The sequence below is a fragment of the Adiantum capillus-veneris genome, chromosome 17, assembly GCF_014529385.1.
Source record: "Adiantum capillus-veneris isolate H3 chromosome 17, ASM1452938v2, whole genome shotgun sequence".
In the NCBI taxonomy this organism is placed as follows: Eukaryota; Viridiplantae; Streptophyta; class Polypodiopsida; order Polypodiales; family Pteridaceae; genus Adiantum; species Adiantum capillus-veneris.
In genome coordinates, this window is record NC_140947.1 from 20,102,722 (window position 1) to 20,174,810 (window position 72,089).

The 72,089-nt window shown below is 43.4% G+C and overlaps 2 protein-coding genes across 2 annotated transcripts; one reads left to right on the plus strand and one right to left on the minus strand.

Moving 5' to 3' along the window:
- The first annotated feature begins 18,641 nt into the window (after positions 1-18,641).
- Positions 18,642-53,320, plus strand: LOC147436891 (Nucleotide/sugar transporter family protein). Its single transcript, XM_086486278.1, has 8 exons — positions 18,642-18,856; positions 45,049-45,156; positions 45,259-45,293; positions 51,360-51,472; positions 51,579-51,840; positions 51,967-52,235; positions 52,313-52,470; positions 52,912-53,320. Exons 1-7 carry the CDS (start codon positions 18,779-18,781, stop codon positions 52,432-52,434), a joined length of 987 nt encoding a protein of 328 aa, XP_086342404.1. The 5' UTR covers positions 18,642-18,778; the 3' UTR covers positions 52,435-52,470; positions 52,912-53,320.
- A 3,655-nt stretch (positions 53,321-56,975) lies between these two features.
- On the minus strand, positions 56,976-58,863 carry LOC147436892 (small ribosomal subunit protein eS6-like). The gene is made up of 7 exons (XM_086486279.1): positions 58,726-58,863; positions 58,225-58,289; positions 58,089-58,146; positions 57,902-58,010; positions 57,701-57,817; positions 57,461-57,616; positions 56,976-57,380 (listed from the first exon to the last, which is right to left on the minus strand). Exons 1-7 carry the CDS (start codon positions 58,846-58,848, stop codon positions 57,145-57,147), a joined length of 864 nt encoding a protein of 287 aa, XP_086342405.1. The 5' UTR covers positions 58,849-58,863; the 3' UTR covers positions 56,976-57,144.
- Between the last annotated feature and the right edge of the window lie 13,226 nt (positions 58,864-72,089).

Sequence of the window (72,089 nt, forward strand, 5' to 3'; positions counted from 1 at the left end):
CATGAAGCTTCCATCTTCATTGCAATAGCTAGTCTTGAAGGAACACAAAGAATTGTATTGTACAATGTCTCTCTTGATGGGAGAAACCATAATACAAAGCCTTTTGGAGGGGGGACCGGCTCCATGCAAATCCGGTCCTCAATTGTTGTCAATAGCTTAATTTCTCTCTCTTTTGAAAGTATTGTTGATGCTATCTAACTAGGTGTTATGCTTTTTGTTGCTCTCTCCACCCAAGCACTCTTGTAATTCTCATTAGGAATCTATTCTAAGGAAATGCCCACTATGTTCATGCTAATTTCCGCTACACATAAGTTATTAGGCCATTTAATGTTACATTGGTATCAGAGCTCAAGGTTTCTCTTTTCTTGCTCAAGAAGGGAGGTCCTCAAGCTAGCTACAAATGGTTGGTATTATTAATTGCCTGTGAGTAAGTAGAATAGGGATTTTTCAGCCTTGCAGTGCGCTGCCTTCGTGCAGTTAACGGGGCATCACCGTCGAGAGCTATGGTCTTAATAGTGGAGTCCTACGGGGCTTGCCTACGGCTTAACCACTATTGAGCTATTAGAAGGTTGATAGGAGCCGGTGCTGTTTTGGTGTCGAAAGACCCTCTCTTCTATTCCTTGCAATTAATGGTATTCGAGCCGCGGGTACAGTAGCTTGAGTGCTTTTTCCAAAGGGGTAAAGAGGAGTAGCAGCTAGGGCTTGCAGTGCCAAAGTACACCTAAAAGTTGTTAGAATGGCTGACAATAGTAAAGAGAGTGAAATTAATGTTGATAACTTTGATTTTGCTCATGAGCAAGCTACTAATGATGCTTCAATGCTTGTTAACTATCTTGTTTCTAGGCTTCAACAAGCCATGGGCAATCCATCTCTCGAAAGTGAAGTGCAACGGCAACTCCATGCTCATGGGATTCTTCAAGCTATTCACCATGACGAGAGAACACCTAGGAAGCCTCCTTGTGAGACTACCAAAAGAGGTCTCTCTCCGATTCGGGAAGAAGAAGAGAATCCTTATGAAGGGCTCAAGAATTTACTTCTTGATGATGTATCTCCTTCCCAAAGGAGAACTCAAGAGCCTCCACTGAAGTAACGAGAAAGAAGCGAATCTTCCCCCACCTCGGCGGAGATGGCTCCACGAAGACGGCGGGCTAAACGCTCTCCATCACCACCAAAGCGGAGAAGACCATTATATTCTTCTCCCCACCACAATTCAAAGAGGGATGATAAAAAGCAAGAGAAGAAAAAGGCGAGAAAGAGGACACCCTCTTCTCCATCTTCTTCATCCTCTTCCTCTTATGAAAACTATGATGAAGATGACAAAGATCAAGACAAGAAAAAGGCGAGAAAGAGGTCACCCTCTTCTCCACCTTCTTCAAATTCTTCACCCTCTGAAGAAAGTGATGGTGCAACCTTTGAAACATCAAAAAGAAGAGGCCATAGGAAATCCTATGCCACATGGAAGAGGTCGTCCAAGTTGAAGAAATTCAAAGAGGGAGGGAAGAGCATCTCTTTCCTTACCTATGATGGTACCTTTGGTGCTACGGACAAAGTTTTGGCCTTTATCCAGCAATTCGATGCGGCGTTTGGAGATGAGGGCTTCACGGAGTCCTCTAAGCTACGCCATGTAGCTATGCACTTTCAAAAGTCCGCCAGACAATGGTGGTCTAGCCTACGAGCCAACGGTGAAGCTCCACGAACATGGAAAGCTTTAAGAGCTTCCATTATGAAGCAATTTTTGGGCACCGATGCCAAAGACAAAGTACTCACCGAATGGCGAAGCTTAAAGCTCTCTCCCAATGAATCCATCCACAAATATGTAGACAAGTTTTGGGACTTACAACTCAAAGCCACTGTCTTCAAAAGGTTGGATTTTGGAGAGCAAAAGCAACAATTTTGTGCGGGCTTAACCGAAGAAATGGCGGAGTATGTCAACTCCCAAAGACCACGTACCATATCGGCGGTAATACACCACACTATGGTCGCCTCTCGAATCAATTTCCAAACGGGGGCAGAAAGAAATAATAAGCCCCCGGAAAACAAGGGTTCCAATGAGCCTAAGGGGAAGGACAATGTCCAAAAGTCTCCTAAGGGCAACTCCAACAAAGCTAAAGAGAAGGGAGTTTACAAAGGTAAGAATAAACTCTCTCCTAAAGAGCTTGAGCGTTATCGTAAGGATAACCGGTGTTTCAAGTGCGGCGAACAAGGGCATGCGTACCGCGCTTGTCCCCAAAAGAACAACCGCCAAGATCCTCCTAGAGCTTCCTTGGTTGAAATCCAAGAGGAGGAGACTCACCAAACTCACCACAAAGGATCTCCTCTATGCCATGCTTGGGGAAAGGTAAGAGAACATGATGCTTTTATTCTCTTTGACCCTGGTTCTACTCACAATTTTATATCTATGGAGTTAGCCACCAAGCTAGGCATACAATCCTACGAGATGGGAGATGTCCTACCCGCAGACAGTGCCTTCAAGGGGCAAGAAGCTTCAGTCACTCCCTTAATTGGGAAATTGAGGCTTCATGTCCAAGGCTATGTGGACAAAGAGGACTTCTTTATCTCTCCTCTCAAGCATGAGGATGTAATTCTAGGGGCACCATGGTTTGACCGCCTGGCTGCCGATGTTAAATTTCCTGAAAGGAGAATCTCCTTTAAGTTCAAGGAAAAATACATGTATATAGATGCTAAGGAAATGGGTAACACCATTCCCATTGTACATACACGAGCTTTCAACAAGTCAATAAAGAGCTCTATTTCCGTGTACATGATTTTTATTAAAGATTCTCAAAATGAACCTAATGCTTTAACAAATGAAAATAAAAGCAACCAAAAGGAATTAGAGTTATCCAATTTTCTCAAGGGGTTTCAAGATGTTTTTATTGACGACATCCCTTGTGAGCTACCTCCTAAACGAGGTAATGATGACCATGCAATTGAACTTCTTCCAGGGAGTTCACCGCCTAATAAACCTCCTTATAGAGTTTCTCAAGCTCAACAAGAGGAGATATATGTTGCAAGTGCATGAGTTAGTTGAGAAGGGTATGGTTAGGCCAAGCTCATCTCCATTTTGCTCACCTGTGCTATTAGTGCAATAGAAAGACGGCACATATCGTATGTGTGTCAACTATAGAGCACTAAATAGGATCACTATCAAGAATAGGTTTCCCGTTCCACGGGTAGAAGACCTATTTGATAAGCTACAAGGATCGACCTACTTCAGTAGGGTTGACCTAAAGAGTGGCTATCATCAAATAAGGATAGTTGATCAAGACATTGTAAAGACCGCGTTTCGCACTACATTTGGTCTTTACGAATACATTGTCATGCCTTTTGGCTTGACCAATGCACCATCCACATTCAACCACTTGATGGAGAAGCTGTTCATGCCTCATCGAACCTTCACTGGAGTGTTCTTTGATGATATTATCATCTACTCTAATTCATTGGAGGAACACAAGCAACACCTCCAGGTAATATTTCAAGTTTTAAGAGAGAATAAACTTTATGTTAATCGAAAGAAAAGTGAATTTTTCTTGCAAGAGATTCAGTATTTAGGTCACATTATCTCTCAAGATGGCATCCAAATGGATCCATCCAAGTTAGAGGTAATAAAAGGATGGCCTAAACCAAGGAATCTTCATGAACTAAGAAGCTTCATAGGTATGTGTGCATACTATAGACGCTTCATAGAAAAGTTCTCACAAATTGCGGGACCATTACATGACCTAACAAAGAAAAGCGTTAGGTATACATGGTCTGCTAAGGAGAACAATGCTTTCGAAAAGCTTATCTCTCAACCTGTGCTTACACTACCGGATCTCTCAAAACCATTTGAGGTCCAATGCGATGCTTGTGGTGATTGCCTTGGAGCTGTTTTGCTCCAAGAAGGGCACGCCATAGGCTATGAGAGTCGAAGGCTCGACCCTGTTGAGCAAGCTCTAGGCATATACGAAAAGGAACTCCTTGCAGTTCTACATGCCTTAGACTCATGGAAGCACTATTTATTGGGGACTCCTTTCATTCTGCGAACGGATCACCAAAGTCTTAAGTACTTCATGACGCAGACCAAGCTCTCCGACAAACAAATGAGGTCGGCAAATTTCCTTTCGCAATTTCATTTTCATATTGCTCACATTGCTGGCAAGCATAATCAAGTAGCCGATGCACTCTCAAGACGGCCGAGAGTGAATGCGGTTTCCATAGCAACTCACAATGATCTATCTTCAATGATAGATGAGTATGCTATTGATCCCGATTTTAGAGATGTGATTTCAGCCCTTGCATTAGGGAAGAAAGAAGAACCATTTACTTTACAAGATGGTTATCTTCTCTATGGCAATAGACTATGCGTTACTAATTCACTACGTGAGAAAGTAATGTATGAATCTCATGCTCCCCCGTATGCGGGGCATAGAGGGATTCAGTCTACCTTAAAGGGAATTGAAACATATTTCTATTGGCCTACCATGAAAGTGAACATACAAGAGTATGTTTCCAAATGTGTGGTATGTCAAAAGACAAAATTTGATAGAGGGAAGCAACCTGGATTGCTTCAACCCTTGCCAATCCCTAATTCACCATGGGAGAGCATATCCATGGATTTTATCTTTGGATTGCCTAAGTCTATCCATGGGAATACGGGAATATGGATGATAGTAGATAGGTTTAGTAAACAAGCTCATTTTATACCTGTCAAAAAGACTATCAAAGCCCATCAAATGGCAAACCTCTTCATTTCACAAATTTTCAAATACCATGGCTTGCCAATGTCCATAGTGTCGGATAGAGATCCTAGAATGACCAGTAATTTCTGGAAGGGTCTCTTTAAGAATTTAGGGACAAGGCTAAATTTCTCTTCGGCCTATCATCCACAAACGGATGGCCAAAGTGAAATAGCTAACCTAACCATTCTCGATCTACTAAAAGCCTATGTAACGGAAGTAGATCAAAGATCCCAATGGGAGAAGTACTTACCCTTAGTGGAGTATGCTTACAATAACACTGTACATACTTCCAGGGGAAAAGCACCTTTCGAGGTAATTGAGGGAAGATCAAAAAGTCCCTTGCTACTTAAGGTACATGGGAAGATCTTCGCTGCAGATGAGTATAGCCGAGACCTACAAGAATCTTTCCAAAAGATTAAGGATGCTATCTCTATCTCACAGCAAAGGCAAAAGGCTGCTGCTGACAAGCACAGAAGAGCCCAAGCCTTTAAAGAAAACGATTGGGTCTTGTTAAAGTTTCCCAAGGCTCGATTAAGGCACACGACGGGCAAGAATCCTACGGGCCACCAAAAGTACTATGCTAAACTAGCAAAAAGGTACTATGGTCCCTTCCAGATTCTTAGGCCAATCAATGAGATGGCCTATCAACTTAAGTTGCCCAATCATTGGCTCATACACAATGCTTTTCATGTGAGCCTATTAAAGCCTTACAAAGGAGAGCCACCTCAAGAACCAACTATTGAAGACCCACTGGAGATCGAGGACCAAGAGGAGGTGCTACAGCCCAAGTCCATTCTCCGACATGAAGACAAGGTATTAAGAGGCGGTAAGACTATCCGACGATATCTTATTAAGTTTAAGAATTATCCTTTTGAAGCTGCTAGATGGATGCAAGGCACACAATTAAAGGATAACCTAAACCTTGTCAATGCTTACAATGCTTCCCAAGAGTAAGCAAATGTACAAAATGTTAAAAATGAACAAAATTTTTGTCTTATAAGAGTCTCTTTTTCTTTATTTGTACACAAAAATGAAGTAGTATGCATGCTTAGATCAAGTTTGCGGAGACGACGTCTCCCAAACACCAAGTAGAGCTTGTCACTCTACTATGGAAGATTGATATGACTAATGTGCAGACATGCTTGCGGCAGCCTCAGGCTCTCAAGCGCCAAATGGACTAGTCATCCATTGTGGAATGATGTCGTAGGGTAACATAGGGATCCTCTACCCGCTAAGAAAAGGACTCATGAACATGCTTTATCTTCTCTACACCATAGTCGAGGACGACTATGATTTCAAGAGAGAGGTAATGTCATAATAATCAATATCTAATTCTCCTAAATGATTTTCTCATATTAAACTGATCATTTAATGTGGGGAGGTACCAAGGGAGAAAAAGCTAGAATATTGGTTAAGCTAGCAGACCGGCCACAGTAGGGATCCAAAGGAGGGAAAATAGGGATCCAAAGGGGGGGCCATCTGCAAAAGAGCCATGTGCAACAATGGGCGAAAAAGACCCTAAGGTTCAGCCCATTAAGACTTCCAAAATGCTAAGGTTCCAAAATTCAAAGGTTGTGTCCAAAGGTCAACCCTAGGGAAAATTGGATGCTTTGTGTGTGCCCTAAAAGTCTTTGCACATCCCTACATGGGAGGGGGCGAGCCCTAAAGGTAGGGGATGAGAGAGAAAGCCACACACACACACACGCTCCCTTTACACAAAGGGAATGGGGGACACATGTCAGCTCCCTAGCCCAGATGCCCACAAGGTGTGCCCAATTCCTATTGGAAGACCCTTGAAGTGGACCAATAAGAATTAAGCTAGAGTAAATGTAGTTTAATTAATTTAAAAACATTTAATAAAAGAAACCAATGAGAATTAAGTCTCCTAGAAGACTATTGGGCAGTCTCCCAAAGGGTCCAATGAGCATTCAGAAGCCCCATGGCTTGCCTGATTCCTATTGGCCAGGAGGCAAAGGGATCCAATGAGAGTTTAGTTTAATTATTTAATTACCTAAAGCTCTCACAAAAGGGGAAAGGGGGACACATGTCAGAAGGCTATCACTTATGCTGCTTAATACCCATTGGCTTGACTTGGGGAGGTCCAATGAGGCAAAATCCAGACCAAATTAGCAACAAGGGCTCGCCCAAGAAAGAGGGGGGGCTGATTTTTGCTTGGCATTGACACACACACACTCACACTGAACCATGTGTAAAGAAAGAATACTCTATCTCCTCCCAAGCTTTAATGGAGAGCTCATCACCTACTCCAAGCTTGTGAGATAGAAGCCTACATCAACACTCTCTTGGCATGTGGATGCAAATCCAACCAAGAGCCAAGCTTCAATGCATGCTCATCTCCTCTACCAAGCTAATTACTAAGCTAAGCTATGCTACATATGAGTGATTATGTGAGGAGATGTACATCTTTCTCGTAAGATACTCCTTCTTCCTCTCAATCTACTCTCATACCCTGCTAGCTCTCACCATCTTCGAAGGTGTGTGAGGTCTTGGGTCTGAGAACGGGGATAATTCAAGTTGTGTTTGATTAAGTGTTTTGCTTAGTGCATGAAGCTTCCATCTTCATTGCACTAGCTAGTCTTGAAGGAACACAAAGAATTGTATTGTACAATGTCTCTCTTGATGGGAGAAACCATAATACAAAGCCTTTTGGAGGGGGGACCGGCTCCATGCAAATCCGGTCCTCAATTGTTGTCAATAGCTTAATTTCTCTCTCTTTTGAAAGTATTGTTGATGCTATCTAACTAGGTGTTATGCTTTTTGTTGCTCTCTCCACCCAAGCACTCTTGTAATTCTCATTAGGAATCTATTCTAAGGAAATGCCCACTATGTTCATGCTAATTTCCGCTACACATAAGTTATTAGGCCATTTAATGTTACAGCACATGGTGGGTTCGAGAGGATGTGACCTCGGAGGCGGGGGTGGAGGGGCAGCTAACCTTGTCGGAGGAGTTGTTGACCAAGTTGGCGGATAGGGTGGGGACCAAAAGGTAGGCTGGGTAGCCGCCACAAGCATTGAGGTACTAGCATTCTCGAGCCCCAAAAAGTTGCCCTCATTTGAAGTAAGAAAATTTACAGGGGGGGTGCTCTTGGTGCACCGCCTTGTGGATCTCATCGACCCCACCTCAAAGCGCTCTCTCCTCTCGTTAGAGTCCTTATTATGTTCTATGAGTAGCTGAGCAGCAGCCCCCTACGGCCCGTTTTTGCATTGCAGAGGGCAGGTTGTGACCCAAGTTGGTGCTCATGGTTTTTTGAATTTCTTGTATTTGGTGCCCCTACTATGACTAATTTGATGGTTTTCACACTAAATTACACTACATTTCTCCAAAATTTGTAGGTTTTCTCACCCTCAAATTTAAAATTTATAGGTAAATCTTGAGATTTTTAGGTGGGATCACACTTAACCTAGGTTTTTTTGAGCATTGACAATAATTGGAGCATCTTATGTGTGCAAACCAAATCTCTCTCACAAATCTTGCACACTCTTAAAGTACTTTTTTTTTTAACACAGACCAAGTGCTCCACAAAACTAATGAAATAAAATTCACAGTTGACACATTTGACTAAGTCAAAGTAATTTGAATCAAAATTGTTGAAGATGGATTGGACACAATTTAAAAATTATTTTATATTTTTAAATATTTTAACGTCTTCAAAATTAAGAATCTCACATTTTAAAAAATGGTTTATCTTTTTATATATTTTAGTGTCTTCAAAATTTAGGATTAGTAAAGCATTTTAATGTTTTAGACATTTTAGAACTCCAATAACCATCTTGAGCGAGCCTGCAATAAAAAATGATTAGGGTCATAACCATTTACGGACCACAGCGTGGCCACAAGCTTGTCTATATGAAGCTGTTGCGGTAGACATGGCAATGGCCATGCTTCATAGTGTTAAGTGTAATGCCTACCTTAAAGGTTCAAAGACAAGCAATGTATGTGGTATGCAAGTCTTTGCTTAGAGATTATTAAAGCAATCATATGTTGCCTTGGCTGCTAGAAATTTGGTCGATCTCACCCATTCACCGATGGGCAGAAATGGGTTTGCAAAGTCGATGTAAAACGACCTGTTTTGGGATTCTACAAAATCAAACAAACAGACGTGTGCAATTCATTAATGATGGCTTACATGATATTAAGCATGGGGTTGCCGCAACATGTTTTCGGGGTTGCAAAAAAGACATCGCATTTGGGATGAACCTTGGGGGGGTTGTGGAGGGTTATGTTTGGTTTTTTGCATTTACTTTGCTACACTATCCTCTATAGAGTAACAATTGAGGTCTTGATCTTAAGCTTGTCTTTTTATTTTATGTACTCGCTCAGTTTCTTGTTCGTTCAAAAGTACTCGCTCAAGGATTGGGATTCCTTGTATAGGTAATGGCTAAAGCAATCCAAGCTGCCTCCCTCTATTACACTTTGTCTTTTGACATACAATGCATTTGGCAATATAATCCTATATATCTGCCTTCATTGTTGGCCAATAGGAGTACATCTCTACTCGCGTGAAAGTATCTTGAATCCCTCTATGTCCCGCATATGGAGGAGTATGAGATTCATACATAACTTTTACATGTAGCTTGTGTGTAACACATAGTCTATTGCCATAGAGAAGATAACCATCTTGCACATTGAATGGTTCCTCTTTCTTTCTAGTGCAATAGTTGACATCACATATTTGAAGTCTTGATCCGTAGCATACTCATTTATCATAGAAGATAGATCATTGTGAGTAGCTATTGATACATCATTCACCCGTGGTCTACGTGAAAGAGCATTGACCACTTGATTGTGCTTACCAGGTATGTGAGCAATATGAAAATTAAATCTTGAATAAAATTTTGCCCACCTCATTTGCTTGTCACTCAATTTAGTTTGGTCATAAAATACTTAAGACTTTGATGATCTATGCGCAAAATAAAAGGAGTGCCTAGGAGATAATTCTTGATTCCATGCATCTAAGGCATGCAAAACAACTAATAGCTCTTTTTCATGTATGCTTAGATTCTTTAATCTCCTAGTTTCATATGCTATGGCATGCCCTTCTTGAAGCAACACAGCCCCAAGGAAATCACCACAAGAATCACATTGAGCTTAAAAAGGCTTTGAGAGGTCCGATAATATTACTACATGCTGAGAGATAAGCTTTGCTTTAAGATTTTCAAAAGATTCATTCTCTTTCGCAGTCCATACATATTGAACATCCTTTTTAGTGAGATGATGTAATGGCCCTGTTATGAATGAGAATTTTTCTATGAAGCGTCTATAGTATGCACACATGCCTATAAACCTTATTAACTCATGCAGATTCATTGGTATAGGTCATCCTTTTCTTACCTCCAAATTTTTAGGGTCCATATGAATTCTTGCTTGGGAGATAATATGACCTAGGTATTGAATCTTGTTCAAGAAAAAATCAATTTTCTTTTGATTAATACAAAGCCTATTTTCTCTCAAAACTTAAAATATTGCTTTAAGATGTTGCTTAAGTTCCTCCAAAGACTTGGAGTAGATGATTATGTTGTTAAAGAATACTCCCATAAATCTTCAATGAGGCCTAAAAAGCTTCTCCATATTCGATTAAAGGTAGCTAGTGCATTAGTAAGCCCAAAAGGCATTACCAAATATTCATATAGACCGTATGTTGTACCTTATCTAATGATAACTACTTTTAAATTCTATTCTACTAAAGTAGGTAGATCCTTGTAGCTTGTCGAATAGATCCTCTCTATCTTGGGAATAGGAAATCTATTCTTTATGGTTATCCTATTAAGTGCACGATAGTCCACACACATTCTCTAAGTACCATCTTTCTTTTGTACCAATAGAAATGGTGAACAAAATGGAGATGAGCTAGGCTTTACCATTCTTTTTTCCACAAGTTTGTTCACTTGCCTCATAATCTCCTCTTGCTGAGCATGTATACTCGATAAGGAGGTTTATAAGGATGTGAACTACTAGGTAAAAATTCTATGGTACGATCATCTTGCCCTCTTGTGGGATGTAACTCCTTGGGAATATCATTCGTAAACACATCTTAAAACTCATTTAGGAAATTAGACAATTCTAAACCCTCTTTAGTTTCATTTTCACATCTTTAAGAACACAAGTATCTTCTTTAGAATCTTTGACAAAAACCATGTAACAAGAAATGAAACTTTTCATTACTTTGTCGAATGCCTGCATCTGTACAAGTGGTATGGTCCTACCCACACTATTAACATTGAGTGTAACTTCTTTGCCTCTATAGGAGAAGAGGACTTGTCTTCCGGGAAACTTCATGGCGGCAACCATGCAATCAAAACATGGTGCCCATAGGATAACGGAGGCATGAAGAAGTCTTCTTTATCCATGTAGCTTTGCACATGGAGCCTTAGCTTTCCAATCAGTGGAGTGACTAAGACTTCTTTCCCTTAAAGGCTCCATCTACTTTCACCACATCCCCTATCTCAAAATTATGAACTCCTCTCCTAGCGGATGGCTCAATAGAGATAAAAGTGTGGGTAGATTCGAGATCAAAGAGTATGAGTGCATCATGCTCTTGACCCTTTCCCCAAGCATAAGAGAGTGATGATCCTTTGCAATGACATGCACGAGAAACATGCCCTTGCTCTCCACACTTAAACTATTTGTTATCTTTACGATAACGTGTAAGGATCGAGTGAATCTCTAAATGTAGATTCAGACTCAATAGTCTGTTCGATCTGCAGATTCAAACTCAGCAATGTGCAGAATTCAAACATAGCAGTCTATCGAATTCAGACTCAGCAGACTGTTGAGATGTCGAGCTCTACACCTTGAGCTGGCATCCACTACGGGTCTTAGCCGCTTACGGCATTTACTCACTGGCGCGTTAGGTGACCGACATGGAGGATCTCTGCCAGTGATTCTACAGCTGGACTACACTTATAGTGCCAGCCTAGTACGCTTCTAGCGAGTTCACACTTAGTGACCGCATGTACATATGTGCTACTTTTCAGCTTTAGCACTTAGTCATTTTGTACTCTCTTTTCTGTGAAGAAGAAGAAGAAGCTTTCCATCTCTGTGTGCTTTGTGCTTGTCTTGTGTAGCTCTCTTGCATCCTCATTCTTTACATGGTATCAGAGCCTGGTGCAGGCAAGAGAGGCTAAGAGAGCAAGAGCATCACAATCCCTTCGTTCGCAATCCATGACCAAATGCCAAAGGTGCCTCGCGCAGCGAAAAAAAATTTAGGGGTTTTTCGCACAAGTTTCTGAACAGGTCTCCAAAGTGCAGTATACAGAGATTTATTGTACAAGTACAGTGGTTGTATGTACGCTTGATTGTGGACACTCGTTGAGTGTAGAAAGCGTTACAGGTACCACGATAGCAGGTCCAGCAGATTTGCAGGTTTTTGCAGATTGCAGCTATTTTGTCTTACTACTTCAAGATGTCTGACGGTTTCAGTCAGATTGTTACTGAGAAGCTTGAGAAAAATAACTACCCTGCATGGAAGTTCAGAATAACAAATTTCCTAAAAGGAAAAGGTTATTGGGACTATGTAGAAGGAGACAATGAAAAGGAACCAGAGATTCCCGAGGCAAATACTACAGCAGAACAAAGGAAAGCTTTGAGGGACTGGCAACAAGGCCAGAGCAAAGTGATGTATTGGCTTTCTATGAGCATCACAGATGGCATGATGGGCTATCTACAGGATGCTGAAACCCCCGCCATTGCATGGAGAAACTTAGGCAGAGTGTTCGAGGTGAACACCAAGGTCAGGAAGCTTCAACTAAAGTCGGAGCTAAATCAGGTTAAGAGGAACAACCTCTCAATCAATGATTATGCCTTGAAGATCAAGAGTATCATTGAGGCTCTTGGATCTATTAAAGTCTCAGTGGAAGATGATGACATTGTACGTGCATGCTTGGATGGTCTAGGAGATGAGTATGTACATTTTAGGTCTTCCATGAATACAAGAGACGACATCCCCGTGTTCCAAGATTTGATTTCTATGCTTATTCTTGAGGAGAAGAACCTTGACACATCTTCTTCTCATGGCAGAAATAATTCTGAACAGGCCTTCTATTCTAACTCCAACACAGGTAGAGGTAGAGGTCGTGGTCGAGGCCCAAGGGGTTGCAGGGGCCAATTTCTGGAAGGTCAATCAAATCAAAACAATACAGGTGGCAGGGGAAACCAGTCTCAAGGCAGGGGGAGTCAAAGAGGTCGTGGTGCAGGATCAAGCAGGCAGCAACATACTCCAGATAGTAGAGAATGTTGGACTTGTGGTGAAAGAGGTCACATGTCACGTGACTGTCCAAAGGGAAAAGCAAGTAGAAAGAGAGAACAGGGCAACTATGCATCTACTAGCAGAGATGCAGATGACAGCAAAAACGAGCGCATGTTTGTTATGCAACATATAATGAATACAATGACTACAGAGAATTCCACCCAAGATGATGTTTGGTATGTGGATTCAGGTGCCTCTAATCACATGACGTCTCGTGGAGAGTGGTTTAGAGATATGCGCAAACCAAATGTGTCAGGCTATGTGCAGACAGGAGATGACACAGCTCACCCCATTGCTCATGTAGGGGACATACCTCTAAATACGAAGAGTGGGAAATCAAAGTACTTAGCAGATGTATTTCATGTCCCAAACATTACAAAGAATCTTGTTTCTGTTGGACAAATGGTTGAGCAGGGTTTGCAGGTTCGCTTCAATCCAAATGGCTGTTATGTAGAAGATTTCCAGAATGGCTGTAAGCTGATCACAGAGGGCAAATGTGTGGGCAGAATGTTTACACTGAATGTAGACATGCTTGAGGTAAAAGCTGCATTATTTGCACAGGGCACAGGTGTTGTGGCTGATGTTGACATTTGGCACAAACGCATTGGCCATGTCAATGAGCAGAGATTGCGCAGCATGCAATCAAAACAGATTGTAAAAGGTTTGCCCAAATTCAAGGTGGATGGTATGCATAAAGTGTGTGCAGCATGCCAGTTTGGAAAACAGTCAAAGGGCTCATTTCCACATGAGCGCAATGTATGTAAAAAGCCACTTGAGGTGGTGCACACAGATGTTTGGGGTCCAACCGATACTGCAAGTATACATGGTTGCGGTATTATGTCTCTTTCATTGATGACCATACAAGGAAAGTATGGGTCTACTTCATGCGTAACAAAAGTGAAGTGTTTGGTTACTTTCATTGAGAAGGAGACAGATATGCAAATCAAGACATTGAGGTCAGGTGGAGGGGGAGAGTACTTCTCCAATGATTTTTCAGATTTTCTGCGAATGCATGGTATACACAGGCAATTTACATGCAGATATACTCCACAGCAGAATGGGGTTGCAGAAAGGAAAAACAGGCACATTGCAGAGGTTGCACGTGCATTGATGAATGAGAAGAACATGCCTCATCATTTCTGGGCTGAAGCTGTAAATACAGCTGTGTACATTATGAACAGGACACCTACAGCTGCGGTGCATGATGTAACACCTGAGGAAAAGTTTACAGGTACAAAGCCTGATTTGGCACACTTGAAAGTGTTTGGCTGCATAGCTTACGTGCATGTACCAGATGAGTTGCGTAGGAAATTGGATCCTAAAGCAGAGAAATGTATTCTTGTGGGATATTCCCTTGAACAAAAGGGGTACAGGTGCTACAATCCTACTACACGAGAATTACGAGTGAGCAGAGATGTAGTCTTTGATGAGATGAGCAGCTGGTACAGTAATGCACATGGCACTATTGGGGTTGATGTAAAAGATGATGTGGTTGTACAAAATGTGAGGCCACAGTCACAGGTTTTGAGTGACCACAAGAGTCCTCTTCTCGTGGCTCTGTTGAGAAACCATGGAATGGTAGACTACGTACGCAGGTTACTCCACCAATAGGTACAGGGAATGTATCACGAAAAGGAAAGGAAAAGGTTGATCTTATGGCTGATGCATCATCAGGTTTTTCACATGTAGACATGGATTCAGATGGTTCTGAACAAAGTCTTGATGAGGAATTTGGAATTCCGGCTATCAGGACACCTGGTGTAAGGAAAGTACAAGAAGATGCTAGAGGGCAAAGGAGTGACCCAGGACCACGCAGATCTAATAGAGTCAGAAATCCAGTTCAGAAATTGACTTATGATGGGTATCTAGCGCATCACCAAGCCTACATGGCTAAGGTGATACAGGATGTGGAGCCCACATGTTTTGAGGATGCAGTTGGAAATGTGCATTGGGATGATGCAATGAATGAAGAGATGGCTGCATTGGAAGCAAACGACACATGGGAGTTGGTGCCATTGCCAACTGGCAAGAAAGCTATTGGCTGTAAATGGGTGTATAAAACCAAGCATAAGGCTGATGGTAACATTGAGCGTCACAAGGCAAGGCTGGTTGCAAAGGGTTATGCACAAACGTATGGCATAGACTATGAGGAGACCTTTGCTCCAGTGGCAAAGATGACGACTGTGAGAGCTGTCATAGCAGTGGCTGCATCTAGAGGATGGATTATGCATCAAATGGATGTAAAGAATGCCTTCTTGAATGGTGAGTTGCAAGAGGAAGTGTATATGGATCAGCCACCTAGTTATGTCGATCCAGGTTACCCAGATTATGTATGCAGACTTCTCAAAGCTTTGTATGGTTTGAAGCAGGGCTCTAGAGCATGGTATGACAGGATTGCCAAGTATCTTGTCAGTATTGGTTTTAGGAGAGCTCATGCTGATCATTCACTCTATGTACGTGAGAGTGATGTGGGGATTGTGGTCATTACCATATATGTAGATGACCTTATTATTGTGGGTGACAATGCTATGGAGATTGACCATGTGAAGGGCCTTCTCAAACAAGAGTTTGAAATGAAAGATTTGGGCGATTTGCGCTACTTTCTTGGCATTGAGGTGATCAGGACTCCAGAGGGTGTATGGCTATCACAGAGACAGTATGCTTTGGACATGTTGTCAAAGTATGGCATGGATGATTGTAAGCCGATTTCTATTCCCTTGGATGTGAATGCAAAGCTGAGTGCAGAGAAGGGTGATGTTGTTGAGGATGTCAACATGTACAGGAAGATTGTGGGTAGTCTAATCTACTTGACTATCACGAGGCCAGACTTGAGCTACACAGTAGGCTTGGAGAGTCAGTTCATGCAACTTCCGAGGAAGCCACATTTGGATGGAGTACGACGCACACTTAGGTATGTGCAAAGTACTCTTGACTACGCATTGTTCTATGCAACAGATGCACCATTAGCATTGTATGGGTATACAGATGCAGATTGGGCAGGTAGCATTGTTGATAGGAGATCTACGAGTGGCTTCATGTTCTCTTTTGGGAGTGCTGCTGTTACTTGGAGCAGCAAAAAAAGCAGCCTACGGTTGCTTTATCGAGCACAGAGGCCGAGTACAGAGGTGCAGCAATTGCGGCGTGCGAGGTAGCTTGGCTACGCACATTACTTGAGGACTTGGGAGTGCAGGTGGACCAGCAGATTTTCATCCATTGTGACAACCTCAGCAGCATGCAGTTGGCTAGGAACTCAGTGTTCCATGCCAGGACCAAACACATAGAGGTCCATTACCACTACGTTCGAGAGCGAGTGTTGGCGGGAGACATCGACTTGGTCTACGTCAGCACAGAGGAGCAGATAGCGGATATCTTTACCAAGGCCCTCGGAGCTGAGAAGCTTCGACGTTTTCGGACTATGCTTGGACTCTGCGACATGCAGAGCTCGAGGGGGAGTGTTGAGATGTCGAGCTCTACACCTTGAGCTGGCATCCACTACGGGTCTTAGCCGCTTACGGCATTTACTCACTGGCGCATTAGGTGATCGACACGGAGGATCTCTGCCAGTGATTCTACAGCTGGACTACACTTATAGTGCCAGCCTAGTACGCTTCTAGCGAGTTCACACTTAGTGACCGCATGTACATATGTGCTACTTTTCAGCTTTAGCACTTAGTCATTTTGTACTCTCTTTTCTGTGAAGAAGAAGAAGAAGCTTTCCATCTCTGTGTGCTTTGTGCTTGTCTTGTGTAGCTCTCTTGCATCCTCATTCTTTACACAGACTAATTGTACTGCAAAATCAGACCCATCAATAAAGCAATGAAGATGCACGCACAGAAGTTAGAGATGGAGAGGATAGCTTCGACACAATTTTTGTGGATACAAAAGAGTTGTATCTCTTTAGGTTTTTTTTTATAGATATAGTATAGGATTATACAACCACTCGATAAGGGTGCAAATATACAACCACCCAATAAGGATGCGGACGAGCACGTGGGCCTTTATCCTAACAACCTCCCACCTAAAGGCAACGTTCCTGAAGTGGAGAAAAGAATCAGCTATGTACAAAGCTGAAAACACCTATATCTATCTAAGCCCCATCATATGTCGGCAATGAGTAAACTTCTCAGTTGGAAGACCCTTCGTGAGAAGGTCTGCAGGATTATCATCTGTATGTACCTTGACAAGATCAATACTCTTGTTGTCAAGTACTTTCCAGATAAAGTGATACTTCACCTGTATGTGCTTCTTCTTTGCAAGAAAGACAAGATTTCAAGCTAGCATGATAGCACTCTGACTATCAAATGGAGAATCAGAATCTCTGAAATGCCAAGCTCTCCCAAGCCTCCTTGCATGCCTCTATAGCAGCAACATACTCTGCCTCTGTTGTAGATAATGCAACACACTTTTGTAGCTTGGATATCCAAGAGACTGCTCCCCCTATGAATGTGAAAACATACCGTGAAGTAGACTTCTTGCAGTCCATATGACCAGCATAGTCTGCATCCGAAAAGTCCGTCACAAATGCCTTCTGCTTGTCAAAGCATATGCACAAATCCTTTGTGCCCTGAGGTACCTCATAATACCATTCACTGCTTCCTCATGCTTTTTTCCAAGATTTTCCATGTACCTGCTAACCACTCCCACCGCAAATGCAATATCGGCACGTGTAGACACCATAGCATTCATCAAACTATCAACAGCTGAAGCATATGGAATCTTGGCCATTTTAGTATTTTCATCATCAGATGTAGGGTTGTCCACTACATTAAGTTTCACATATGGAGGCAATGGTACACCAATTGATGTCTCCCCCTCCATATGGAAATGCTCCAAAATCTTGGATACATATTCCTGCTGCGACAAATAAAGGAGACCTTTTGACCTATCCCTAAATATACACATTCCAAGAATATGATTGGCCTCACCGAGATCCTTCATATCAAAGTTGTTGTGTAGGCTTTGCCTCAACATGTCCAATGCATGAACCCTTTGGCATGCGAGCAGCATATCATCCATGTACAAAACAAGATAATCAGATTACTTGGTGTACAAGCACTAATCAATCTGACTCCGGTTGAGCCCTTGAGATTACTTGGTGTACAAGCATTAATCAATCTGATTCCGGTTGAGCCCTTGAGATTGCATGAATGTATAGAATTTATGATATCATTCTCGAGTTACCTGTTTCAGCACATACAAACTCCTTTTAAGTTTACATACCATCTTTTCCTTCCCTTTTGCAAAAAAACCTTCAGGCTACTGAATATAGATTTCCTCATGCGAATCACCATGTAAAAATACGGTTTTTACATCCATCTGCATGAGTTTCCAATCCCTTAATGCACCCAAACCCAAACCGATTTGCAAAGAAGTCATCTTGACTACAGGAGAAAAGATCTCATCAAAATCAATTCCGTGTTCCTCCTTGTACCCTTTGACAACCAACCGTGCCTTGTACTTTACAGAGGAACTAGAAGCAACTTTCTTTTTGTTAACCCATGTGTGGGCGTCTGTGCTCACGAAAACATTTTATAAAGTAGTGAGAGAAATGGCACACTCACGGTTTTTAAAATCTCATTTTGAAGGATTTGCCTGTTTTACACTAAAATGTGGCCAGTTTTCTTCACAATTTTAAAATTTCGGCAGGTGAAAAAGACAAACTTATGGTTCTAATGTTGGAGTGTTTGCCATGCATACACTCAACAGAGGAAGCGGAGCCAGTGCATTTGACGATGGGAGTAACTGCTAGCTTCGAAAACGTGCCAGCTAAAGCTTGAGAAACTGTGGCTATGGCTGAACTTCTTCTCACCTATGCTTACATTCTGCTCTATATAGCTCTCTCCAGCGGCCAGATTTTCTTCAACAAAGTACGCTCCAACTCTGGATCTTGAACATCATCTTACGTTTGCTTGTTAGGATAAGTCTGTTGCACAATGTCCCTTTTCTTGGAAAAGACCACCATTTGGGTAAAGCCAGAAGGGCATGGATGTTTTCAAGTTTGGATCATTCCTTGGCATTGTGTGATTGTAGATGGAACTAATACCGCTCTGCATAAGTCTCCAAGAGAGACCTTCTTTGAGATCCCTCTCCCAACAAGAAATAAGGCATCCCGTGATGCTTAAATGGCTGATTTAGAATCGGGAAAGTTAAAAATTACTCAGGAGCCTTACTTCATTGCAAAAACATTTGAAATTTTCTGCATGCTTGTCCATTTCCGGTCGTAAATATAGAAAGACATCAAACATCGAATCTAGCATATGCCATTGATTGATGACCTTTAGTGCATTGGAGGTAGCCAGATAACAATCCATCAGATTAGCCTGTGTTTGTGCAAAGTAAGCATCGAATGATGTGTTGGAGAGAACTGGATGCATCTCCTTTTTATTAGAAAGCTTCAATGTGATGCAACTAAATTGGAAGCCGCATAATGTTTTTTCTTGACTTCTTATTTCTGCTCAATACTGCTTTGTGGGTCGGCAAAATCATGTCTGCCTTGGACCTTCACACATCTAGAGGCTAACCTTGACCAGGCCTTCTTGCACCATCATGCCTAGCGTTTATGCATGGTCTCGGTTAACACCACTTTTATTCCATTCTCTCTTGATCTCTTCTCGCTATTTCCACAGAGTGATCTGAGCTCAACAGGAAGAGATAATGAGCCAAGTACAACAAAGGATTGATCCAGCACAGTAAATCACCTTTTTGTTCCTCAGTTTTGCCGGTTCAAAAGAAAGACAAGTCTTGGAGGATGTGCATCAACTACGAGGCTCTCAACAAGATCACCGTCAAGCATAGGTTTCCAATACCTAGGATCGATGATATACTTGATAGATTGCAGGGTTAGAATTGATCTTAAAAGTGGGTATCGGATTAGGATCGCTCTTGGAGATGTATACAAGACCGTGTTCAGGGTGTCCTTTGGATTGTATGAGTCCTTTTGGACTCACGAATGCTCTTGGAATGTTCAACAGGATGATGGATCAGATCTTTAGAGAGTATCACTAGTTTGTGGGAACGTTCTTTGATGACATCATTGTTTTCTCTTGATTCAAGACCGAACATAGAGAGCATTTGCTGAAAGTATTTCGAGCTTTGAGGAAGCACAGATTGGTTATAAATGGTAAGAAAAGTGAGTTCTTCCTTTTAGAGATACACTTTCTAGGACACATTGTCTCCGTAGAGGGTGCTACTATGGATCCAGCCAAGGTGGTTGTAGTATGAGAGTGGCTGACTCTTCGGAACGTGCATGACGTAAGAAGCTTTCTTGGATTATACTCTTACTACAAACGGTTCATCGGACAATTTGCGGAGAGCCGTTGCATACCTTGACTTAGACATGGGTTCCTTTCACGTTGGGACTTCACAAAATTATGGAGTTGAAGCACAAGTTGACTACAGGGTCAGTATTGAAGTTACCAAATTCGTAGAAGTTCTTTGAGGTTGGTGATGCTTGTGGAAGGAGCCTTGGAGTGGTCTTAATGCAGGATGACATAGCTTACGAAAGTAGAATGTTGTCTAAGCGAGAGAGGGTTGCACAGATTTACCAAAGGGAGCTCTTAGCAGTGATACATGCTTTGATTTAGTGGAGGCATTACTTGCTCGGTGCAGATTTTATAGTGTCATGGGTCATCAGAGTTTGAGATACTTTTTGTTCCAGAACAAGCTTTAGAGAAGCATATGAGATGGGCGAATATTTCGTCGCAGTTCTATTTCCAAATCGTATGTGTGAAGGGACAGAAGAATGTAGTGGCTGACACATTGTCTCGCAAGCCACAGATATCCGTTGTTACTTCAGTACATCACCGTGACTTTGATGAGATGTAGGAGCAGTATGCTAGAGGTTCGGATTTTAGTGAGATCTTCAGCAGGGTACGGAGTGGGGAGATAGTTTTAATGGGAGCGGCATTTGCCATTGGTGGAGTTTGCTTACAATGACACTTTTCACACTTCGATGGGGAAGACATATTGTGAGATTGTTGAGGGTGGCAAAAAGGTTCCTCCTATTTTGTGTACCAAGGATAAGCTTGTCCAGGTAGATCATTTTGTTCAGGATCTAGAGACTGCCCGCGCGAATGTTAAGGAGGCTTTGCAGAAGTCTCAGGAACGGCACAAGAAGGGAGCAAACAATCATCGCGCGACTTGTAATTGAAGGGGATTGGGTGCTTCTTCGGTTTGAGAAAGCACGCCTTACGAAAATGAAGGGTAAGGAGAAGCTTTTTTGAGAGCTAAGCATGCGATATTATGTGCCCTTCAAATTTTTCAAAAATTTTACAAGGTATCCATTCGTATGGAGTTACCGGTTACTTGGAGGATTCACAATGCATGTTATGCGACTCTATTGAGACCTTTCAACAATGAAGTGCCAGAGGACAAGGAACTTGAGAAGCAACCAGAGGTAGAAGAAACAAACGATATTCTTATATCGGAGCAAGTCCTAGTGCAGAAGGAAAGGAAAGTGGAGGGTAAGCTGGTCGCAGGTATTTGGTTAAGGAAACTCGGTATGCAGATCTTTGTATTGATGCGTGCTCGTATATGTGTGTGTATGCAGATCTTTGTATTGATGTGCACTTGTGTATGTGTGTATGTGTTGGTACCTAGTTCTACACCCACTATTGGGTAGTGATGACAATAGTGGGGGATGTAGTATTTAGTCAATACTATGCATGATGGGTCTGATGGTTATATTGTTTTGTGGGTGACTACCATGAGTCTTTACCTTGCACTTTACTTTAAGGGTGAATCTAGGCTTATCCTCGATTCATCTAGGTATATTGTTTAGCCATGTAGCGGACATGCAGACTTCATATTGTGAAGTTTTCATCCTAGTCATGACCAGTTGATATCGTGCTAATTCTTTCTATCTTTTGTGGTGCGATGCCTGGTCAACTAACTCAAATTTTTTGTGGCATGATGGATCTGATGGTTATATTGTTTTGTGGGTGACTACCATGAGTCTTTACCTTGCACTTTCCTTTAAGGGTGAATCTAGGCTTATCCTCGATTCATCTAGGTATATTGTTTAGCCGTGTAGCGGACATGCAGACTTCATATTGTGAAGTTTTCATCCTAGTCATGACCAGTTGATATCGTGCTAATTCTTTCTATCTTTTGTGGTGCGATGCTTGGTCAACTAACTCAAATTTTTTGTGCTAATTTTTTCTATTTAGTGTCACAAACCAGTGACGTGGCAATGCTCCTGGATACACACACACAGCCCTTGCTGACGTGGCAGCAGCAGTCGGAAAACGCGCTGCAAATTCCGCTGACAGGCTGACGTGGCAGGCAGTACAGACCTCCGCAATTTGCGCTGGGCTGATAACGTGGCAATCCGTACAATCTCCGCAAATTACGCTGGCTGGATTTTTACTGGCAGCTTTTGGAGATGATTGCTTTTGAGTTTGAAGCTTTTGGGGGCTCTGCTTTTAGCAACCCCATGTAATCTTTATAACTGGCCTTAGGGGCTCACTTCTTAGAGCATCTGGATGCAGAGTCCGAGTGTGAGTCCCCACAGACTCCCTTGTACTTTGCACCAAGATTAATATAAAAAGAAATACCAAAAGGGGCGCCAGTCTTTGGGGCCAATACCTCTTGGCATGGAACTACGCTGGGCCGTGTCATCTTTTTGTGAATTGTCTTTACTGTGTCGCGGTAGAATCTTGACTTGGGGTGTCCAAGTTTGTTACAGTGCTATCAGAGCGCGGCCGATTTCTCTTCTACCGGGAAATCCGATCCTTTTCTCGCGACACTTATGGATTCCAACAAGAATTAGACGACTTCTTCTGCATCTGCTAATGTGGGAGGAGATCACGAAGAAGATTTTGATGATTAAACAAAGGAAGAGTACGGACCACCTCGGCCTACTCAGTACGAACTTGAAGAGATGGAACATCGACAGTAGGTCGACGAGTGCACAAAGCAGATGATTAAATTTGTGAAGGATCCGCAGTTTGCAAAATTTTTGTCTCAGCAATCCATCGCAGAAGTGCACACCTAGTGGCAGAAAGCCGCAGAACCACCCATCAAGCTGCAATCAAGAAACCTCCTTCTTGGAGGATGTTTACAGAGCAAGAATTACAAGAGGTGGTTCAGACATAGATCAATCGGCTTTTGGACGTAAACAACCAATCCAAAAAGCAAGAAAAAAAGCACAAGAAGGGGATTGACTTCCCGGGTTATTTGGGTCGTCAATCTTCTTTTGCTTGGACAAGAAAGCAGAAGAAGCATGCACGATTTGAAGGACTACCCAATTCTTCTAGCTCTTCTGACTCGAGCAAGGAGGACAGAAAAGGCAAAAAGCGAAGCAAAAAGCAAAGCTTCGGAAAGGGCAAGAAAAGAGCAAAGGAACCCAGATTTCGCCCAGTTTCTGATAGTTCCATGGAGGAGTCGTTCTCTGACAGTTCGGACTCCGACGACCACATGTTTTATGCAAAGAAGAAGCATTTTTATAGAGACAACCAATATGACTTTCTCGAAGACAAAAGCAATAAAGTAAAAGAATTCAAAGAAGGTGGATAGTCGATTAAATTTGAATTCTTTTCTAGGTTCCGAGATGCTCCGAGGGCTTTGGCCTTCATTTAGCAGTTTGACATAGCCTTCTCTGGAGGGCATTACTCAGAGCACTCCAAGATTAGGAGGGCTACATATTTCTTCAAAGGAAATGCTCGAACATGGTGGTCCACTTTGAGGAAGGAAGCTCCAGTCAAGTGGTTGAAATTCAAAAGGCTCTTTATTTCTTCTTGGTTGACTCGGGAGTACGAACGAGATATATGAACCGCTTGGAATCATCTTCGGATGACCAAGGGAGATTCTTTGGACGCTTATTGCGAGAGATTTTGGAACTCTTTTCTACCAACCTCTTCGCTTAAGAAGGTCTCTTTTAAGGAACAGATTGAGCGGTTTTGTTGCCGACTCCGTACAGAGATCCAAGACTATTGCCTGAAATAAAAGTCGAATTCTATTCAAGAATTGATGGGTCATGCGAAACGGGGTTTTCCGATACATTTGGGAAATTTGACGTACCCTTGATGAGATCTTGACTCAAAGAACCCAACATACCTCTAACAATGAAAGTAGAAAGAGAGAGAGTTCCCAAGAAAAGAAAGATAAGGACACACTACCCCGGCTCACTCTTCGAGAGAGGGCCAATTACATCAAAGAAGGGAAGTGTTTTGGTTGCGGGGAACATGGACACGTCTCCGCAAAGTGCTTCAAAAAGGCACATCAAGAACAAAGTGAAGACAGGCTAGAGAGTTCGAGAGCAACAAAGGAACGTGGTAGAAAAGGCAAGATGAAAGCAGGATTGGTACTTGGCTGAATTCTGCTAGCGATCTGCAATGGAGCAAAACGCTAGGATTGGCTGAAATCTGCAAGCGCTTGGCAATCTTGCTTGTCCAAAAATGCTGAGGCTTGAAGATGGTCTGCAAGCTGAAAACGTTGGGTAATGCAGCTTATAAGAAAACGTTGGACTTCTTGTTGAGGGTTCTTGCTTGGGAAGGAATGCTAGATGGCCTGCTGCAAGAGGTTGCCTATGCTCTCTTTGCTTCTTTTGCTCTACTGAGTGACTGCCAGGTTTCTTTTATATTAACTTAGCAAAATTGCCCTACCTAGTTTCCCAACAAAGTCACTTAATAATAATAAGTGAGAAATAAGAGGTGGTTCACGCGGTAAAATGCCTGCATGATGAAATGATTGTTCTTGTGCAAGAGAGGGTATGCAAGTGTGAGTGGACTGGACATGCACGTCCTGCTAGAGGCTCACAAAGGTGCCAGGCTCAGTCCTAAGCTAAGACTCATGCTAGATTGTGGCAAAAGCATGTCCACGTAGCGCAAGTGAAGTACGTACGCACGTGATATGCTGTGTGCAACCAGAGGATATGCATTTACTCTTAAGTGTCTGGACATGCACGGTCTGAGAACAGACTCACAAACGTGCCAGAACACTTCCTAAGCTAGGCTGACTGAACTGAACCCAACCCATGTCATGAACTACCTTGTCCACGTACACATAGGGTTAGATGTGCACGTGACACTAGGGCAGTCCCAAAGACAGTGACGCTGACTCTCCAAAGGATAGTCACAAGCTGCACATGCGGCCGAGAGGCCACTATGTACAAGCCAGCTGCCTACTGTTGTAGCTCTATGTGCAACCAGCCACTGGAACAACGTGACTCGTCGCGGTTGTCTGGCGTCCCACAACCTTGTCCAAAAAACTGACAAGAACTCAGTTGTGAGACCCTCCTCTTGCCAATGAGGTGCTGCAGCAGGACGAGCCTCTCTCCGTGCTGCGAGTATGTGACGTCCCAGTCGAACAATGTACTGAATGAAAGGGACACCTGGATGGTCGGCTTGGGAAAAAGGGTCCCTCCAAAACCACTCTCTAGGATCCCATTGCACTCATGCCAGTGAACAACTCTCCCAAGCCCACAACCTTCAGTGTCCTATCTCAAAAGCTGTTGGGTCAGGATCTATGACACAAGTCCTCCCACAGATGCTCACAACTCGGATCCTCTGAAAACAGCACTCTGCAACCTGTCGGGCCTCTACTGAGACTCTGTGTGAACGACCCTCACTCGAAAAACATGAAGAGTACAGTCTCTGAGCAAGCCCGAACTGCGATGAGGACCTCCAATCGCGTGAAGGCACCCTTCCATCTGGGCGCTGCCGACTCGAGAGGTGTAAGCCTCTCAGCTGGTACCTACCTTTGTGATGTCCTGGTGTCACGTGACACATCCAACCCTATGTGTCCGTGGACAAGCTACAGCATGACCAGGGTTCAGTTCAGTCAAGTCAGTCTAGAATAGGAAGTGATCTGGCACTTTTTTGAGTCTGTTCGCAGGCCGATCATGTCCAGACACATAGATTAGATGCATATCCTCTAGTTGCACACAGCATGATCATAAGCATTTCCATCAAAATCCTTCAGCGGAATTTTCCAGTGCATTCAACCTATTTTCCCTATTTTTGACATTTTTCACTTATTTATTAAGTGACTTTTGTTGGAAAGTAGGTAGGCAATTTTGCTAAGTTTGTATATAAGCAAACCTAGCGCTAGCACTTTCTGGTAGAAGAGGCAGCAGGAGCATTGCTCAACAGGCAACTTCTCAGCAAGATCAACCCCCAGCAAGGCCTAGCGTTTTTGCCTCACAGCAGCTACACTAGCGTTTTTGCATCAGTAGACCAGCCTTGGCGTTTTGTTCAGCAAATCAGCCCGGCGTCATCACGACACAGCAGATCCCCTAGCGTTAGCAGTTTCCATAGTAGGAAGACAGTTTTCTGCCTAGCGTTTTTGGAGCATCATAGACACTCAGCGTTTTTGCAGTTCCAGCGCGACAAGACCATCAGGAAACCCAGCGTTTCAGTTTTCTGTATTCAGTACGCAGTAGAACCCCCAAACCTCGCAGATCTCACCTTCCCGTAGCAGTTCCTCGCCGCACGGTGGGATCCATCGAAGTTTGCAGTTTCAGTCCGGAAAACACAGATTTCAGCATCTGTGTTTTCAGCGCGTCGTCTCACACCGTCGCCATCGACATCGTCCCCGACATAGAGTTAGAATTCAGCAGATAAAGGTTTGCAGATTTCAGCCCTTAGCATTTTCAGTTTTCAGCCCGTCTCGTCGTCGTCCTCATCGTCGGCAAGTCCAAGCGTTGTAGAGATTTGTGCAATCATAAGTAGACCACTCTCGCCATAGAGAGTGGGGCCTTCGGAGGAGGGTTTTACAACATCTCTGGTGTCGTATTCTCTTCTCTATCTCTCGGTCTCATGCACTTCCATTCACAGTGTCCATTCACTTTGTTTGTGTCCATTGCACTCTCTCATTAAGAACGGAAGGCTCTCCCTTCCATAAGTAGAAGGAACCTTGAGCACAATTCGGAGCACTCATCTTGAGCAAAGTTCAACTTTCACTTCTGCTGCACCTTACACCTGGCACATGCTCTGCACCCCCCTCATGCCTTGTAGAGCTGGATGCTATGAAGCTCCTCAGACAAACCTGAGAACTGTAGCCAGTCACCTAAAGTGCGTGTTGGACCCTGTGCCATGGGACCCCAGGAAACATGAGGCCTACTACCAACCAAGTAGCCTCTCTGAGTGTTGACCATGGGATTCCAATAAAGGGGCTGTCTCAGGCGCTTCTCCATGCAAGTAGGCTAGTGCTGCTCCAGGCCTCTCCGCAGCTGCTCCAAGATTGAAGAAGGCTCACAGCAAAACGATCCTCTAGTCTCCTGCTCAGGCCCACTCTGCGCATCTCTGTGAAAATCCACCTGGTGGAAGGTCTCCAAGGGCCTCCAGCCTAAGGCACTCTAGCTCTAAGCCGCTGAAGCAAAAACTCCTTCCAGGGCTCCTCCCCTGGAAGCAGTTGTAATAAACTGCCGATGTGTCAAAGCCTAAAGAATGGAGCCAACTTACAGATGATGTGGCTGCCCGAGAGCAGAAACCCTAACCATAATTTCTGCCATACCCTAACTGTTGAAACCCTAATTTTGGAAACCCTAACCCTAAAACTTGCAAGCCCTAATTCTAGAAACCCTAAGAAGAACAAGCAACAGAAGAAGTCCTGCCAACTTATGGGGACCCCGTCCGATGGGGCCCCAAGTGACATAAAGGCATTAAAAATAAAGCAGAACACACTCAAAAGACTTTGCACATCAAAATATGATGATGTGGCACCTGTCCGGACATCCCGGAATTCGCGGCGGATTTTTAGGGAAATTCCGAAATTTTAGGAAAGTGATTTTTTGGGGTCAGCTTTTCATATTTGGTGCTTTTAGGCTTTGGGCCTTTAAATATAAGCCTTGGGGACCCTCTCTGGCACTCTTCAGCGTGCAGATTGCAGAGGAGGTGCTCCCCGGCTGTTGTACTTTGCGAATCAGCAGTAATATAAAGAAATACCGAAAGGGGCGCCAAGGTTTGGGGCCAATACTCTCTGGGGTGGAATTCCGCCACTCCATGTCGCGTGTCGTCTCTCTCTCTCTCTCTCTCTCTCAGTTCAATTGTTATTGAAGTGCTAAAAGTCTGTTCAGTCTGTTCTTTTCTATTGGCACGTGGTGCCCGCCTTGTGACAGTGGTATCAGAGCATTAAGCGTGTGCTTTTGTGAAAGCGTACCGGTCCTACAAAAGAGCAGACAGAGCTATTGGAATTGAATTATATTTGAGGTATCAGCCACTCCCACCCTTACTTCATCGCGCATCGGGCGCGCTCCCGTCTTCACCGCTCATGTCTTACAAGGCATAAGCCAATTAAGGTCCCTTGCAAGAGAAGGATCCAGATTTGTTTCAAGTCACTGTTTTTCTCAGAAGCAGTGCCATGCAGATGTTGATGTCTACAGCTACCAAGCAGCATACTCCAAGTACTTGGCAAGCTTTCAAGAAAATCTTTGCCCGAAGTTATATGGTTTCTGACATCTTCCTTCGGAGTGCAACTTCTGGCAGAGTGGGGTATCTTGAAATGCTTGCCATAGAAACCCTAGCAGATTATAACTTGAAGTTTCTCGACATCTCCCAGTAGATGTCTCTTCACGAGCAAATGACCTTGGAGGTTTAGTGTGATTGCTATCTCTTGGGACTACCGTCGCCGCCAGACGAACACTGTCTGTCCAAGAGCTGATGGACCATGCCGTGCTCGGCTACGACCTCATGGAAGGAACCTAACCCTAATTTTTGGTGCAGGTTTCAAGATGGAAAGTCAGTCGACTTTTTGAGCTCGACTAATGTCGAGATTGCTTTTTAAGTTTGAGTTTTGTTTGATCTTGTTTGATGATCCTGTTTGGAATTTGTTTGAAATGGATGGTATCTGTTTTGAACCTGTTTTGGTGCCGATTTGAATTGTTTGACTCTGGTTTGATACTGGTTTCAATTATTGGTGATTTTACTTCCGAGTGGAGAAGTGAGAAATGATGTTTGAGAATGCTTGTTCATACTCATGGCCCGGACCCTTGTGGTTATTTGCGGGGGGGGGGGGGGGGGGGGGGGGGGTATTGAATGATTGAAAAGTGTTGTTTTTTTTTTTACTCATGGCCCGGACCTGGATGGTTATGCGGGAGGAGTATTAAGAAGTCTGAGCAGTGGTTTCTCTTAGCACCTCCAAACGACGCAGGCTGCGGTCTGGGGGAGCGTTTGGTTGTAAAAGGCCTCTGTATCTCTTGGCCCGGACCTTTTTAGGTTATTTGCGGGAGGAGTGATGAGGGAGTCGTTGAACAGCTCATGGCCCGGACTTGGATGGTTATTTGCGGGGGGAGTGTTCATCGGCGGCTTCGTGTTTCTATGTCTTGTAACATGCATATGTGAGCATTTGTGTTGCATTGTGATGTGCCAACCACTGAATATTCCTAATTGGATGAGATTGCCTGGGTATGTAATTTTAGTGCATCAAGACACCCGTGGAAGATCAGTACGGTCTGGGTGTGATGGCTAATTTTACTATGCCAGAATATCAAGAGTTCCGATCTGGACGAAAGGAGAAGCTAACTCCTTGATCAAAACAGCCGATAGGAGCAGCTAACTCCTTGATCAAAAGAGCAGAAAGGAGAAGCTAACTCCTTAATAAAAAGAGCAAACTGATTGTCCCTCGGAATGACCCTCAGAAATTTTTGAACTAACTTGAGTTGTTTTGCAGATATGTTGTAATCGCGGACGATTACTCTCTTTCAAGAAGGGGAGATGTAATAAACTGCTGACGTGTCAAAGCCTAAAGAATGGAGCCGCCTTACAGATGATGTGGTTGCCCGAGAGTAGAAACCCTAACCATAAAACCTAATTGTTGAAACCCTAATTCTGGAAACCCTAACCCTAAAACCTGCAAACCCTAATTCTAGAAACCCTAAGAAGAACAAGCAACAGAAGAAGAAGTCCTGCCAACTTATGGGGACCCCGTCCGATGGGGCCCCAAGTGACATAAAGGCATTAAAAATAAAGCAGAACACACTCAAAAGACTTTGCACATCTAAATATGATGATGTGGCACTTGTACGGACGTCCCGGAATTCGCGGCGGATTTTTAGGGAATCCCGAAAATTTAGGAAAGTGATTTTTTGGGGTCAGCTTTTCATATTTGATGCTTTTAGGCTTTGGGCCTTTAAATATGAGCCTTGGGGGCCCTCTCTGGCACTCTTCAGCGTGCAGATTGCAGAGGAGGTGCTCCCCGGTTGTTGTACTTTGCGAATCAGCAGTAATATAAAGAAATACCGAAAGGGGCGCCAAGGTTTGGGGCCAATACTCTCTGGGGTGGAATTCCGCCACTCCGTGTCGCGTGTCGTCTCTCTCTCTCTCTCTCTCTCTCTCTCTCTCTCTCAGTTCAGTTGTTATTGAAGTTCTAAAAGTCTGTTCAGTCTGTTCTTTTCTATTGGCACGTGGTGTCCGTCTTGTGACAGCAGTCCTCTGACAACAAACTTCCCAAGAAGGGCTTTTCTCTATTGTGTTGGGTCTATGATCCACAACCCCCCCCTAAGAACAAGGTAGAGTGACGACTTGCCAGGCCACTTTGGCCCGGGCTATCTAAGTATCGCGCCCTGACCAAAGAAAATTCATGATCAGTCTCTCTACTTGGCTGATGCAGGAGCTCGAAAAGATCCAACGAGATGTAATGTACCACATAGTAGCCAATAATACCTGGTTGGCCACTACAACTCTACCTGCCAAATAAAGTCGTGCCGAACTCTAATGTAGCAGCTTCCTCCTAATGGACAGGAGGAGGGGAGCAATCTGTTGCTCAGGAGACAAGTCCAAACCAACCTGACAACCCAAGTAATAAACTGTAGTTCCTGGGGGATCCATCTGAAACCCTCACCTGGCAACCAATGAGGCGTAGGAGCGCTGCCAACCGAGAAAGCCGCTGTCTTCCTCCAGTTGATCAGTGCGCCTGATGCACAACAAAAAGTCTCAAGAGCCTGCTCACACCTGTGTAGGCTGGCCTCCTGGCCCTCCAAGTACAAAGCTGAGTCATCTACAAACTCAGCATCCAATAGCTCATCACCCCAAATAGGAAACGCTAAGCCCCGTAAACCAACCTCTGTGAAACCAGCAATCTGCTCATTGCCTCAGCATAGAACAGAAAAAGGAAGGGGACAAGAGGGCAGCCCTGTCTGACCAAACGTATGAGCATGAACCGATCTCCTCTACCCCCTGCCAAAAGCACCTGATTGTGTGCACGTCTGTAAGGAGCTGACACACCTCTAATCCAGGCATCTGAGAAGCCCATCCTGCGAAGAGTGCCCTCCAAAAAGTCCCAGTTAACTCTATCGTTGGCCTTCTCAAAATCGGAGAAGAAGTATCACCAGATCCTCACCACGGAGGCGCGCGAGGGCAGATACCTCCCAAAAAGTAAAGATGTTGTCAAGGATATTGCGCTCCTTGACAAAACTTGTTTGGGTCCCATGTATAATGCTCTCTAGAAGTGGCTGAATCCTCAAGCTCAAAGCCTTGGCAAGAATTTTGTAGGCTGAGTTGAGGATGGTGATGGGCCGCCACTGTCGAATCTCATCCAAGGAGCCACCCTCCTTGGGAATGAGGTAAATCGAGGCCTCACTCATGCTGTCAGGCATCTCTCCTGTGTGTAAGATGTACTGAAAAGCGCTGCAGAGGTCTGAGCCAGGCAAGTCCCAGTACTCAAGGAAAAAACTGGGAGTCAAACCATCCTCACTTGGACAGCTACCATGGGGAAGTGCTTTGAGGGCCACGTGGAGCTCCTCTAGCTGAAGAGGCAGCTCAAGCCTCTGGCGCATCTCCTCAGTCACAAGACAAGGCATCTGTGCCCAAACCTGCTCTCCAACTGCACGCATGTCCTCTAGCTCTTAAGCACTTGACCGTCAGGCCTCCTCAACTAGTTGACATTGGTGTGCGCATGCCGGGGTCCCATTGTCTCAAAGAACGCCCTCGCAACTCTGTCACCCACCGGGTCCACTGAGATGCCTGTCGATGGAAAGCAAACTCATGATGCCTCTCCTCTGTGCTGGTGTCACAAGACGGACGGGCACCACGTGCCAATAGAAAAGAACAGACTGAATAGACTTTTAGCACTTCAATAACAATTGAACTGGAAAAGAGAGAGGACACACGACACGGAGTGGCGGAATTCCACCCCAGAGAGTATTGGCCCCAAACCTTGGCGCCCCTTTCGGTATTTCTTTATATTGCATCAAGACAGTACAACCCCGTACTCCAGACTCTGCACCTTCTCCAGGAAGCATGCCAGAGAATGAGCCGTAACCTCATCTTTAAAGGCCCTTGGCCTACAAAGCAATTACAGTGATAAGCCTTCAAACTCAAAAGCATCGGGTCCAAAAAGCAATGCCAAAAGCTGCCAGCGTAATTTATGAAAACCCGTACAGCCTGCCACGTCATCAGTTTTTGCGTGTGTGCGGGTCCTGCTGTATTTTAATCCTTTATGTCACTTGGGGTCCAATCGGATGGGGTCCCCGTAAGTTGCTAGGACTTCTACTTCTATTACTTGTTCTCTTAGGGTTTAGGCCCCTCGGCCCACATCTGCAAGTTGGCTCCATTCTTTAGGCTTTGACACGTCAGCAGTTTGTTACATCTTCCCTTCTTGAAAGAGAGTAATCGTCCGCGATTTCAGCATATTTGCAAAACAACTCAAGTTAGCTCAAAAATTTCCGAGGGACAATCAATTTGCTCTTTTTTTAAGGAGTTAGCTTCTCCTTTCTGCTCTTTTGATCAAGGAGTTAGCTTCTCCTTTCGTCCAGATCGGAACTCTTGATATTCCGGCGTAGTAAAATTAGCCATCACACCCAGACCGTACTGATCTTCCACGGGTGTCTTGATGCACTAAAAAATTACATACCTAGGCAATCTCATCCAATTAGGAATATTCAATGGTTGGCACATCACAATGCAACACAAATGCTCACATATGCATGTTACAAGACATAGAAACATAAAGCCGCCGATGAACACTCCTCCCGCATAACCTAACAAGGTCCGGGCCAAAGATATTCAACGACTCCCTCATCACTCCTCCCGCATAACCTAAAAAGGTCCGGGTCGAGAGATATATAGGCCTTTCTCAACCAAACGCCCCCCAGACCGCAGTCTGCGTCGTTTGGAGGTGCTGAGAGTAACCACTGCTCAGACTTCTTAATACTCCTCCCGCATAACCATCTAGGTCCGGGCCGGGTGTCACAACAACAATTATTTTAATAAGCATACAACCAAACGCTCCCCAGGCATCGGCCTGCGTCATTCGGAGGTTTTCAAACATACAACGGAACGCTCCCCAAGCATCGGCCTGCGTTGTTCCGAGGTTCAAACCAAAACTGTATTTCTCACTTCACCCAGGAGTAAAATCACCAATCATTGAAACCAGTATAAAACCAGAGTCAAACAATTCAAATCGGCACCAAAACAGCTTCAAAACAGATACAATCCATTTCAAACAAATTCCAAACAAGATCACCAAACAAGTTCAAACAGAACTCAAACTTAAAAAAGCAATCTCGACATTAGTCGAGCTTGAAAAGTTAGGGTTAGGTTCATCCCATAAGGTCGTAGCCGAGCACAGCATGGTCCATCAGCTCCTGGACAAACAGTGTTTCTTTGGCGGCGATGGTAGTCCCAAGATAGCAATCTCACTGGACCTCCAAGGTCATCTGATCGTGAAGAGACATCTACTGGGAGATGTCGAGAAACTTCAAGTTATGATCGGCTAGGGTTTCCATGGCAAGCATTTCAGGATACCCCACTCTGCCAGAAGTTGCACTCCGAAGGAAGATGTCAGAAACCATATAACTTTGGGCAAAATTTTTTTCTTGAAAGCTTGCCAAGTACTTGGAGTATGCTGCTTGGTAGCTAGCAACATCTGCATGGCACTGCCTCTGAGAAAAACAGCAGGTTGAAACAAATCTTGGATCCTTCTCTTGCAACTGATCTTTATGGCTTATGCCCTATAAGACATGAGCGGTGAAGACAGGAGCGCGCCCGATGCGCGATGAAGTAAGGGTGGGAGTGGCTAATAAGTCTGTGTTCGAGGGCGGGTTGGAGGGCGAAGATACCTCGAATAAAATTTGTCTGCTCTTTTGTAGGACCCGTATGCTTTCAGAAAAGCACACGCCTGCACTGTCACAAGACGGGCACCACGTGCAAATAGAAAAGAACAGACTGAAGAGACTTTTAGCACTTCAATAACAACTGAATTGAGAGAGAGAGAGAGAGAGAGAGAGAGAGAGAGAGAGAGAGAGAGAGAGACGGCACGCGACATGGAGTGGCGGAATTCCACCCCAGAGAGTATTGGCCCCAAACCTTGGCGCCCCTTTCGGTATTTCTTTATATTGCATCAACACAGTACAAGCAGGTACTCCAGACTCTGCACCTTCTCCAGGAAGCATGCCAAAGAATGAGCCCTAACCTCATATTTAAAGGCCCTTGGCCTGAAAAGCAGTTACAGTAAAAGCCTTTAAAACTCAAAAGCTTCTAGTCCAAAAGCAAAGCCAAAAAGCTGCCAGTGTAAATCACGGAAATCCGTACAGCCTGCCACGTCATCAGCCATCGCAAAACGCGCAATTCCGTACAGCTTGCCATGCCATCATGACAGCGCAATTTTGGAAAATCTGCCACATCATCAGTTTGTGAGTGTGTGTGGGTCCTGCTTTATTTGAATCCTTTATGTCACTTGGGGCCCCATCGGACGGGGTCCCACTTCTTCTGTTACTTGTTCTTCTTAGGGTTTAGGCCCCTCAGCCAGCATCTGTAAGCTGGCTCCATTCTTTAGGCTTTGACACATCAGCAGTTTGTTACAGCTCCCCTCATAGAGATATTGGCCTCTCAACAAGCACCCCTTTCGGTATTTTTTGTACATTGATGAATTGTCACAGTTATGTGAGCCCACTCACAATGATCTCAGTCAAAACTGGTGCCTTTGAATTATATTTATAGCCACCTTGCCCTAAAAGCTCATAAAGCATCTGCTATTTACAATGAGACTCAAGAGCACTCTAAATAACCCACACATGGGTCTCTGTAAGAAAAGCAGCCACACCAGCACGGTACAGATGCCACGTCATCAGCTCCACAATCTGCATCCTGTTTCCTGCCGTGAAATCTGGGCTGCATGAACAGCAACCCCACGGTCTCTCTGGCTGCTTTCTGAGCTTTGCTCTAGTCACTCTGTTTCACTTGCCACATTGTCATTTGGTCACAACCTTGGCCCTTTTTGACTCTACCCTGGAGTGCTTGCTTTTGCTGTCCATAGTTATCTAGGAGGAATGGCCAAGGCATCTCTGATCCTAAGTCATCATCACTAACCATAATAATTTGCCTCTCTATCGTATAATGTGGGGTATTCTGGCAGTATGTTGGCCTCTTGGAAATTGGGATATTAAGTTGGTTCCCAAAGGTTAGTTTGAGCATCATACCCAGTTTCTTTGATGGGGTATATCTTCACTAAAATTGTTGCCTATCGTTTGCGATCAGTCTCTGTGAACTGTCACCCACCCTATGCAAAATGGACTGGCAGAATATTTTGCATACCTTCAACTGGTGTGAGTGCATTTTGAAAACGCTGTTTTTTGTAAATATCCTACATATAGGGATGACATGAGTGACATGAAAGTGTGTGTGCTTTCAAGCTTGCTAAGGCAGGCACATGTACATGCAAGACAAGTGGCTCGTATATGCCAGCTAGCAGTCTATTCTTATGCGTCTTGTTTGAGGTGCTACTTATATGTAAGTGAAACTTGTGTCATAAGTGAATGAATTTAGCCAAGTATCTGGTTTTTGGAGATTTTGGATCATTGGGAGAGAGCGCGGTCATTGGTCTCTGTCCCCTTGTTTCTTTGCAGTCGCCTTGCAAAGTGTGTTGAGGCAGCACCAATTTCCCACATAGTTGTGTATGGGATCGATTCTTGATCACCTTCAATACTCTCATGTGTTTTCTTTCAAGGTCTTACTCGAGCTTTCAAGTGCCTCAACTAGAGTTATGGTCTGCAAGATACGACTAGTTCTATTCAGCTTGGTGACAGATTTCATGTAGATAGATTTGGTGGTGGTTTATCTTCAGCTTGATGGATATATGTTGAAATTGTGATTTTCTTATGTTAAATTGTGGAAGGGTAAACCCGTGTTGTGAGATGCATTGGTTAGCATGTGCTGCGAATCCATAACATGTTTCTCTCCCTTGAGCATTCAGGCATGTTTTCCGGAACTAAAGTTAAATGCTGGACGCTCTTGGGCAGCATATCTATAGAGATAGGGTAATCAATTACAGAGTAAGCCTACTCACAACTCAGAATCCATGAAAACACATGAACCGTAAACCGTACTGATCTTCGAGGGGTGTCTTGATGCACTAAAAAATTACATACCTAGGCAATCTCATCCAATTAGGAATATTCAGTGGTTGGCACATCACAATGCAACACAAATGCTCACATATGCATGTTACAAGACATAGAAACATAAAGCCGCCGATGAACACTTCTCCCGTATAACCTAACAAGGTCCGGGCCGGGAGATATTCAAGGACTCCCTCATGACGACTCCCGCATAACCTAAAAAGGTCCGGGCCGGGATATATAGAGGCCTTTTACAACCAAACACCCCCCCAGACCGCAGCCTGCGTCGTTTGGAGGTGCTAAGAGTGACCACTGCTCAGACTTCTTAATACTCCTTCCGCATAACCATCCAGGTCCGGGCCGGGAGTCACAACAACAATACTCCCCCCGTAAATAACCACAAGGGTCCGGGCCATGAGTAAAAAAAAACATCACTTTTCAATCATTCAATACTCCTCCCGCAAATAACCACAAGGGTCCGGGCCATGAGTATGAACAAGCATTCTCAAACATAATTTCTCACTACTCCACCCGGGAGTAAAATCACCAATCATTGAAATCCGTATCAAACCAAAGTCAAACAATTCAAATCGGCACCAAGACAGGTTTAAAACAGATAGCATCCATTTCAAACAAATTCCAAACAGGGTCACCAAACAAGTTCTCAAACAGATTTGAAACTTAAAAAGCAATCTCGACATCAGTCGAGCCCGGAAAGTCGACTGACTTTCCATCCTGAAACTTGCATCTAATTAGGGTTAGGTTCCTTCCATAAGGTCGTTGACAACCACAGCATGGTCCATCGGCTCTTGGACAGACAGTGTTCGTCTGGCGGCGATGGTAGTCCCAAGACATAACAATCGCACCGGACCTCCAAGGTCATCTGCTCGTGAAGAGACATCTATTGGGAGATGTCGAGAAACTTCAAGTTATAATCTGCTAGGGTTTCCATGGCAAGCATTTCAGGATACCCCACTCTGCCAGAAGTTGCACTCCGAAGGAAGATGTCAGAAACCATATAACTTTAAGCAAAAAAAAAAAAAATCTTGAAAGCTTGCCAAGTACTTGGAGTATGCTGCTTGGCAGTTGTAGACATCAACATATGCTTCTGAGAAAAACAGTGACTTGAAACAAATCTGGATCCTTCTCTTGCAAGTGATCTTAATTGGCTTATGCCCTGTAAGACATGAGTGGTGAAGACGGGAGTGCACCCGATGCGCGATGAAGTAAGGGTGGGAGTGGCTAATAAGCCCGGGCTGGAGTGCGAAGTACCTTGAATAAAATTCCAAAAGCTCTGTCTGCTATTTTGTAGGACCGTTATGCTTTCAAAAAAGCACACGCCTGATGCTCTGATACCACTGTCACAAGACGGGTACCACGTGCCAATAGAAAAGAACAGACTGAACATACTTTTAGCACTTCAATAACAACTGAACTGGAAGAGAAAGACGACAGGCGACATGGAGTGGCGGAATTCCACCCCAGAGAGTATTGGCCCCAAACCTTGGCACCCCTTTCATTATTTCTTTATATTGCATCAAGACAGTACAAGCCGGTACTCCAGACTCTGCACCTTCTCCAGGAAGCATGCCAGAGAATGAGCCCTAACCTCATATTTGAAGGCCCTTGGTCTAAAAAGCAATTACAGTGAAAAGCCTTCAAACTCAAAAGCATCTAGTCCAAAAAGCAATGCCAAAAGCTGCCAACGTAATTTACGGAAATCCGTATAGCCTGCCACATCATCATGCCAGCGCAATTTTCGGAAATTTGCCACGTCATCATTTTTTGCGTGTGTGCGGGTCCTGCTTTATTTTAATCCTTTATGTCACTTGGGGCCCCATCGGACGGGGTCCTCGTAAGTTGGTAGGACTTCTACTTTTGTTACTTGTTCTCTTAGGGTTTAGGCCCCTCGGGCCACATCTGCAAGTTGGCTCCATTCTTTAGGCTTTGACACGTCAGCAGCTTGTTACAGCTGGCAAGCTCCCGGCGAGCCTTCTGCAAGTGCTCCTGCATCCTCTGCAGGGAAGCAACGCCCCGTCGAAAACACTGCTCCTCCTCTCTCGCTGCAGCTAGGCGAGCCGTAGACTCCTGAAGAAAGAACCTACTAAGCTGAGCAAGTCCAGAGACCACTCTATCAGCAGGAGAGTCCTGCGTGTCCAAGCCCTCTGTCCAAAGAGCCACCACTTGCTCTCTGAGCTCATAGTCCAGCAAGATCGTCTCAGGGGTGCGTAGCATCGTGTTGCCCCTCCTCTGTCTATCTATCACTGTGAGGATCACTGGTGCATAGTCCGAGAAGGATGTCCCTGCCAAGATGTAAACTGACCCACCCAAGTCACAAATGCGGTCACTATAGATTCACTCCTTCAACTCTGCGATCAGAACGAGAGAAAACCAAGCTGTCAGGGGGTCTCACAAAACCTGAGTGCTGCCAAGCATCAGAAACCCTCATAGTCATACAAAACCGCTCTCAAGCTGCCAGCTCAGCCCCGTGCATCGTGACATGGCCACTTCCAATCCGGTCAGAGGGGTCCTCCAACATGTTGAAGTCCCCCCCAACACACCACTGCTCTGCATGCGGCAAAGACTCCACAACCCGAGACCAGAACTCTGCCCGTGCACTTGCCACATTGGGCGCATAAATGTTCAGGAAACCCATGAATCAAACCTGAACCTGCATAGTAATCCACTGAGCTCTGCCTGGTAAAATAATACCTCTGTCCACAATGGCTTGCTACAAAGAATCCGCAATAGTCATACATACCCCTCCCTAGATGCCTCCAGGTCCAAATGCAGCTAACCAAAACGTCTCATAGTGACCACGCAAAATGTGACCACACTGTCTAATGCGGCTCACACAGATGATGCTCTTGTAGCATAAGGATGTCAATTTCACCACCCACAAGGCATCCCTGAAGCTCCTAACGAAGCTGACCCCTCTGACGCTGAAACTGGGACCCTCCTAATCCCTACACATTCCATGAGATGATCCTCATGGAGTCAGTGAGAGAAAACAGATGCTGCAACAATAGCCAATCTCGCTATCTTGAGGCCGGTTTGGATGGGGAGTAGTCCGCATCCGAACGACCTCTAGACAAGCGCATATGGAGTGACTGTCCTGCCCAGGCCCAAGCAGAGCGTGCAGCCCGTAGGGCTACATCCTTTGTCCAAGAATCCTCATGTATAAATACATAGCAAGGAGTGCTTGAGTGCTATCAAACAGATGCACCACAATGTGCTTGCAACCCGCTGCATCCGGTGGCGTCACGCCGAACTTGGCAAGAGGCCAAAGTGTCTGTACCAGATCTATCACCCTTAAGTCCCTTGTGTGGTGTGAAAACTCAGTAGCCTGAATCTGGAGCCAGTCAAGAACTGTGTGCAGGGTCCACTCTGTGGGATCCCTACCGCACAGCAGGAAGGAGAAACCCACGGCTGTGCCCAAAGCCTCAATGCCCCGAGCTGCAAGAAAGAGGACGTGGACTCAAAAGCAAGCCTCCTCTAGGTCAGGAGAAGAGTCAACCAGGAACCGTGTGAAGCTGTAGTCGAAGAAGTCCCAGCATCTGCTAATGTCAAAGCTAGTCAAACCTCTAGGAACTACTACAAAAGGAGAAGTCTGCACTAGAAAAGGCGGCCTTCGATGGGGTTGTCCCTACCGAGCCACACGGCTCGTAGCGAAAGCACTACCAAGTGATCGCCTCGCAGAAGACGCGTGTCCTGTCTTCTGCTCCCGAGAAGGAGTGAAGGAGGGGTCGGGAGATGAGGCTGAGGGTCCCACCGGGGAGAGAGGAGGGACGGGAGGCGGTGGTGGAGGTGGGGGAGGGGGAGGAGGCCGGGGAGGCAGAGTGGCAGCGTCTGAGGGAGGAGGAGGTGGAGGCGGAGGAACGGAAGTGGACGGGGCCTCCTCAGGCAGGTCCTGCTGAAGGGGGTGAAAACGGTTCCCTGTCGAAACCTTGTGTTGCTGAGCTGCAGGAGGTCGGTCACTAGGGGGAGCAATGGGGCGAGCCCGCCCCTGTCGGCGGCGGCCAGGCACCTGTTGCCAACCGTCAGTTGTCTGATCGCTATCGAGGTACCAACCTGTGCATCCTGTGTATTTGGTCGCTGGGCATGCTTAGCCTTGGGGGGCTGCGCATGCGTTGTGGGTCGAGGTCTCCTGCGAGGACAGGCCTTTGCCAAATGGCCCATCTATCTGCAAATGAAACACTGGTTCGGGAGACCCAAATACTCCACTCTGTCGGGAGGGAGTGTGTGTCTCGAACAAGAACCCGCACAGTAGGTACACTTGCGACCTTGGCCACAATTGAAGCTGCAGTGCGCAGAGACTCCAGAACTCTCCTAAACATGGAACCAATCCTGCGGAGAAGAGGGAGGTACTCTCGCCTCAGGCCTAGGAAGCAGACCGAAATTGGCAAGTCGGCCTCCTCCTCAAGCACATCTATCGTAGGGTCAAAACCATGATGCCATCGTCTGAAGTAAGCTCGAGGTACTCAGATGCCGAGCGGGCTCATTGAAATCACCTTGGCCGTCATCTCTGGAGACTCGAACTCTATTTGGTAGTACCCTCTCCCGAGGATTTGGACATCGGTGATCTTGCCCACATCGGAGAGAAGGCGGGCCTGAAGTAGATCCCAAACCTCGCCCCGACTGGGCCGAGTGCCAATGATCTTGCAGATAACCGAAGTGGCTTGCAAGTGTTCCACTTCGGCCATCAAGCTCGCTTGCTCTTCTGGCGAGAGAGCAAGACAAATGGTTGGCTCCACGGTGTTGGCAGAGGGGGCTTCTGTAGAGTCCCTCTGAGGTGGAGCAGAAGCCGCCATTCTGTTCTCCTGCTAAATCGAGAAGGGCGAAGGAGACGAGAAAACCACAGTAGGCTGAAAGAACACTACCTTGTCACGTGCACATCTTACCCTATGTGTACGTGGACAAGCTACTTGATGACATGGGTTCAGTTCAATTAGATTAGGAAGTGATCTGGCACTTTTGTGAGTCTGTTCGTAGACCGTGCATGTCAAGACACTTAGATTAGATGTATATCCTCTGGTTGCACACAGCATGATCAGATTTCCATCAGAACCCATCAGGAGCATTTTTACAGTGCATAGACCTATTTTCCCTATTTTTGACATTTTTCACTAATTATTTTTAAGTGACTTTTGTTGGGAACTAGGTAGGGCAAATTTCATAAGTTTGTATATATATAGAAACCTAGCGCTAGCACTTTCTGGCAGAAGAGGCAGCAGGAGCACCTTTGCTCAACAGGCACCTTCTCAGCAGGATCCTAGCGTTTTGCATCATCTGCAACAAGAACAACAGATCAGCCCTAGCGTTAGCAGATTTCCCTCGCAGAACAACAATCAGCCCTAGCGTTAGCAGATTCCCCGCAGCAGACAGAATTCAGCCTAGCGTTTTTGGATCAGCAAGACCAACCAGCGTTTTTGCAGATCTTCGCGACAGAATCAACAAGTAGACCAGCGTTTTCAGTTTTCAGCACTTAGACACAGCAGAACGAGTCCCGAACCTCGCAGATCTAACCTTCCCGCAGTAGATCCTCGCCGCACTTTGAGATTCATCAAGGTTTACAGTTTCAGCCCGGAAAACACAGATTTCAGCATCTGCGTTTTCAGCGCGTCGTCGTCGTACCGTCGTCATCGACATAGAGTCAGAATTCAGCAGATAAAGATTTGCAGATTTCAGCCCGTCTCGTCGTCGTCCTCATAGTCGTCGACATCGTCGGCAAGTCCAAGCATTGTAGAGATTTGTGCAATCATAAGTAGACTGCTCTCGCCATAGAGAGTGGGGCCTTCGGAGGAGGGTTTGACAACTTTTTGGTGTCGTATTCTTCTCTCTCTATCTCTCAATCTCAGTACCTTCATTCACAGTGTTTATCCACTTGTTTGTGATCACTTGCACTCTCTCATTAAAGAACGGAAGGCTCTCCCTTCCCTAAGTAAAATGAACCTTGAGCACAGTTCGGAGCACTCATCTTGAGCAAAATTCAACATGGGGGGGGCGGGGGGGGGGATGGGGAAAACGCGAGGCAGAGGCGGGCGGGCACGAAACAGAAGTGGGAGAGCACGGGGCTGAGGTGGGTAGGCTGCGCACAGGGAGCAGTTGTGCGCAATGCAGGTGGCAGGCAGAGCAAGCAGCGGCCAAGGCAGTGCGCAGCGCGAGGGAGGAGGGGTAGTGTGAGCAATGGCGAGGGGGGGGGGGGGGGGAGCAGCAGCGAGCTCTTTTCTTTGCCCAGTTGTTCGTCAGCACATTGATGGAAAGAGGGGCCTTGGATTCTATTTAAAGGCCCTTGGCCTCAAAATCAAAAGCAAGTTTACATCAAAAGCTTCTAACTCAAACGCTATTGGCCCAAACGTAGCCATCGGAAGTCACGAAAATCCGTACAGCTTGCCACATTGCTTGTCAGCGTAAAACGTAGAGGTCCATACAACTGCCACGTCAGCATGCGAGCGCAATTCACGGGATTCCGTACTGGTGTCCACGTCATCTGCAGAAATCCGTATGCTGAGGAGCCTCCGTATGCTGAGGAGCCTTTAGTTGTAAGCTGAAAAACCTTTGAACAGTGCAAGTCGGTGGTCTGAGGAGCAATGTTTGGAACCTCCAAGCGATGCATGCTATAGTCTGGGGATTATTTGGTCGTATCGGTCCTCTAATCTCATGGGGCTTGGACCTTTTTAGGTTATTTGCGACAGGAGTGAGGAGGTAGTCGTTGATTACCTTCATGCCTAAGACTGTCTATCTGGGAGGAGTGCATAGCGGCACTGTTTGTTTTTATGTCTTGTAACATGCATATGTAAGCATTTGTGTTGCATTGTGATGTGTCAATCACTGAATATTCCTAATTGGGTGAGATTGCCTAGGTATGTAAATTTAGTGCATCAAGACACACCTTTACAGATCAACGCCGTTTGGGTGTGATGGCTAATTTTGCTACACCAAAATATCAAGAGCTTCGATATGGAATGAGAAAACTGAATGACCATCGAGATTGACCCTCAGAATGACCCTCCGATATTTTTTATCTAACTTGAGTTGTTTCGCAGATATAATCGCGGATGATTACTCTTCTTTCAAGAATTGGGGATGTCACAAACTGCTGGTGTGCCAAGCCATTGAAGACCCAGCGGGTTAGGACTCCCTGAGACTAACCCTATCCAACCTGCTGATCCGAATTGAGGGGCCTAAACCCTAGTAGAAGCAGAAGGACTCACCAATTTATAGGTTCTTGCCGAGTGGCCTTAAAATACAAGAGGTTAGGATTTAAAAATCCTAACCCAACCCAACATACAGTACCCCGTTCGATGGGTTCTAACCCCTAAAAATAAAGAAACACACACATCCAAGTTGCGTAGAGCAAGATGATGACGTGGCAGTTGTACAGACAGCCCGCGTTTTGCGGAACTGCAGCCACGTGGCAGCGCTGTACAGACCAGCCCATAGGGTGCATGCTTTTGGACCCAAGCCTCTAGAAGGGTTGCTTTTAATGTAACTGCTTTTGGGCCAAGGGCCTTTAAATATGTTGTGTGGGCTCTCTTTCTGGCATTCTACCACGTGAAGAAGCAGAGCAAAGCCAGAGAGTTGTACCTTGTTGAAGCAATAGAAAGAAATATCGAAAGGGGCGCCATCGTTTGGGGCCATTGCAATCTGGGAGTGGAACTCCACTCTGTGTCTCGTGTGGATTCTCTCTTTCTTTTTGTTCAATTGTTTGAAGTGCTAAACGCCTGGCTGAAACTATTCTTTAAGTTGGCACGCAGTGCTGTCCCGTTACAGATGTTAGGGCTAAATGTCTAGTAGAGAGTAAAACGCTTCTAAGAGAGAAACATGCCCCCCTTTGTCGGTTAAATCTCTAGCGTAGGGAAATAATGAGTAAGCAGAGATCTGTCATCTCAAACTCCTTTGCTAGTGTCTCCATCGCCCCACGATATGCTTAACATGGCTGTTTGTGATAGAGGAAGAAAGCATCTATCTTCTGGTACCAAGCACGAGGAGCTTGCTTCAAGCCATAGAGAGCATTTCACAATCTATAAACCTTGTCGCCTGATCTTGGAACTAAGAAACCGGGAGGTAGCTTCACATACACCAGATGCAAAGGTCTTATCATTGTCAACTCCTGGTGGTTGAGAAAAGCGTGTGGCTGTCCAATGAACCATCTAATGTGTACATGGTCTTGTAGAGCCATCTAACACCAATGACCTTCACTTTTGTGGCCTCGGAACCAACTCCCATATAGCATTCCTCTTGATACATTGCCTCCTTTTTACTTTGGTTGTGAAGGTGCCTGCTTAAGTGAAAGTGTTCTGCAACTGAGGACATCAGGGCATAGCTCACTTGTGAAAAAGCTCCATCTGTCTCAACTTGCTGCGACCTTCTTGACCGCCTCATAGTACCCGGAGCTCGCCAATTTGATGAGAAATTGGAAATTGTAGCATCTGACAAAGTAAACCTAGCTGAGTGCTGCATTGGATAATTCTTGACCTGGAGGGATGGCCTGGTCCTTGCAAGCATCATGGTAATGTTCTATCTATTTGTTGTGAACAAAGCAAGCGGTGAACAGTCCCTTCTCTTAGCTGATTCCTTCCAGAATTTGTCAATCATTAAGTAAATCATCAAGCTAATTTCATCATGATGGGGTCAAAATGAAACGTCTTTCTTTTGAGTGCATTGGTACCAGAAAATATTTAAAGACTTGTTTCTTATTCTGTTAGTTTTTGTGAGTAATGTCTGACGTCTTTTTCTTCTTATCTTACATTTGTGGAGTTTTAAACATAATGGATTTTGCTGCAGTGGGTGCTTTCCTCCAAATTTATGAACTTTCCATATCCAGTGGCTCTCACGCTTCTGCACATGGTCTTCTCAACAGTGCTCTGTTTTTTTGTTGTAAAGGTTTTGAAGGTAATTGTTGGCACGTCTTGATAGTTCAGTTAAGCGGAAGACAAAAAAGTAGACTTTTACAAGCCCTTCTAAACAACTTGTATTTGTGTCTCATGGCTGCAGGTAGTGAAACTGGACCAAAAAATAACATTTGACATGTAAGACCCCAGTTCTTATGAAAGTTTCTTTTGATCTTCTTGTTGATCGTGTTTCAAATAGTAATAGCAATGTTCTTATGGTGTTTTTCTAGAACCGAACCCCAAGAAGAGAGAGAGAAATGAAATGAATGAAATGTACTATGAACCTCTGCAAAAGACCAAAATGATTTAGGAGACGAAAAGTTACAACCATGACATAGATGATACAACTGTCTTCATATGGTGCAACTGTCTGGGAACAGAAAATAACCTAAAAGGCAATCTAGTAAGTGTACAATAATTATGGAGATGGACGTGTAACAGGAGTAACCTGTGAGATATTTAGAATAAAACAAATATGAGAGAGTACAGGTAATACTATGTACAGAGTAGAGAATCATCCAGTTAACTTCCTGATAGGTTTCTGCAAAGTTGGAACCCTCTTGGTTGCTAGAGGCTTTGATTGCCTTCACCTTTGCTTTTCCCTTGAGCTAAGGGTTGATCAAACCCCTTTCACTTGTTGGCTTCAGTCTCTCGAGTGTGCTCCGTGTTGGGTGGACTGGTGGGCTGAGTCTCAGACGGATCCTCACTGGCTTCGTCCTCACCGGTTTTGGCTTCACCAGCATCATCTTGTTGTGCCTTTTCTTCATCATCACCCTCCTCAACCTCCTCGTGTGTTTCCAAGTCCAATTCCTTGTATTCCACCTCTTCCTTTTGGTTAGGTGGAACTGCTACTCCTTCCATGGTGAATTGTTGCCATTCTGTATCGGACTCTTCAGAAGAGAAAAGTCGACTGGTGGTTTTGATACCACTAAAAGCGGCTGCTCACTGGGCAAGGAGGTAAAATACTGCAACAACACCACAACTGAACTGAAAACAGCAAACTGAACACTTGAGTCAAGACAGGTAGAGGGCGGAGCTCCTGTCACAAGACAGGCACCACGTGCTAATAGAAAAGAACAGACTGAACAGACTTTTAGCACTTCAATAACAACTAAACTAAGAGAGAGAGAGAGAGAGAGAGAGAGACGACACGCGACACGGAGTGGCGGAATTCCACCCCAGAGAGTATTGGCCCCAAACCTTGGCGCCCCTTTCGGTATTTCTTTATATTGCATCAACATAGTACAAGCCGGTACTCCACACTCTACACCTTCCCGAGGAAGCATGCCAGAGAATGAGCCTAACCTCTTATTTAAAGGCCCTTGGCCTGAAAAGCAGGTACAGTAAAAAGCCTTTAAAACTCAAAAGCTTCTGGTCCAAAAGCAAAGCCAAAAAGCTGCCAGCGTAAATCACGAAAATCTGTACAGCCTGCCACGTCATCAGCCAACGCAAAATGTGGAATTCCGTACAGCTTGCCACGTCATCATGACAGTGCAATTTTCGAAAAATCCGCCACGTCATCAGTTTTTGTGTGTGTGCGGGTCCTGCTTTGTTTGAATCCTTTATGTCACTTGGGGCCCCATCGGACGGGGTCCCCATAAGTTGGCAGGACTTCTTCTGTTACTTGTTCTTCTTAGGGTTTAGGCCCCTCGGCCGGCATCTGTAAGTTGGCTCCATTCTTTAGGCTTTGACACGTGAGCAGTTTGTTACATCTCCCCTTCTTGAAAGAGAGTAATCGTCCGAGATTACAACATATCTGCAAACAATTCAAGTTAGCTCAAAAATTTCCGAGGCACAATAAGTTTGCTCTTTTTATTAAGGAGTTAGCTTCTCCTTTCTGCTCTTTTGATCAAGGAGTTAGCTTCTCCTTTCGGCTGTTTTGATCAAGGAGTGTTAGCTTCTCCTTTCTACTCTTTTGATCAAGGAGTTAGCTTCTCCTTTCCTCCAGATCGGAACTCTTGATATTCCGTCGTAGTAAAATTAGCCATCACACCCAGACCGTACTAATCTTCCACGGGTGTCTTGATGCACTAAAAAATTACACACCCAGGCAATCTCATCCAATTAGGAATATTCAGTGGTTGGCACATCACAATGCAACACAAATGCTCTCATATCCATGTTACAAGACATAGAAACATAAAGCCGCCGAAACACTCCTCCCGCATAACCTAACAAGGCCCGGGCCAAAGATATTCAACGACTCCCTCATCACTCCACCCGCATAACCTAAAAAGGTCCGGGCCGAGAGATATAGAGGCCTTTCTCAACCAAACGCCCCCCAGACCGCAGTCTGCGTCGTTTGGAGGTGCTGAGAGTAACCACTGCTCAGACTTCTTAATACTCCTCCCGCATAACCATCCAGGTCCGAGCCAGGCGTCACAACAACAATTATTTTATAAGCATACAACCAAACGCTCCCCAGGCATCGGACTGCGTCGTTCGGAGGTTTTCAAACATACAACTGAACGCTCCCGAAGCATTGGCCTACGTCGTTCCGAGGTTCAAACCAAAACAGTATTTCTCACTTCTCCACCCGGGAGTAAAATCACCAATCATTGAAACGAGTATTAAACCAGAGTCAAACAATTCAAAATCGGCACCAAAACAGGTTCAAAATAGATACCATCCATTTCAAACAAATTCCAAACAGGATCACTAAACAAGTTCAAACAGAACTCAAACTTAAAAAGAAATCTCAACATCAGTCGAGCTCGAAAAGTCGACTGACTTTCCATCCTGAAACCTGCACCAAAAATTAGGGTTAGGTTCATCCCATAAGGTCGTAGCCGAGCACAGCATGGTCCATCAGCTCCTGGACAAACAGTGTTTCTTTGGCGGCGATGGTAGTCCCAAGATAGCAATCGCACTGGACCTCCAAGGTCATCTGATCGTGAAGAGACATCTACTGGGAGATGTCGAGAAACTTCAAGTTATGATTTGCTAGGGGTTCCATGGCAAGCATTTCAGGATACCCCACTCTGCCAGAAGTTGCACTCCGAAGAAAGATGTCAGAAACCATATAACTTTGGGCAAATTTTTTTTCTTGAAAGCTTGCCAAGTACTTGGAGTATGCTGCTTGGTAGCTATCAACATCTGCATGGCACTGCCTCTGAGAAAAACAGCAGGTTGAAACAAATCTTGGATCCTTCTCTTGCAAGTGATCTTTATGGCTTATGCCCTGTAAGACATGAGCGGTGAAGACAGGAGCGCGCCCAATGCGCGATGAAGTAAGGGTGGGAGTGGCTAATAAGTCCGTGTTTGAGGGCGGGTTGGAGGGCGAAGATACCTCGAATAAAATCTGTCTGCTCTTTTGTAGGACCGGTATGCTTTCAAAAAAGCACACGCCTACACTGTCACAAGACGGGCACCACGTGCAAATAGAAAAGAACAGACTGAAGAGACTTTTAGCACTTCAATAACAACTGAATTGAGAGAGAGAGAGAGAGAGAGAGAGAGAGAGAGACGACACGCAACACGGAGTGGCAGAATTCCACCCCAGAGAGTATTGGCCCCAAACCTTGGCGCCCCTTTCGGTATTTCTTTATATTGCATCAACACAGTACAAGCCGGTACTCCAGACTCTGCACCTTCTCCAGGAAGCATGCCAGAGAATGAGCCCTAACCTCATATTTAAAGGCCCTTGGCCTGAAAAGCAGTTACAGTAAAAGCCTTTAAAACTCAAAAGCTTCTAGTCCAAAAGCAAAGCCAAAAAGCTGCCAGTGTAAATCACGGAAATTCGTACAGCCTGCCATGTCATCAGCCAATGCAAAACGCGGAATTCCGTACAGCTTGCCACATCATCATGACAGCGCAATTTTTGGAAAATCTGCCACGTCATCAGTTTGTGTGTGTGTGTGTGTGCGGGTCCTGCTTTATTTGAATCCTTTATGTCACTTGGGGCCCCATCGGACGGGGTCCCACTTCTTCTGTTACTTGTTCTTCTTAGGGTTTAGGCCCCTCGGCCGGCTTCTGTAAGTTGGCTCCATTCTTTAGGCTTTGACACGTCAGCAGTTTGTTACAGCTCCCCTCATAGAGATATTGGCCCCTCAACAAGCACCCCTTTCGGTATTTTTTGTACATTGATGAACTGTCACAGTTATGTGAGCCCACTCACAATGATCTCAGTCAAAACTGGTGCCTTTGAATTATATTTATAGCCACCTTGCCCTAAAAGCTCATAAAGCATCTGCTATTTACAATGAGACTCAAGAGCACTCTAAATAACCCACACATGGGTCTCTGTAAGAAAAGCAGCCACACCAGCACGGTACAGATGCCACGACATCAGCTCCACAATCTGCATCCTGTTTCCTGCCGTGAAATCTGGGCTGCATGAACAGCAACCCCACGGTCTCTCTGGCTGCTTTCTGAGCTTTGCTCTAGTCACTCTGTTTCACTTGCCACATTGTCATTTGGTCACAACCTTGGCCCTTTTTGACTCTACCCTGGAGTGCTTGCCCTTGCTGTCCATAGTTATCTAGGAGGAATGGCCAAGGCATCTCTGATCCTAAGTCATCATCACTAACCATAATAATTTGCCTCTCTATCGTATAATGTGGGGTATTCTGGCAGTATGTTGGCCTCTTGGAAATTGGGATATTAAGTTGGTTCCCAAAGGTTAGTTTGAGCATCATACCCAGTTTCTTTGATGGGGTATATCTTCACTAAGATTGTTGCTTATCGTTTGCGATCAGTCTCTGTGAACTGTCACCCACCCTACGCAAAATGGACTGGCAGAATATTTTGCATACCTTCGACTGGTGTGAGTGCATTTTGAAAACGCTGTTTTTTGTAAATATCCTCTATATAGGGATGACATGAGTGACATGAAAGTGTGTGTGCTTTCAAGCTTGCTAAGGCAGGCACATGTACATGCAAGACAAGTGGCTCGTATATGCCAGCTAGCAGTCTATTCCTATGCGTCTTGTTTGAGGTGCTACTTATATGTAAGTGAAACTTGTGTCATAAGTGAATGAATTCAGCCCAGTATCTGGTTTTTGGAGATTTTGGATCATTGGGAGAGAGTGCGGTCATTGGTCTCTGTCCCCTTGTTTCTTTGCAGTCGCCTTGCAAAGTGCGTTGAGGCAGCACCAATTTCCCACATAGTTGTGTATGGGATCAATTCTTGATCACCTTCAATACTCTCATGTGTTTCTTTCAAGGTCTTAATCGAGCTTTCAAGTGCCTCAACTAGAGTTATGGTCTGCAAGATACGACTAGTTCTATTCAGCTTGGTGACAGATTTCATGTAGATAGATTTGGTGGTGGTTTATCTTCAGCTTGATGGATATATGTTGAAATTGTGATTTTCTTATGTTGAATTGTGGAAGGGTAAACCCGTGTTGTGAGATGCATTGGTTAGCATGTGCTGCGAATCCATAACATGTTTCTCTCCCTTGAGCATTCAGGCATGTTTTCCGGAACTAAAGTTAAATGCTGGACGCTCTTGGGCAGCATATCTATAGAGATAGGGTAATCAATTACAGGGTAAGCCTACTCACAACTCAGAAATCCATGAAAACATTAGGCCACATGTTACTCCAAAGATGAGCAGATATCTAGTTATGGTCAAATGTCAGAGTCTATGGTCTTCGCTTCCTTGAGATTCTAAAGCAATCTCTCAGGTCAATCAACCAATCCGCTTCAAATAATCTCAAGTCAAGGATGGTTGGGGTCTTCATTGCAGCACAATGCATCTATCCACTCCCAAAGAATGGGTGGGGCTATAATTCTAGACTTACGGATCCACAAGGTATCTAAACTCTAGAATTTGTCCAGCACTTCAGCTATCAAGCAAGGCTCCCACATTGCAAGAGTAAAGACCCAATGGTGACACATTGTGAATGCTCATTAGGCACTTCAATGGACACCAACCACTTTGCTTACATGAACTGTTAGTTGAAAGCCTGTGATAAGATAGTTGAATCGCTGCAGTGTTAATGCATGATTCCTTGTTTGCTGGCTTTTCGTAGGAGAAACATTAAAGTCCTTGTACATGACACAATTATGGATAAAGCTCCTCATGCCAGCTTGTCCTCTGGTTCATTGCACTTACGCTATCTTCTTATCAACCTCAAATGGGCAAAGGATATTAAGAAAACTGTCTACATTTATCTGATAAATGCAATAAAGATGCCATCATAAAGATGGATGTAATAAAAGTTATAATCTGTTGTTATAATCTTGTCTTGCTTAATGTAGATATGCAACATCTATTTTCCCTATTGGAGCCATGTTTGCAACAACGCTTTGGCTTGGAAACACGGCATATCTGTATATATCAGTAGCATTCGCTCAGATGCTTAAGGCCGTGAGTAAGAAATGTTTTTTCAGTCTGAATTAGGCCTTTTATTTTTCTTGATTTGATTCTGTCGTTTGAGATTTAAAAATTTAAATCTAGTTTTCTTTTGTATACTTTAGTGCCTGTGGCAGTTTTCCTGATTGGAGTGGCAGTTGGATTAGAGAGTTTAAATCTAAAGATGCTACTCATTATGTCGGTAATCAGCCTGGGAGTTCTGGTGGCTTCTTATGGAGAGATTGGTTTTGATTGGGTGGGGGTTGTTTATCAACTTGGCGGCGTGATTGGAGAGGCATCCAGACTAATATGCATAGAGATTCTTCTAAAACAAAAGGGTGTCAAGCTCAATCCATTAACCATGATGTACTATATAAGCCCTTGCAGGTAACAAACTTGTGAACTTTCTTTACTCCTAATCGTGTTATGAAGCATCAATTATTGATTTACGTGACGCTTTGGTGAAAATGTGTCATTTTGCTATGGTTCATAAGTTATCTTGTTGCGCTGCAGTGCTCTGTGTTTATTTGTTCCTTGGGTGTTCCTTGAGAAGCCAAAAATGGACCTCATACAAGAATGGCCTTCCAATCCTTGGATCCTCTCGCTAAATGCGCTTTGCACCTTCGCATTGAATATATCAGTTGTTCTTGTCATTGCACATACAAGTGCAGTGACAATCCGTGTGGCTGGAGTTGTTAAGGACTGGGTGGTTGTGTTGGTATCTGCTTTCCTCTTCAGTGATAGTAAGCTCACTCCTATCAACATTGTGGGCTATGGAATAGGTAAGGTTTGCTCTTTCTGCTGTATAAACTCATGTAGGAATTGCAAGAGAGCTTACTTCAGATGTGATTTCATGCAGCAATTGCAGGAGTAGCAGCCTATAACAAGTTGAAGCTCGCCAAGCCTGGAGGAGAGGCAGAGAAGGCTTTGCCAAGTATTGAACAAAACAAGCTGTCTCCAAGTACCATCCAAGCTTCATGATATGGACACAAGTTGCAGCCAGATCACCTGGTTAATGTAAAATTCTCTTTTTTTATGCCTTCCCCTCTCCCTCTTTCTGTTTATGTTTCTTTTATAAGAAAAATAAACAGCAAAAGTAGTCCCTCCTAAAATTTGATACAGCATTAGTTACATATTTTTTACCTTCTTTAACAATATCGATTGCAGTTCAGAAAGAGGAAAAGTTCTGGACATGCAATTTCTTTCATGGTCACTCTCTCCCCTTCACGATGAAAATTGAGAGATACCACAAGAGAGCTCTCTGAACATAAAGACAACGCCCACCAAGTAGTGTGTGATAAGCAATGTGCATTGGGGTGGCTTTGTATTTCCTAGAGAAATTTTTATATTTGTTGCTTTTCATTTCAAAGGACTTATTTACATAACATGTATGATGGATTTATGTAGATTGCTTGTGTAAGTAACCCAAGAGATTAAAGTTTCCTTGTTACATCCCAGATGAGTACACTGATGCAGCAGGTGGGCTTCATACCAAATGCAAAAGCCAAATGTGAAGGTTGCACCCAAACTGCAATCTATCATTAACCCCTTCGTTGCTTCTAAAGACGGCTAAAATTATCGTTGCACACTCAAGTTTCTCTGTGCGACATGCCTTAAGTAGAAGGAGAAAGCAAAATCAACAAAAAAACTCACTCTGTTCTCACTATTGAGTGCTGCCCTGAGATCTTGGTGACCTCATGACTTGAAAGATTCTCTTAAAATATTCAAGCAGCATGACAAGTGAAATGATGACGAGAAAATCAATGCAGTGATGGGAGCATTGGACAATGAGCCATTTGATTTGTAAAATTGGATCTCATGTTGTAAACTTTAGTTCTATGATGAAAATGTTGGATATTTGTTTGGATACATATGTGGGTATGAGCAACGCGGTGAGGACTAACTCTTTCCCTCCCCGAATGATATAAATTGTTCAATCTGACAAATTTCGACTTCAATATCTATTCCAATCTGATTTATACTCAAAAAGTCTCACACACAAACGATACGAAGAAGAAAAAGACTAATACTAGCATTAGCAATTTGAAAGAATTTCTACCCTTAACTTAGGGAGGTTGAACCCAAAGTCTCAACTCTCCCTCAGGCTTAGCCCTCTACTACGTGAAAAGTGTCTCAACTTGGCCATGAGCCACTTAAAAATTCAAGACAAGTCAATTGAGAAAAGATTGGAGGAAACATTCTGCTTGGATTTTGCAAGAAAACAGTGTAATTATAACTAACAATGTGGCTTAGTTTGCAAAATTTTCGCTTAAGAATTGGCTCAAAAGGATTTGTGTATGTTTGCAATATAGGTTCTCATTTACATTGATTGAGTGTGATCTTCAACTTGTAGATCCATTTACACATGGCAAAGCATTCTTCCCTTTGGGTGAAGGTACTAAGTCTCAAGTCTACTTTAAGGTTGAGTTATTGCTCAATCAAGCAAAGTTACCTTCAAGGAATCAGATCTAAACACGATATCATAGTAGATAAAAGGCTTTGTTTAAGGTACCCTAGTGAGTGATGGAAGACATACCTGTTCTATCTACTATGGGCCAGCTACAGTAAACTCTAATTGTGCTCTAAAGAGTTTCCTTTTGAAACTGTAGATGCTTCCTTGCCCTTCCAATCAAGTAAATCAATTCCAAATAAATGTCAAGTTTCTAGTTTGAGAAGGGAGCACCAGTTGGATTGGATCGAGCTTCTTCTATGGCATGCTTGGATCATTAAAGACAACATTTGGGTTGCTATTGAGTTGAGGGGTTCCACACGGAAGATATGAAACCTCTTGGCCCTCCCTCCTAGAAGCATCTGAATGTATGGAAGTTTGCTTCAACACATTAAGCATCCAAAGGATTCTAAATGCTTGTTCTCCAAGGCAAGAGTATTTTTTGTGAAAATTATTGTCAGTGGTGTAATTTGATTTAACCGGTGTCTTTATGCTTGTTCTCTTACATACACACATACATATTTTTCTCCCCCCAACTTGAACCTTTATTATTTGGATGATAAAAATGAGTATGTTCATTGCTCGTGTGCTTTCTTCTGGTTAGCACTTGGCACCTAACCAATGGGAAAGTGGCGCGTATTGGGGGTAGCGACTATTTATTAGAAACATAGGATTGTGCTAAGTGGTAAGACGATGTAAGGAGAAGTGATATAAGCTTTGAATGGAAGCCCCTAAATCATCACTGATGCAAAAATAAAAAGGTGTACAAGCATCGGTGTAATTGTCCAGTAGTGATTTAACTACCTAATTCTTTTCTCAAGCATACTCTTACAAAGAGGTGCAATGGTTGACCCTTGGCAGTAATTGCTTACTTTATTCGGATTCGCTTTGTTAATCACTCCGCATGGCAATAACTTCAAGTTTCAATATGTGGAAGCGAGTAATGTTTGAACAAAAAAGTAAATTTTTTTGGTATGCTAAGCATGAAGCCCTTACACCGACGTACCCTGCTAGGTATCTGGGCTGCTTTAGGTTTTCAAGGTCTAAATAAGCAGAAGACATATCCAATGGTTCAATGTGCTGCTTGCGTCATGCTCTTACTAGAATACAGGCCTTTACCTTCAATTGGAGGGGGCGGGGGGTCCCCCCTGACAAGCAAAGATTGTTGGAAAGCAAAGGCTTGTAAAACAACCCACCAGAAGAGAACAGGCGGCCACCCCCCAAAAACACACTATGCCCACTTGCTTTTGTAGCATCATATGCGAGCTGCCCTTGCATCGCTGAGACACTTGAGGAAGGCTGGCACTTGCCAGAGATTTCGTGGGAGTCCAAGCTATCTAGCGCTATGTGAATTGGAGGGATAGGGAGTACCTTCTACTTTGCAAGAGCTAACTGTGTATGCAACCTTATGATGGAAGACTTTCCCATGCCTTGAGCTTGAGCACAAGAAGCATAGTGTTTAGATTTTGAGCAATGAGGTGAGCCTCACAACAGTTGATAAAAATGCATTCACTGCACAACTGGCGTATAAGGTAGATAACACCGGTAGATGGGGAAAACTACACACACTGGGCACCAAATCCATCTGTCGGTGAAAGTTAAGTCCCTTTTTCCTTTGTAGAGCCTTTGTAGTGCTTAGTCTAGATTGGGAAAACTGCTTGTAAATTCATGCCACATAGCCTATGTGACGAGCAAAAATAAGTGCAAACTTTTTCTCATGTATTCAAGCTGGCGAGGTTAGATTACATCGTAGTATCCCATATCTTATCTTAATCTATACAGTGAACAGGGCTATAGCTACATGCACGTTGAGAACAAGAAGAATTTCCTGACAAAAATATTGAACAGACATATTTGGTGATACACTTCAATCAATTCTCATCTGGCATTTAAGATGATTATTGAATCAAAAAGCACTGATATAAGGAGAATGTCATCTCCTGCCTACCTTAAGTACAACGAAGTTGTCAGGAGACTAGTATCGCTACCTCTGGTCCACATACCCAAGTAGAAGGTATATAATACATGCCAGAAAGAGAAGCAAAGCTATGTAAATATCTATCTAGGGTTTATACAAGCATTTAAAAATCTTGCAGGGCTAATGACTGCAATATTACTACATACAGATTCTCCGCTCTTGATAATCAAGTTCACAATTTTGAAGAAAAGAAACAGTCCACTTTCAGCTATTACCACCTTTAATCATCACTGTACTTGTGCTACACAAATAATGCCCTTGGATTCTAATAGATTGCTAGAGGACAAGATTTTAATATGCCATAATAATGGTCTCAAGGGACCCCATGTTCAGAGATGTAACTGGGGTAATCATTTTACTATATGGGTGATAGGAACGTTATTCCACTTTCATCGCTTCACAAGTAGACACCTGAAGTTTGAGGGGGACTAGCACTACCATTTTTGTAGACACAATATCATATACACTAGAGTTAAAATCAAAACTACCCATCACACACAATCACAGAGATGAGCACAAAACCCATTGAAAGAATTTCTGATGCCCTCAAGAGAAAAGCCTTCAGTGAGGTAAAGCCTTTCAGCATTTTCTTTCCCCAAAATGAAGGGGCTCAAGGGCAAATCCTAATGGCATGCCAGAACTAACAATTGCAGATAATGCCTTTAAAATGAACATGCCACTAGGTCCGTCCAAATGTCACTAACCGTCCGACTATATTTCTGCAAAGCTGAACCTTAACAAGCTTGATGAATTAAGACCCAAGGTAGCAGGGCACATCTTTCTGTGTTTCTTTCTTTACGGTGGTCGGGAGACCATCAACATGCAACACAGGTAAATAGATCGAATTAGTGTGCACAATTGAGATAAAAACCTGAGTCTCTCAGGAACACTCAAACCTCAGTTAGTTGTACTAACAATCACTATGATAAATTGGTTTTGCTGTCAGACAGCAAATCAAGTTTTCAACAGTCCCGCTTTGATCCCATGTCAACATCACAACAAAATAAGACTTGCCATTGAAAAAAAATCAATTAAGTACCTATATAGATTTGACCAGGCCATTCGTCCCATAATAGTTTTCTCAACTCTCAGAAGTACTCAAACAGAACAGAATTACTGAAAATATCAGAAGTAAACTGCAGACAAAAATAATCTTCAGAATCTTCAAAAGATTCACAACCAAAGCCAGCATGAGGACCAGCACTCTTCAGTTTTGATAAAACAAGTCAAAATTTCCGCATTTGAATGCGCCTACAACCTTGGCTTAGGATGATGCCTTTGATGCAACAGATAGGCGGGATGCACGCTTCTTAGCAAGACTCTCACTCCTGTGATCTCGCTGCTCCTTCAGTCGTGATGCAAGGAGCTTCTGATACTCGGCAGCCTCGTTTTTAGCCTTTGCAACGCGCTGTTTCTTCAATGCAATTCTGCGTCTCTTCCTTTGTAGGGTGACAGGGGTCACCAGTCTCTGAATTTTGGGTGCCTTACTGCGCTTCTTCCCTGAAGCCAGACAAAATAGGTATAAATGCCCATCCTAAGCAGGAATAGAGAAGCTTAGTTTAACTACAATGATGACTTACCAGTCGCAGATGTGAAAGTTCGCCTGTAGGTGTTAACGTACTTTCTAACATCATCCTCCTTGGACAAATTGAAAAGCTTTCTGATCTTGCTAGCCCTCTTTGGGCCCCTCATCCTAGGCTTCTCAGTGTCAGTGAGACCAGGTAGATGTTGCTCCCCTGAAATACCCACAATTTTGTCAAAATCCATACATCCTAAAAATCTTCTCTTGCTACCTGCTGACATCACAGTTGTAAACACACCTTGCTTCACAATCACAAGGTTCAGAACGGATAGATCAGGGCTCACAATGCACCCCCTCACGGACTTGCGCCTGCGCTCACCCTTTCTCCTTCCATACCCTCGGAAACAGGAAGTACCTGCAATGCCAGTACTATAAAATACATGCTACAAGTACAGAGCAAGTACCTCTTGCTACAAATACGGAGTGACCTACTCCATACCTCGGTGCATTAAGAGTCGAGCACGGCCAGGGATGAGAACTCCTTGCTTCATAGGAAAACCTTGCTTATCACAGCCCCCCATGATCTTGAACATGTAACCTTTGAACTCCTGCTTGAAACAGTTAGATGTGAGAACACCAAGCAGTATGCAAGAAAGGCTATCTAAAGCAAGCCAGTGACAACATACATCGCCAAGTGCATCACCAAGGACTTCTTGTGAGAGGCGCTTGTTATAGAAGGCCCGTCTGAGAATAGAAAAAATGATCATTCAGACATGGTAAGACTAAATAAATTAGTTTGCCAATATAAGGTGAACCTCATACAGTTTGGAGTCATCATCAATCTCCAATTTTTTCTGACACCCAGTAGTCGGATTAGCTATGTTGAGCTGAAAAATAAGAGAGACACCAGTTAGCTATCTCCATCTCACAAACAAAAAGCACAATATACATTGTGTATCACGAAGATGTGAAATACAATTAATATAAGCAGAACCCAAGTTAAAGAGCCTTAATCATCCAGGTCAATATCAGCGCACGGAAAATGTTAGTTAGAGCAATGCCTACAAAGGCTGATGCCAGTTTGTTGCAGCAAATATTAGCTGATTGGAAGATGAGAACCAGTTTGTTGCAGCAACTATTAGCTGATCGGAAGATGAGAAAAAGAGACTATGCAGGACTAAAGCAAAGGAGAAAACCCCAGCAGTGCAAACAAGCTACAAACGCAAAGACAGAAAACCCAAATGCGTCTCAGACCTCGCATTAGGGCGATCTCTACGAAGGCCGTTCAACAGCACGCACTTTGTCTGGCGAGTAGTGGCTTACCTTCATTGTGACGAGAAGGGCTGCTCGCGCTTCAGGTCGCTCCCACGCTCCCTCTCTTGCAGGTGAAAGAATGCGAAGAGAAACCCTAAGCGCCTTATAAAGTCTTACTTTGGTATTTCTCATCTCCCACACTTATACCTCCTCTTTAACTATCCTCGACCAAATTTTGCGTCGTGAGATTTGAGCACAAGACCTCATGAGTCATGTCTTGGATTTCTATGTTCGGAGAGTTAGGGTGTTTACACTCCAAAACCCGGGGCGTTAGGGGCAGGTGCGGGGGGGAAGTAGAGATTGCAATTTGTGTGGCACATGCCCGAATTATTCAATTGTTTGAAAAGATGTTGCACTACCATGTTATAACAACAACATATTATTGCTACATGCCTTTGAGATGCAAGCATAGGTGATTGCCATCAAAGAGAAGTCCTAGCCTTTCCTTCTCTGAAAAATAGCTCAGAGCTTCCTCAATCTTCCCCTACTAAGCATATCTTATAATAAACGCATTCCAAGAGAATACGAATACACCGTATTTGGTGAATATGTCAACCAAAATTGTCTGAAGCATAATTTTTTTTGTTATACTAAGATAAGCATCTCATCATGAGCTAGTTTGGACATGTGTACATTCTCCCTAATATTAGTGACTTCTCGTGCTTTTGTCAACTCACCACATTTGACATACATGATGATCAAAGCATTATCGAGCACAATAATATCTTCCAAGAGTCACTGACTATCCATCTCATCATGATTTTGTTTGTTCATGCCAACTTCTTGCATGATGCCAAGGGATATTCAGATGCACGCAAGTGATTACATCTAAAGAGAAGCACTCACTATGTCTTCTCCATAAATAACCTAGAGTTGGGCTAGACCTTCTCATACTTTCCCTGTTAGGGCCTCTTGCAAGATATGATGAGAAGATTTTTCTAGTAAATAATTACTCACATCTACCATGTACATGGACCAAACCCATGTGTCTCATGCTTGCCTTTTGTGCATACCATTACAAGCCAAAACCATCCCCACCCTTCTAGGATCGACCCACATTCCAAGAGGTTGGTTTGGGGCATCTTTACCTTCTTTATGATTGTACTATTTGTGTTGTACAAGCTCTAAGATGAGTCTCTCCATCTAGAAAAGAGAGACCTTGTACACCTTCAAGAGTAATGCAAGCTATGCTCTTTTCACTTTCATTTAATTATGAATGGCTCATTGTCTCTACCTCCTTAATCATAAATCTATAAATTGTTCTCGTGAACTCATGAGGGATATTTTTTTTCCTAATCAATCTAGCCTGATGAGCCCATTAGCTATTTAGATTTTCACTTATGGAATAATTTATCCTTACTAATCAAATGTCTAATGATTTGTGTGTGGCTATGTTCGTGGTCAAACCCCAATGAACCGCTATGCTCCATGATTTATTGGCCTTTATTTGGTGGAATTTAGGCATTGCATTAGGCATTCGGGTTTTTCATCATCGTGTGTCTCTCTCTCTCTCTCTCTCTCTCTCTCTCTCTCTCTCTCTCTCTCTCTCTCTCTCTCTCTCTCTCTCTCTCTCGATTTCTTGTTCATTTCCCTAATAAATTGCTTGCAATGTCTCATTGATATGTGCACAAACCGTGAAGCACTTCTAATTGGAGTATTGTTTGCTTAATCTTTAGTATCATTAACTTCATCCAATATGTCCTAAACCTCTAATCTACCACACTATTTGATCCTTAGTTTCAACAATCTTCCATCATCGCAAGAGCATTGAATATTTGTGTGTAAAGCCCTTTGCCACCATAAACTTCAATTTGAGCCATTAAGCTCTACATTTGAGTTCCATGAAGCCTCCCTAAACACATTCTTATAACTTTGTGTGTGTGTGTGTGAGGGTGTGTGAAAAGTTGTCGAACAAAGACATAAATTTTCCTTTCGTTGGCTCCCCTAGCACTCAAATCCTTAAAGCCACTTGTTCAACACCTTTGTGCCTATGTTTGGCAAGTGGAGGTCATGGGGCTTGAATGTAAACACCCCATTTTGAGGGCAAGATGGGTGGACATAAAGGCTTATACAATCACACTCATTCAATGGGTCGTTCCATAAGAGACCCTTCATGTGAAAAAACGCCTTTTGAAGTCATCTAGCCATTTGGACTTCAAAACTCTTATAAGGAGCCTAATACATGTCTCATGTCCACTAAGGCCACTTGTTTGCAAGTTGGATACTTGTGCCTACTAGCACCAATGCCATATACTAAGAAAGGGATTCAGTTAAGAGAGCAAAGATTCTTTAGCAAGTCTTCAAGTCAAGCAAAGCACTTTTGTAGGCACAGGCTGGATACTTGTGCCTACGAGCACCAATGCCATATACCAAGAAGGGGATTCAGATAAGAGAGCAAAGATTCTTTGGCAGGTCTTCAAGTCAAGGAAAGCACTTTTAAAGCAAGAAAATTCAAAATCTCAAGTGAATGGCACTTTCAATGGAAAGCTCTCTCTCTCTCTCTCTCTCTCTCTCTCTCTCTCTCTCTCTCTCTCTCTCTCTCTCTCTCTCTCTCTCTCTCTCTCTCTCTCTCTTTCATTTGCAACCAAGCACAACACATTGAAATGTATGATTTAATTATCTTACCGTTTGGGGATTACATAGTGATGGTACAATTGTAAGGAGATAAACACTAGCATTAGAGATTACTAAGACCTTCAAAGCACACAATGGGGGAAAAGGGGATTGAGAGATTCAACGGTGTAAGGAGATTCTACATGGCATATTGTAGACCGTTGGATAGTTCACTATGTGGGAACGTCCTCTTAGGAGATGGGCAACGAATTACTTAGTAGTTACTATGGTAATTACTACTGTAAACCCGAAGTGTATAAATAGGGCCCATTACATTGTAATCGGGTTGGCAATTGTTATCATTTGGGTTAGCACTTTGACTACACTTGTACTTGAGAATCATTGGCAGTATTGTCGGCTGTACTCTTTTTGTAAATCATATTCGCTGTAATCTTCATCTCTAATCCCAATCATGGCAGATATTCCAGTTACACTTACTTCTCGTCCAGTATTCTGAATCTGAATCTGAACATTATTTCCAATACATAAGTCTGATTCTTATTCCAGTATCCAAATTCCAGTCTAGTTTCTGATTTTTGTCCAGTCTACTGTCTGAATTCTTCTCACACTAGTAGCTGAAATCTTCTAACACTGGAATTAGCTGTCTCAAGAGATCAGCCCCAATTCCACATATGAAGAGTTACTCGATGAAGAAAGGACTTTGTGGCCCATGTTTTAGTGAAGATGCACAAACTCGTTCCATGAGTGCAAAAAAACGTAGCTAAAGCTTAACAAGCCTTATGAAAAATAATCACCTCTTTGCATGATAATTTTTCCCACTTTGTTTATGAGTGACACACATCCTCACAAGCTTGGGAAGTCCTTGAGAAGAATTTTGGGCCAAGAAGAAAGAAAAGCAAAGCTACCCAAAGAAGGGAATCATACAAACTCAAAATGGGGTAAGAAGGGGATACAGCAAGCCTTGCTAACCACTAAAAGGGCATGATCACAAAAATTACATATGCAAGGTGTGAAGTACCTGAGACAAACAAGATTGATGTGCTCTTAGGAGCATTATCTTCCAGTTATAAAAACCTTGTAAGTATCATTGAAGAAAAGATCCAATGCCTGATCTACAATATGCCATGAATTCACTTCAAGTCCAAGAGAAGAAACAAAAAAGATATGCACAATCAACTTCAAGGTATAAGACATGTTTCCAAAGATTGGTACCAAAACAACAAATGTCTTCATTGTAACAAGAAGAGACATCCTCCAACAAGGTGTTTCTTCAAAGATATGCCAAAGAGCAACAACAGATGGGCATGAAGACAAAGATGATGAATGCATCAACAATGTTGTCTGTGATTCATATTTTGACATTTTAATCTTCCCAATCAGATTGTTTCTTGATAATGTACGCTCTTAGCCTATCCTCTAACAATTGATTAACACGTTTACTTTGCCCATCCGTCTTCAGATATTCTACAGTACATATATTGTGTTGTGTTTCCAACCATTTATACACAACCCTTTAGAAATGATTGTTAAACTTGGGATCATGGTCACTCACGATGTTGTTGCACAATCTATATAACCAATACAGATTATCAACAAACAACTTGGCTAAATCTAAAGTTTTAATAGTGGACTTGCTAGAATTAAACTTATAAAGTTTAGTCAACCTATAATCTACAATCACCCGTACTAAGTTATGACTTCGTATGGTGGTTGGTAGACCCACAATGAATTTTATAGAGATACTCTCTCATTTATTATTGGGAAACTCCAAAGTATGCAAGAGTCCTCTTGCCTTCATGCGCTCTACCTTATTAACTTGACATTTTTGGCGATGCAAATAATAGTCTTGTACATCCTTATGTAAGCCTAGCTGGTAAAACATGTCATTGTATGAATGCATAAGTTTTCTTTATGCATGGGTGCCCTGCACTTGGACTCTCATGACATTCATAAAGAATTTGGCACCAAAATGTCTGCTTCTATCAATACACAAACTCTCCCCTTGTGGAGTAGGTACCCATCATCAATGGAAAAATTATTCCATCTAGTCATCTCATCACTTGAAAGAGGAAAACCGAGTGTGGAGGAAGTAGACACATTGCGTGCGCTGAAGTGAGAAGGATCCCTATTTTTGACATGCTCCACACCTTGGAGTATGCTTCATCATGCTCACATGTGTCCTGTAGAGACTCCCAAAACTCACTTTTTAAGTTTTGTGAACGGAAGAGAGTTGATCTCAAGCATTCTACTAAGAGCATCAACTACCACATTCTATCATCCTTTACGATACCAGAGCCTTACATCGTAATCCTAAAGAATCTCAGTTTAACCGGCCTTTCACTTTCATGGTCAAACACTATTTCAATTTGAGCACCATACAAATTATGTTGCCACATTTTCACAGCGGACACTATTGCATAGAGCTCTCTTTCATAAGAAAAATAATTATGGTGTGCATTATTGAGTTTCTTGCTTTCAAACACAATTGGCCTTTCTTCTTGTAGGAGAACTGCTCAAATAGCTTGCTTACTAGCATCTGTCTCTAGCGCAAAAGGCTTCATTGGATCCACAATAGCTAAGATGGGTGCATCAACTAGAGCAACCTTAAGTGCTTCTCCCCAATGAAATGCTTTTCCCTTGGCTTTTAGTAGGTCCGTCCTAGGAACATCAATTTTGGCATAGTTTTTAACGAACCTACGATAAAAAACTGCAAATCCCAAGAAAATTTGCAGTTCTTCCCAAAAAAATTTGAAGAAGGCTAGTTACGGATGGCATCCACTTGGGATCAATCCGTATGTAGGCATGTAATGAAAATTACATGTCCCAAATAGTGATTTTTTGTTTTCAAAAAATCACACTTGGATTCCTTAGCATATAATTTGTGTTGCCATAACAAAATCAAACACCTGCTTCAAATGTAAAGTGCTCTACCTCATATGCACTGTACACTACAATGTCATCAAGAAAAACAATGATAAACGTGCCTTGATATGGTTTTAAGACTTTATTCATGAGCGTCATGACAATAGCTAGCACATTAATTAAGCCAAAAGGCGTAAGCAAGAACTCATAATGTCCAAACTCTGTTCAAAAAGCAATTTTTATATTAGCAAGCCGAATTCTCATTTGATGATACCCTGATTGTTATGTTCACGCCATGATAATCTATGCACATGCGCATACTACCATCCTTTTTGTTCACTAACAAAATGGGAGATGCCCATGGTGAAGAACTAGGTTGCACAAATTTGCTACTAAGGTAGTCAACAAGCTGACGTTCCACCTCAATAGCCTCGAATGACTCATTCTATAGGGTGGTTTACTAATGGTCTTACTACTTATAACCATCTATGCCATGTTGCATAGAAAGTGTCGATGGTTTACTAGGCTTATATATGGCATGGTTGGGTGGAGAAGAGCATGTGGGGACCATGTGTCAGTTCCCCATCTCTTACACTGATATCAGAGCATAGGTTGTGGAGGTTGTTTTGGGGATTGCTTTTTGCATGCATACAGGAGGTCATGGAGAAGACGATGAAGATGAGTTTTCAAACGTGTATCAGCATGGGCACAACTGCTAGCACACACAAACCCCTTCCTTGCACCTACTCCAATGCCCGTGTGGGTGGGCTTTGTAGATTTGCAGTAGCCTAAGGACCCCTTCCCATTTCTGCATTGCGATCTTTGGAGAACTACTTGCGATGCTTCTTCCTCATCTTTCCTCGCGCTGTTTGTTGGTTGCCGCCATCATTTTGTTGTGAGGTTCACATTTGTAACCATAAGATGGGTGCGGGGCACCTCCTCCTAATGAGGGATGAGATCCACGCTCGGATGACCAACATGCATAGGGGATAATATCCATGCTAAGGATATCAATGGGCAGTGGGTTTTTGAACTTGGGCCATATGCTAACACAAGAACTATAACACATGCAAGGCATCATCCAGAGCACATGACTGAGCAATGGCAATAAGGTTAGCAATTTTTATGATTATGTGATTTTCCTTACTGCATAGTGATTCTATATTGTAGGAAGTAAGTTAAGTATTTATGCAAAGGCAAGGCATGTTGCTAGATTGGTTACAGGTGCAAATATGCTTGGCATGGGCAGCTTTTTGTTACAGTTCACGAAGCTGGCAAGAGTCTTTCACTCTCCATCTATAGTTTTGATTTGAAATTTTGCTAGGGCATGGCTCCTAGGCAACTTTTTTGAACTAGATGCAGTCGGGAACGACCATGATCGATATTTACCATGAATAGGACTTCAAGTTCATTAGGTCAATCAAAACATGATTGTACATGGTGAAGCAAGGTTTCTACATATATGATGCCTTATGCGTAGGAAAACAACACCACGGGGTGCTATGAGTTTCGATGCAAAGGGCAAGTTGGAAAGCCAATTAAATTTAAGTTTGTACTTTTGAACTTATTCAATTTTCCATCATTTTTTCCAATGTTAGCTTGGCAAGAAAAAGTTACTTTTGCCAAGAAAGGTTGGGCACTCTAAGGTACTTTTGTGATTCTCAACACGACCTACAATTTGGCAAGGTTGATTTTATTTTGCCATGATATTTGTATATCGGTAGGAGTGCACACCTAAGAGCACAAAGGCTCCATCATTTTTCATCTTCCCGATGGACTTATGCAAAGCAAGGCTTCAATTTTTGGCGTATTGTATAGAGGCTTCCAAAGTTTGGAATATGCTATCGGCATACAAACTTGGGGGGGACTTTGCAACGTATTTGAATGATATTTCAGTGGGTGTTGGTATGACCCAAGCTAAGAAGGCATACATGGTACATACGATAACTCTCACCTTATCAGCATAGATGGCTATGAGCCCAATCCAAGCAGGCACAACAAAATCAACCTGAAATTCACTCTTCAACGAGCCTTTACTTTGAATATCATGACAACTGGCCATAGAGGGGTGACAAGCTTAGACAATTTCAAGTTATTCTTGTTTTTTAATGTTCTAACCTTTACTTTGGAAAATATATCCTATTGTGTAAAGCAAAGTACTTTTATAGACTTAACAAGAAGCATTGGCTTTGGATCAAGGGCAGTGACACATAGGTTTGGGGATTTGTCACTATAATGATATAATCTCACATTTTATGCTTGTAATGTAACCATGCCTATAAAGATTATGCAAGGCACCTATAGTATTGGCTCAAACTGTTGAGGCCATCATTGTAGCCAAGGGTTTATCACTTTCTTTCTAATTTGCATGCATGGCATGCCAATAAGGTGGAATTAATTCCACCCCATCATTGTTTACACTTCCGCTCTAACATCAGCTACTCCATCAAGGACAAGGTAAGATCTTATTTGTTTTTACTGATCTTTCTTGATGTTTCTCCTATTGAAGTACGTTATATCATTAGATATATGCACAAGATGAATGCACTACAGGTGATGCTTTTGTTGATAGTAAGTAGGTATGGCTTTTCCATCAAGAAAACAATTCATGGGATGACATGAATATGCTAAGAGAGCCTCAAGACAAGAAACTCCTATTTTAACAAACTATAGAAAATATAGTATGACTACCTGCTTGTTGGTGTTGGAAATCTTTCTCTTCTTTTCATGGGGAGACATGATTGTCTAAAGATCAAGTTGTGACTACGATTCCAACTTGAGAGGATTTGTTGTTTAGTTATAGCACTGATTGTGGCTATAGGAATGGTATTTTTAGGGGTATGACCCAACTAATGCCAATTCACTCCATGGGTGTTGATGGTCACTGATTGACCTCTTCACACTTGTACTTTCACAAAAAGAAGTTTTCAACCACCAAGGGGTAGGGTTACAATCACTATTGGTGACACGACAGACTACGTTGGTCACAATGTCTTCGCAGATTCTAACCAAGGGGTTCAAATTTGTAGAATCTAACCAAGGGATTCAGATTGCCAAGGCAACACCAAGGGTTATTAATTAAATATTAATTTATCTTCACTAGTCTCTATTTATAGTATTTCATAGGTCAAAAAAGTTATTGTAATGTATCTTTTAGGGTTAAAATTTGTATTTGACCTCCGTGTAAGTATAATATTTTTTGCCTCATAGTACACATATGATTTGGTTTAGTTTCATTTTTTAATATGTTTTGGTTGAGCTCTACATGTGAGATGCATACGTTGGAATGCTTTCATCCACTTTGCTCTTCAGACACATGACAAGGAGCAAGGAATGTTGGGAAAGTAACGAATCAAGAACAATGTTGGCAACTGTCACTTATTCTCGTAATTCTTTGTTATGATAACCTTTCTCTCATAACTGTTCATTATGATAACCTCAAGGTTGACTTCCTATTGAAACAGTTCTAGGCTTACGTGGTGGTAGGGTTTCATTTGGCACATGTTGTTAGTCACAAGGTGTCCAACATGGTCTATAAACTCATGGAATTTGGTTTAGCTCGTGTGGAGCAAGGTTTATGAGGGTCCCTTTAACTCATGTCGCTAAGTGTATTAGAATTTCTCCACACACTACTTGATGGATGTCCTATTTCTTGACATCACTATATAAGACATATTCCATAGATGGAGAATATGAGCATTTAGGACTGACATTGGCGCTTGTTCTTCTAATTATGTGTTGCGACAGAGTCCCTAAGTGTTGGTCAAATCCATTTATTAGAGGTAGTATCAGGAACAATTTCAGTGGCCAAAGATTATCGGATACATAGTATAACTTGTTACGGTTACAAGTATTGCTAAACAGTATTAATGGATGGTCCTATGTATTGTTAATGACAATGTTTCATTGTTTGTATGTAGATGTGATTTATATTTCACATTCTAGTAGGTCCCCCCCATTTTGGAAAATTTTATATTATGATACAAGCATTTTAGCAAGGCTTTCAAGTAATGAGAGTGGAAAGTATTTAGTTTCTTTTCATATAGCTATTTATCCCCTTGATTCCTTCCTCTTCTATGTGTGTTGTGAGCATAAAATATCTTTCATAAGCATTGGCAAGTATAATCATGAAAATGTAGGTTCGGATAAGTTTTTGCTAAATGCGTGCACACTAGGTGTTATGGGCCTTAGTGTTTAGCAAAGGTAGATTTAAAGTGGCATGCAAATTCATGAAATTGATAGCTTATGAAGCATTTTGCACCACGTGTACTAATTCTATGGGTCTACTAACCACCATACGTGGGAGGTAATAGCTCGATATGGGTGCTTGTAGATAAGTTGATAAACTTTGTAAAGTTTATTCCGTTTACTATTCAATCTCTAAAATTGACCAAGTGGGTTGTTCATAATCTGTATCGTTTATATAGATTTTTCAACAATATTAAGAGTACTTTTGATCCACGTTTACTAATCTTTTCTAGAGGACTTTCAGTAAAAGGTTGGGAAAACATCTCAATATCAGTCCAGTCATCCAAAGACAGATAGTAGCTTGCAAGTATTAATCTAGTGCTAGAGGATATTCTACGAGCATACCTTAGCGAGAAGCAATCCAATTGGAAAGTTTACCCATCTAGTTTGGTGTATTGCTTATCATGATGCAAAGCACATTGTGACTAGGTTTATCCCCTTCATGTTTAGATCAGATTGTCAACTTCAATCACCAATTATGATGGGGTTGCATATTGATGAGAAACGACAACAAGTCAGGGACTTAATTTTTGTTGATGCGTCATGTCAGCATGTCACTTTCATGGAAATTTGAGAAGAGGTATTCTCATATGTGCCAACACCTTCAGAAAGTCTGAAAAGTGATCATTCATTTAGATACCAAGTTAGTTGTGGTAACCCATTTACAATATTCAAGTGAGTTATGAATAGCATCTACACACTATTTTGGATATAAACCAATTACGCAAATGGTTGCAAAGAGACAACAATGTGGAAAATCAAGATAAGTTTTCTTGGTTTCATAGAACCTCCTACTAAACTGTGCATTGGTCAAGTGCACAATTGGATCCGTGAGGAAAGCCACTGTGGAAAACATTAGCGTTCTTATAAAGATATCATCACTTTTGTTTTCAAGGACGAAAACACTTCTCCAAGGGGGGAGTAATGTTAGGCCTAAGGTAGGACTGGGCAGAGGCCAAGGGCTAGGATGCACATGGGGTACATGGGCCCTATACTTAGCAGACCGACGGCCTTTATATGGCATGGTTGGGTGGAGAAGAGCATGTGTCAATTCCCCATTCTTACAATATAATAATGATCCCAACCTATGCAACCACTCCGACTTAAACACCACATTTTCTCTATCTAGATTCATTACTTGAAAATTCAATGTTGTCTCATACCCTTGAATTTCAAGAGGAACCCATGTATCCCACACTTTAGCATCAGGGCCGCTTATCATAGCTACTTTGTGGGAGTGGGAACTAGGGGTGTGGGGCAGACTGAGACGTTTCACTATCTACTAGCTTGTGAGATGCTTCATATCATCTAGGATTCTCACCTTGTTACCTTGGATAGACCCATGCATTCTCACAAGCTCGTGTGGCTTAAAAGTTGTTGCCACATAGAGGCCATAATAGTGTTGGGGTATAGGCGTCTGTGCCTTGCCCGGCCGCCCAGAGTCTGGGCGCCCACTGACTTGTATACCTTATACATAGCATAAGTGTATAGGGGACTGCTCACTCTTTGAGTCTCCCCACCCATATTTGTGTCGTGTGTCTCCTTCTCTCTCTCACTCTCCGTCTGTGGTGCTCCCCGATCCCCTTCAATTGGTATCAGAGCGTAGGTGCAGAGGGAGCGCGTGTGTGCACAGTCACGACGACAGCGGAGAGCCAGTTTCATTCCCGAAATCGCGTCCGCGCGCGCACTTTCAAGAGTGCAAACAGGGTTTCGACTTCGGCATCAGCAAATTCAGCTTTCCGAGAGCGTTTCCACGAGGTGTCCTAGCGTTTTACCCCCCTTTCGAAGCCATTCGAGCCATCAGAAACCTCATTCGAGCTACGGTTGAGGAGCTGCATTTTTCAGCCCTCTTTTGGCAGTTTATGCTGCGTTTTTGGGTCGAAACGTAGGTTTTTTGGCATAGCTTTCACACCCGGACTCGGATACATGTGATCCAGGAGTCTACCTTGGGGTTTTGGCACGCTCAGGACGCGCTCGTCATATCAGAATTTTAAAATTCTGAACGTTGAATTTTCTGCAGCAGCAGTTGTTTATTGTGTGTCGAGGATTCCACACATGGTTTGCTCTCAAATGTGAGAGTGATATTTGCTGCAAGTTTCCTCACAGGTGGGAGGATACGATGTATACCTTATGTGGTTTGATGCTCAGGGAGACTAATGTGATTGCATTTTGAGCTCGGCAATGTATGCCTCGAGCATGTTTTTTGGCAGTCACAGGTAGAGCAGATATTTGTGTACTAGATTTGCAGGTGTTTGCAATGATGTATGCAAAGTGTGGAGATTGGTGCATGCATTTGGAGTGCGGTTTGATGCGCTTCGGTTGCTCATGGTTTTGAGCGTGCAGTCAGTTTGGTTACTGGTTTTGTGGCCGTTTTACTGATGAAACTCTGGCGAAATTTTCCCAGGAGTTTTATGCGTATCATTTATGCGATCTAGGTAGAGATTGCGGGTTGCACTCAGCATTTGCGTGCGGTGTTCTCTGTAGGTGGGAGATTTGTGCATGTGTATGCATCGATACCGCACAGTGTGGGCTTGGTGATTAGCTCACGGGTTTGACAGGCGTACAGTTATCTTGGCACACTCACAGGAGTGAATATTGTGATGTATGCTTGTGTGGCTACGAGCTAGGTAGCCAGATTCGAGCACTAATGGCTTGAGGTTTTTCAGCAGGTTTCAGCTACAGGTTTACAAGTTTACAGGCAGGTTTGAGGTCTTATTTGGGTGCTGAATTTTCAGCCATTGTTTCCTCTTTGCAGGTGTCCATGTATGGCTCAGTTGTAGGCTGATCTGGGACATGTTTGTGACTTGTTTATGCAGCTGTTTAAGAGCTGAATTTTGGGGCTGTTTTGGGGCTGATTTGCAGCCATATTTTACAGCCATATTTGCATACTTTTGTTTGATGCGATTCGAGCCAGTTTAGGGTTGATTTGGTTGACATTTGCTACTCATTGTTGGTTGCTCTTTTGCGAGCATTATGGATGATTTTTCATTTGACTTCCAGCGTTATGGTCTGACACAGTTTGATGGTGCAGATTTTGTTGCTTGGAAGGAGCATATGCTTGTTGCATTGGCGGATTTGGGGCAGGATAAACCCTTGCGTGGTTTATCAGCGAAGCCCAAGTCTATGCGTGATGATGATTGGCAGGATCTTGATGAGTTAGCAATGTCTACGATTCGTTTGCATCTGGTTGAGTCTGTTGACTGGCAGGTCTCGAGGGAGACTACAACTCATGCTTTATGGCAGAGTTTACATGCTATGTACGCGACATCCATGTCTACAGGGAAGTCTAGTCCCACTTCTATGTCCATGGGAGAGATTGATCCCACACGCAAGTCTCGACGGCATAGAGACTTGACATGTTGGCATTGTGGACATAGAGGGCACATTAGGCGTCGATGTTTCAAGCGTTTGAGACAATGGAGGCGACAGATGCGTGATGCAGATTTGGGCATGACAGATGCTAGTGAGATCAGTACGGTGGTTACTGAGTATGCTTGTGACGGCGATGTCACATTTACATCTAGCTTGTCTTCAGACGATCTTATGTCTACGGATTGCATATCGGATTGCACATTGTCTTCACATTGGTTACTAGATTCAGATGCTACTTTCCATGTCACGTCGCATCGTGAGTGGTTTAGCACGTTTTCTCGTGGGAGACTTGGTTGTGTGCACATGGCTGATGGTGC

Excerpts from the sequence above, each read along its gene's own strand:
- LOC147436891 (XM_086486278.1), top strand. The coding sequence starts at position 18,779 with ATGGCTGAACTTCTTCTCACCTATGCTTACATTCTGCTCTATATAGCT. Across the intron at positions 18,857-45,048 it reads GCCAGATTTTCTTCAACAAA|TGGGTGCTTTCCTCCAAATT; the intron begins GTACGCTCCAAC and ends ATTTTGCTGCAG. Across the intron at positions 52,236-52,312 it reads CATTGTGGGCTATGGAATAG|CAATTGCAGGAGTAGCAGCC; the intron begins GTAAGGTTTGCT and ends GATTTCATGCAG.
- LOC147436892 (XM_086486279.1), bottom strand. The coding sequence starts at position 58,848 with ATGAGAAATACCAAAGTAAGACTTTATAAGGCGCTTAGGGTTTCTCTT. Across the intron at positions 58,147-58,224 it reads ATTGATGATGACTCCAAACT|ACGGGCCTTCTATAACAAGC; the intron begins GTATGAGGTTCA and ends TTCTATTCTCAG. Across the intron at positions 58,011-58,088 it reads TTGGTGATGCACTTGGCGAT|GAGTTCAAAGGTTACATGTT; the intron begins GTATGTTGTCAC and ends TGTTTCAAGCAG.